This window comes from Pinus tabuliformis, chromosome 4_1, assembly GCF_031772625.1.
Source record: "Pinus tabuliformis cultivar Carrire ecotype Pingquan chromosome 4_1, CPIR1, whole genome shotgun sequence".
Lineage (NCBI taxonomy): Eukaryota > Viridiplantae > Streptophyta > Pinopsida > Pinales > Pinaceae > Pinus > Pinus tabuliformis.
In genome coordinates, this window is record NC_142303.1 from 741,034,103 (window position 1) to 741,106,191 (window position 72,089).

Here is a 72,089-nt window from a genome sequence, read left to right on the forward strand (position 1 = left end):
GATAAATTACACTTCGATGATCGAAACATAGTAGATCAAGGCCTAAGAGAGCTAATAGAGTGGTCAACTAACCCAACAGACTGATCTCGACAAAAACTAGAAAAATATCAGGAAAAATCCTAGAAACACTAAAATCACAGGTATTGACCTATTTAGGGGGATATCACACTTTTTGGGCTAGAAAGTGAGGTCTAGACCTCCATATCATAGGTTTGGGGTAAAAAGTTATGATTTTTCTCCTTAGTTCTCAGGCGTGAATTCTCGGAAAGATTTGTCATCTCTGTCGCGGTTGCTTACTGTGACCTGCAGAAATAACCAGAAAACTTGTGGATATTAGAAATTTGATTGATCTAGGGTTAGAATGCTAGTAATCAACATTAAGAGACTGAAAAATAAAAACCATAAGCTAAAAATAGAAGGTCGCCTAGGTTTTTGGATCAGAATTAAAAATGCAATGGAGTCGCGAATTTGCAAATAAGTATTCTTCTCAAAGGTGTACGAAAAGAAATCACTTTAGGTTGTGGATGAAAAACAACCCAAACAATAAAAATGATTATTAAACAATGTGGATTTGTAGCAAATGGCAGGAACAAAACCCTGATCTATGCTATAGAACTAGTTAAACAACACAATGGAAGAAGCGCAAGTAACTCCAATAATCCAATGGAAACCAGATATATAAAGAATTTATTTTATTAAATAAAAACTATGAAGGGAACAAATAATGCTACCAGTCGCCCTCTATTGGATGGGCTCTTGGGTATCCTCAATGTCTTCAACTTTTCTAGAGTCTCTCTCCTCTATAATGTGTAAAACCTAGCAAACAAAAAATGTTTGAGCTCAGTGAGAACTCAAATTAAAAAGAAAATTGTGTGCGACAATGATAATAATCAGATCTACAACAATGAGTGCAACAATGAAAATAATGAAAAGTGAAGAATGAATGTAAAACCCTTCTATCTATAACAAAACATTAGGTTATTCTTTAATAATGGGAAATAATAAAATATTATTAACCGAATTCTAGAATTAGCCATTTGGAATATTTTATTATATTTTGTTACAGGGAAAATGTATTTAAACTTTTATTTAGAAATAATAAATAAATAAATCTCAAGAAATATGGTTAAAAAATAATAAACACATAATGATTTATTTAAGTATTCTTAAGGATTTAGTCATACTTGAGAAGCAATAATAACTAATTAGTGATTAATTAATTATTCCTAGAGAAAAATAATATAATTAATGATTAATCCATTTATTTCTCATAAATGGGTCAAATATGCAAGTAATATTAGTTAAACAATAGTTTAATTAATTATTCCTAGAAGATAATTAAATAAATAGTGATTTATTTAATTATTCTTAATGGATTTAATTATAATTGACTAAAAAATATGTTCTTTATTACGTCATTTCTCATAGTGAAAGAAGTTTTACTATGGTAAAATTTGCCCTACATGGTGTACTTTGATCCATCTAATAAATTATGGCTAGATGATCAATTTTTGGTGATAACAGTTTTCACTAGTTCTTTCACTTGTTTATTACAATGGATGGGATGTGCATAAAATATATGGCGAAAGTGATTTATTACATGTTGATATCACTAAAGAGATATATATCAAGAAATACCTCAACTTTGGAAGGGATAATATTCTTGTATGCCAAATTAATAATTACATGTATGGGTTGAAATACCCTTAGTTTCGTAAGATAGACTTTTATTTTATTAATATTAGTTTCAAATCCTCTACATCCACTTTAGAGTATGTATGTATTGCTTGTAAATGGAGAACAATTAATTGTTTTGTTTTGGGTGGATGACCTAGACATTTTTAAAAGTAATATTAATTAAATTTTTTGTTTGAACAAATAATTTGTAGATACACTTTAGGTGATTGACCTTCATATATTGAAATGTTTTGGTATCAAGTTCTACAATTGGTTAATTATATATTTATTTACAAACCAAAATATGTGTTGAATATTTTATAGAAGTTAAGAATGTTATATTAGAAACCATGTGCTATAAAATAATAATAATAATGATGATGATGATGATAATAATAAATAATAATAATAATAATTATAATAATAATATATTTTTAAGGGAAAGATCAATCTATCCAAATTGGTGTTTGAGAATCCCTTGTTTGTGGGACAAGGGAACAACCTCTACATAATTATTTGACTGCTAAATTCTATGGAGGTGTACATACTTCACTCCCTTATAAATTTGAACATGTTATCTCTTAGAAGGAAACACATTCTCCTAACAATTGCGACCAACTATATGGTAGAGAGAATATCTTTGAAATTCGATGCTACACCCTTGATGACCTTTTCGAAGCCATCCAGATCTAACTGACAATTGATTAATCATACATTCCTTTATTATTAGTGTGGTTTCTTGTTTTCTATATAATTTAGAATAAATTCATATTAATTCCATTAAGATAATTTATTGTCATATTAAATGCATTTATCAACATGGTGTAAATGATTAGATGGATAAAGTGAACTAGTGAGCTAATTATAGTAACTTTTAATTGGTTAGATAAGGGAATGATAAGAATTCTACAGTTTCCTGTGTTTAATTTTGTTTCTAGACCCATAGTATAATCTTGTGAAGAAAAGGAAGTTGTCTCTAATTCAACCAGAAACGAAAACTATTATGGTGCAATTCATGTTGGAAACTAGTGCTTACTGATCGTAAATATGATGGGAGGACATATCATTATATTTGAGACATAAAATATGGTATATTTTGGCAATCAAAGTGCAACACAAGTCTTCAAGAATCTTCTTTCACGTAACAATATGTATCATTTTCACTAACTGAGACAATTAATATAGGACAAGGTTATGAATCTTGTTTACTATATAATATATTATCAACTTGTTGATATATTTATGAAGCCTCTTTCTAAATTTAAAATTTTGAAACTTTGAGTTAAGCTTGCGCTTCAAGAAGCTATCATTATAGGAGATGGTTGTACAAACTTACTATGTCTTCTAACTATCTATGGCATTGTACTAATGGGATATTATTGGAATATCATGATATGCAAGATAGACATACATTTAGATATCCTAGAGGTAGAAAATTGTAATCTAAAATTGACTAGGATGGTTAATTGAGTGGTTGACTAAGCAATCGACCAGGTAGTTGACTAGGAATTCAACTACTTGTTTAGTTAGACTAAATAAATTTCCTGGAGAATATAACCAGGTATCAATTAAATATTTCATCATGCATCCTTTGCAATATTTGTGAACCTTATCCTTGTCACACCAAAAGATTCTATTACATATTGGTTATTTAAGGTTTTATGGTTATTTATGCTTTAGTAATGACTTCAGGAAGAACCAAAAATAATTTTTTTATTATGAAATATTCAAACCTTCATTCAAGTTCATTTTTAGGACAAAAAATAGTAAAAAAAAGAATAGCTTGATCAAACATTATATACGATTGTATAGGTGTAATTAGTTAGACCTATATGACAATACCTTACAAATCGATAGGTAAAATAGAGAAAAAAACAAAGAGAAAGGAAAACATGCAATAAAGGAACCATGTATATAGGAGAAATTTAAAAGGAATGCAATAACATAAAAAAGAAGAAATAATAGCAAAATGCCTCAGAGAATCAAAATACCAAAGAGAGATGAAATGAAGCCAACTAAATGTTCATCACATTCAAATTTTGAAAATGTGTTGTGGATACATCTTGGTTTTATAAATATATGGACTTTTGGACCAATTTGAAGTATGTTGTGATCCAAGGAAAGGAGTTTATGCATGTTTCTTATAGAATCCTTTTTCTTTCATAAATTTATAAGTATGTTGCTTATGCTAATTACACTTAATTGTTGTAATACCAGCGTCTCAATCTAGTCAATTTCCTAGTTCTTTAGTAATTTGCAACTAATTAGTAAAGTTTGGTTAATTTTAAAGACTCCAAATGCAAGATTCCCATTAGCATAATTATCATAGACACACAGGTAAAGGTATTTGATATACATCACTCATTTCCATTCTCCATGTTTTAAAACTAATTACACCAATTATCATATATCAACCATATTTAATTACATAATTCTACAAATCGATTAACGACATTTAAGGAAGGTAACACAACCAAAGATAATAATAGTAATAATAATATTGTTGATAAAAGAGCGATAAAATTTATCATATATATATTAACTCATATCTATAAAACCAATAAAAATAAATTTAAGGATGATATGACCGCTTTTTAATGGTTATCAAATTATGGGAATAATAAAATGAAAATTTATGCCAAATATAAAATGAAATTATGATGATGTTACTACTATAATAGTAGCAATAGTAAAAAGGTAATATTATTATTAAAATACACATTAATATAAAAGATTTATGTGATACAATTCCTAAATTTATTTTTATGGTTTTAATATTGAATATGTGGGACAAGTGATATGATGTGACAATGTAAATATTTATTTTTATTAATAAAAAAAATGTTGTTATTTTATTATTATTATTCTTGAAATATATTAAAGGCTATCATGCATATTAGATTCATAACTACCAGAAAAACAATTGTAATCATTTATGCACAAGAAGGGTGAGGAAGAAAAGAAGAAAAATCATCATTTTTTCCATATAGTGGAACAATTTATTGAAGAAGGACACCAAGATTTCATGAATGGAGCTAAATTTCATGGGTGTATATCTATGAAAACAAGACTAAGGGAAATAAGGGAATTCATTTTTAGGAAAATATTAGTGGGAGAGAAAGACAATACTTGAACCCAAAAATCAGTGGGATATTGCTAAGGGGTTAAGGAGGTGGAGCTGAAGTTGAGTTCCAATGTTGTTTTCCTAGCGAAGAGGAGTGGAGATTGGGGGGAGGGGGGACTATTGAGAAGCATAATTCGTGGTTCAAAGGAACATTGAATTGCTTAATATATTTTCAAGGATTCTCTTGGTAAGGATATATCACTACCTTGAAATCAATGTGAGATAAATAAATTCTCTCTACACCTTAGAGTTATGAGTGGATTTAAGTGGGAAATATTATTGCAACTCCTGATGTTTTTCTAGATGTATTTGAGTAAGTTAATGTAAGAATTTTTCTAATAATTTCCTGAATGAAAGTATTTATGTATGCATGTTTGTGTATTGGACTAATATGTTACAAGAAGATGATTGTCCATGGATGGAGGATATTATGAAAGAGTTGAATAGGTAATATTAAGTTTGTTTTACTATGAAGGATTGGGAAAGAAAAATTGTCCAAATCCCAACATCAACATCCACTCTATTAGTGAACATTAAAAAAAAATCTAAGTGATGTGACAAAGGTAGAAGAAATACTAAGGTTGTAGGGGAAGAAACAATATGCATACAAATTGCATTAAATAATGACATATTCTATTGTGGTAAAATTGTGGCTTGGTAACTATAGAAAGGATATAACTGTTTAGGTATATATTTTTGGCATGTATTTGTGTGTGTGTGTTTGTGTGTGTGTGGGAGAAAAATAGAATTATTATAATAATAAGTAATGCAACTAAATTATAAGTAGGAAGTTTATGCCAATGCTAGTTGTTTCAGGGCATGAAAAGGAAAGGAATTTCGTTGATTGGATGAGGGACACGAATTTGTTTGTAAAATGAGTAATAGAGCCTAAAGGGAAACCATGCTGGGTGCCTAATGACAAGAGTCCACTAGCCAACCTCTGACCTAGTATCGGACTTGCTACATTAAAATAGTAGTTAAATAGTTAATATAGGGTTACTATCAATAAAATACATATATTGTAGTGAAAGATATCTATTGCAGATGCATGATAAATAAAGAGAATAAAAAATCTATAAATATCACAATTTGCATGATAATTGTATGGAAGAACATAAGAAATTGTGTTACATGCACGCGGTAAATACAAAATAATGAGATGTCGAGGGTGTAAAATACATGGCTATAAATACATTAGCAAGAAATATTGTAAAATGAAAGGAATTATACAATTATGCTTTTCCCAAATGAAAGAATAAATATTAATTTCTAGCCTTTCAAGCTTCGATCGCATCTTTATAACAATAGACAGATGTTAAAATAATAAAAGGGGTTAAGCCCTTTAAGAAATATGTATATATATACCAAAAAACATATGATGATTGGTATTTTAATTGAAATAGTACAAGTAAACCCTAAGAACTATCATACAATGAAACCTTGACCATCTACAGGCCTTCCTTGAAAGAACCCTAATAATAACAAAGACATAGGTATCAACAAACAAAATTAAAGTGCTAACAACATCAAGAAACTGTGATGGAGTGTATTATTTGAGTTTCTATAGTGGTCATGGCAGAAAGAACAAGATTGCAATCTTTTAACTCTAGAAATTTCTCAAAAACTAAAACACAAGTGAGGACATGAACTAACCTCGAGTACAATGGGAAGAACATTCCTTTTCTACCATCTATATGTGTGTGTGTTTGTGCCATAAATATTTATAACCTTCGTACAGTTACCAAGTGTTAGGCCCGGGAATTGTCATGTTTAATTCACATTCTATCCCTATTATTACTCATGGCTTTCATTTTTATTACTATCATTTTGCACAATTGTTGGGCTAGTAGCTTAAATTTGGAGCATGATCACGTAAGTGTTCATTATTTAACTTATTTCCTTTATTTCAATAAGATTTGCATCAAAATCATTATTGATGATGGTTTTTGTGTTGTTTTAGGAAGACATATGAAATCAAGATCAAATATACACATGCATCAACAATTAATTGCACCTAGTTTTATTCATGTACTAGCAATCCTACATTAGCATTCCTACACCGATTTGGGGCATCGACATTTCGACATACTTTCGGGGAAAAATGAAGATGGTTAGTGTCCAAAATGATGTTCTAGCACCTTCCCATGAGTTGGATTACACCCATGTTAAACATGTGGGTCTCTAGAAGAAAATCAACAAATCTGCTCAGAATTCGCAGAGTTTTCAAACTACCAAATTTGACCTCGATTTGCATGTAGATGGAGGTGAATCTCGAAAATATGAGAAAATGGGTTTTTTACGAGTATAATCAATTATCTATAAACAAAATTGTTTATCAATATTAACAATGTTATAAAACCTACTTGAGGGTCTTTGAGGCAGTTACATAAAAAACACCACTTTTCCAAAATTTTAGGATGCAACTCAAATTTGCAAAAGTATCCAACTAGTCAAATTCATGCACAATTTCTGAGTAAATAGATTTGAATTAGAAAATTCCGAGGGAGCTCCTCAGAGTAACCATGAAAAATTAAGTTTCTTCCAAACATATTTCCCATATTTGTATTGGTCTAATAATTACACGAGGTTCTTTTAGGTCAGTTTATGTAAAATACTATTCTTTTCAAAATTCCGAAATATGCCCAGGTTTGCAAAATTTGTATCAGATTTTTGTTTCTTCAATTAGATCATGGCTGAAATGGATATGCCATCCATGGCATGTTGTTGGGATTTAATCTCCATATTGTTTGCAAAGGATTGGATTGTCCAAAGCCAAACATGTAATGTAAAATCATTATAAAAACAAATGTATGGCTCCAAGCCTACCTAGAAAACCATTATTTGTATTCTCATGCTACTGAACTCAGTTTTGGGGGTTCTTCCCCCTTCCTTGTGTCAACTAGAGCTAGATTATTGACCTCAAGATGTACTGAAGGATTGAACTTCATTAATATAAGCTAAACCCCAGGTTCATGCATTCGTTTTCTCTATTTTCTATAATGTTGATCTTACTCTCAATGTTAATCCTTTTCCTTAAAGGGAAACAAGTTGATTGGCAAGGGCCCAGCCAACCCATCTCGTTCTCCCAAAGTTTCAAACTATGTGCTAGATACAAGACTCAATGGTGTGAGGATTTCCTTTTAATGGTGATTGTGCATATTGTTAATGCTCTTGTGTGTTTATGTATTTTTTTCACCGAGTGATGTCAGATCTGAGAGTTTGGTGTGTTGTGTGTGTTATTTATTTATCAATCATTGTTGTTTACTTTCCTTATCAAAAAAACTTCTCTTTTTTATGAGAATCTCTTCTCAAAACCATTTTGGTTTATTAATTAAGGTCGCAAGGTTGGAACATTTAAAGTTTTTGCTTAACAAATTATTTCCAAAAAGTGTACTCTGATCTATATAAATTGCACTTATGTGGAGTCACTAGCCCACCTGTGTAAATCATTACATTCATACTATGTTTCTTACTATATTAATCATTTGATTTTTAAGGAGGAATAATCGACTGTTATTATTCGGATTCAGGACTAGAAGTTAACCTTTTTCATTCAATGTTGAATTCGTTTATGTACAAGGTGTACTTAGCATAATGATAGAAGTTCGGAAAATATATGAGTATGGAATATTCCTAAGAAAATTTTTTACATTTAAATACAACATTTCTAGTTTTCACTTAGATCAATGGTTTCCCATTTATTTTTGCAAGTTACAATTTCAAGTTGCATTGTAGTTAATTTAGGATTTATTTCATTATCGCCTGATTTGAGGTTTTCTTTTCTTCACTTTTTAAATTCTTGATGGAAAACACAATATTTCAATTTATAGATTAAAGAATGAAGGATTGTTGGTTGTAGAGTGTTCTGGTATAGGAATTGTTCTGGCTCTCCAGTATAGGAATTGTTTTGTCTTTCTAGTACAGGAACAAAGTACATGAATTGTTCTGTCTTTCCAATACAGGAACATAGTACAGTGATTGTTTTGTCTCTCTACTACAAGAACAAATTTATTCAAAGTGAGAGAATATAATTGTTCCAGTACAGGAACAAGGTCATTTTGCAGCACAAGAAGCAGAATTGATATAACATAGAAAAGAAGCTTATTTTGTCTTCCTAGTGCAAGAACTAAAATTATAGGAACAAATTTTCTTTCATCGAACATTTTGATTTTTACAATTGATTTGTTGAGTGACATGAATTTTGATTTTATTTATTTCATTTAAGAAGTATTTTTCTAGTAAAGTCATTGACTATTATTTCCTGAGCGAGAGTCAAGTTTCCAGAGGTTTTTTGTGTTATCATTATATTAACTAGTGGTGCGATTAGTATCGACACAATCTAGGATTTTCTTTTGCACTTCCCATGAAAACAATACCTTAATGCTAAGGAATTTTCCCAATTTCTGCTTATAAAATCTTCCTAATTTTTATTTCTAGCTAATATTTAATCCTATCCTATACACATTCCTGTATTATGTGATCATAGGTTACCATAATTCGTAGAACTCGAATGAACTTCATAATTACCATGATCATTAAACTTCATTAACTGTTATCATGAGGCACAATGCATCACTCTAAAAGATGTGCTTCTTAAGAAGTGAAAACATAAAGATCTTAGTGACGATGAAATTCCTACAATTATTTTTTTAATGCAAGCTATTTAAGATACCGTGACTTACATTAATTTCAAAAAAATCAATTTGTACATAATCCACCTTACTTCACTCAAATATGATTTTCCACACCTAGTTTCCACATCTAACTTGGAAAATTTAGCCTATTATTAGTCTTGAATGTTACTTCATATTGGATGACCTCTTCCTAATTTTCATAGTTAGGATCTAATTACCATCCTTGCCTTCTTAAAGAAGCTACATCCTTAGAGAAAAGTCAACCAACAAACTACCAATATTCACCATGAATCCAAATTTTCAATCACTCCATCTTACTTCACCAAATAATCCACATTATTATTATTAGTTTTTTTCTTATTCACTTCTCCTCCAAGGTAAGTAATCAAATATGATCTCAATCCTTGCATCTTTTTTTTTCATTTTTATTTTAATATTCAAATAATTATTTATGAATTATTTGTTTACACTCAATTTTCATATTAAATCAAATACCACACTCATAAATATTATAAATAATAATTTTATAAGCATTCATACAATGAAATATTACAACGTACTTCTAATAAATAATAAAATAGAATAATGGTTTATAATCCTAGGATAATATCTTAATATTAACTAAATAAATTCAACCTTAATTACTCATTTCAACATAGTACTTCAATAATAATTAAAAAATGTCAAGCTCGTTCATCAAGTTTATTTAATTCATGAAGCCACATCTTATAATTTTTTTCGCAATATTTAAAACTTATATATATATATATATATATATATATATATATATATATATATATTACATAACTATCATTATTAATGTTTAAACTAATTCTTTTATTTATTTGTTATACAACTAGAATTGTCTTTCCAAAAAACTAATTGTTTCAAAAATGAAATTTTTGACACAATCCATACTTTTACATGTGATGTTTTTATTCTCCACGATATTTTATATTCGATTTTTTTATTTTTATTTTTAACACTTTACATAATAGCCATGAATACACATTTAAGTCAACAAAGGGTCAAAGAGAAGTTCAAGCATGTGCATCATGACAATGTACACTCTTGGAGCTGGATGGTGCATTCAAAAACCCCATTGTTTAATCTAGATTCTGGAAAAGCCCTTAATAGATTCAGAGATGTGGGATTGAGGTTCGGTAGAGATCAACCTTCTTTTTAAATATTTAAATTATAAAATAGTAATATTAATGACTTCGTATAGGTTTTACATGGCAAGGTAAGTTGTATAGCAAGAAAATTTTGTTTCTCACATGATTTGGGTTTGTTTCAAAAGCTATCAAAAACCTGACTTTGTATTATTATGATTTATATTTATCCCATATTTACTATTGATTCAAATGGAGGGAAGGTGGAGAGAGCCTTGGAGGCATGCTAGCAATTTTCATAGATTTGTGATCTTGAATTTTTTATTTTTATTTTCTTTACTTATTTGAAATTTCAAGGACTCAAAATCTTGATTTCGTTCATTATAAGATAATTTAAATAATAAAATTAGATATAAATTAATATAACAATGTTTACATAACTAAAAATAAGGTATCATGTTTCTACATTAAATAAAATCTTGATTTCGTTCATTATAAGATAATTTAAATAATAAAACTAGATATAAATTAATATAAAAATATTTGCATAACTAAAAATAAGGTATCATGTTCTACATTAAATAATTGATCCAATTTTCATGAAAATTTATCCATAGAAAGAAAGAAAATCTCTACCCTTTTACGGTGTTCCATACAAATTGAATTTGACATGTGTGGCTCAAAAATAAGGTGTATATATATATATATATATATATATATATATATATATTCAAATGAAAAATAATTTTGTTTTTCAACCTTCTCCAAATTACTTTTAAAAAAACCATCTTGCCTTTTCTTCTTAATACAAATATTTATCTCATTATAAATATATATACCAAAATATAAACCTCTTAGAATGTTATTATATCATCATTGTTATATTTTCCCAAATACATATCTTTTATATTATTAATAATTATGTATGTCATAACAAATTAACTATAACTTTTGTGTAAGTTTTGGATTTTGGTTTCTAGTTTGAGATATAAATTTAGTTATCTATAATTAATTTACAATATAAATTTTAATTATTTATAATTAGCTTTTATTTCAGCTATTTCAAAATCATTTTTAATTTAAAAATAAATCATAAATTTTAAGATAACAATTAAATAACCTTAAATTATTTATGAGGAGTTATATATACCTAACTTAAGACAATTTTTAATTTAAATAAATAATAATAATAATATTTAAAATACTTTTTACTTCAGGGTAAACAACTAATTTAATTATGTATATATTATTATTGTTTTTAACTCATACAAGAGTCAGTTGCTCGCGTGTCAATATATTTATTATATTTAGTTTTATAATTTGCACCAAAAGCAACAAACAATATATTTAAGCATAAACATCAATACTGATTTATTAAAAAAAAAACTATTATTAAAGTTAGTGAGGTCTATTATCATTATCATTGTCAAAATGAAACTTCTCAGTAAGTTTATTTTGACATTATATCATCAACGTTATTATTAACAGGCATGATATTCCATATATAAGAATTAATGAAAAATAATTTAATTTTCACGTATCTCGATGTACTTATTATTCATATATTGATATGAGGTTATATTGTAAGCTCACAAAATTTAGTTCTCTAGCCATTTGTTGGCTCTAAAATCATCCCTAGGAATTCGTAACAACTTGGAACACTTTTATTGATAAATAACGAAATCCGATTGATATATATATATATATATATATATATATATATATATATATATATATATATATATATATATTTATATAAAAATGAGAATTTTTTATAAAATTAATTTTAATAGTAGTTGTATATATTTATCTTCAAATCTTAGGTCAATAGTGTTCAAATCCACTCTGATACCATATGTAACAACCCTGATTTAAAATATAAAAATTAATCCATCAAGTTATATGATAAATAACCAACACCCAACTATTCAACCATTTAGCAATGAATTTTTGAAGAATATGAGTAGAAACAACTTGCTTTTTGCGATGATATTTCTTACTTATGTTTTGGGAGTTGAATGCTCTTTGAACTCTGCTAACCGCAACAAATATTTTGGGGATGACTCTCCACCCAGCGGTAGGCTCAGTTGCACATAATATTTCTACAACTAGTCAACCCCGAGCCCTCAATCAACGTACTACTGCTAGGGAATCTGTTGTCTCACAACACTTTTCTCCCAAGAGAATGGATGAAGGAATGGATGAATCTCACGCTCCTCGTATTAGATTAAATAGACCAAAAAAGGAAAGGGGTCTGCATGTGCACATTCCATGTGTCAACATGCAACTTTTATTTCTTTATTTTAAGTTTTACTTAATTTAATATTTCTCTTAATTTATTTTTTTCTTATTTTATACTTTTTTACTTTTTGTTAACTTTTAATAATCTTACTATTTTTATAGTTTACTTTTATATATAGTTATTTAGAGCTCCAATTTGTTATTTACTATTTTATTTATTTATTATTTTTTCCTGTGGAAAAATAGTAATTTTATTCATAATGAGCAAAATTACATGTTGTAGATGTTCAAAATCATATACATATTATCTAATCTTGATTTCTAAGAATCAATTTAAAAAAACAAAAATTACAACTCATCTATTATTTTCTACCTTTCTTCATTTCCACCTTTTCTCAACCACCAGTGTTGGGAGTGGATGTTACAATGGACATTTGATTCTCTTTTGAATTTGTTGGATATTCTTTGTCAGAATTGGATCCCTCTGATCTGTGAATTCATTTGTTTCCACTTACTTCCATTTCTGATGTGTGTGGCTCATGTTATTGTGGAGAGTTGATGGGCCTCAGAATGCATGCAGAGATGTGTTCTATCTCGTCCTTTTGAGAGTTGTTCTGAAATTTTTAGACATCATTTTCTACATTATTCTCTGTTGTATCTTCTTCATCTGCTTCTTCTTCGATGGGCTTAGCGCATTTCCAACCTTTTGGATTTTTGAATTGTTTCTTATTTCTTTTGGGGTCCTTTTTAGCTTGTGGGCAGGCACTGTGAATGTGACTTGTTTGTAGACATCCTCAACATCGAAAAGTCATATTTTCATAATCTAATGGTTGAGTCCACTGTATATTATTGTGGATCGGTACAATACAATTCCGTAATCTTTGGTTAAGGTCTACTTCGATGCATATTATGGTGAAAGTAAATATGCCTCTTGAAATTCTATCTGCATCAATATTGAGAAATTTACCCAAGGAGTTCCCTATTCCTTCTAATACTTTATGATTCTAGAAGTGTAATGGAAGGTTGTGTAAACTAACCCATAGAGGTATTTTAGATACCACCATAGTAGTCGCATAAAATTCTGGGAAACAAGGGATCATGAAGAGTCTTGCAGTGCCCCATAACAATGTTCCCTATTTGAGGGAATATTCCCTATCTTTAATTGTGCTAAATCTGACAATAAAAAACCCCTTGGAGCATAAATGAATTTTAAAATTCGGTGTCCATGTAAAAAATGTCCATTGATGCAAAGCATTTGATTTAGGCCAAAATCCATTAATTCTACATATGACTTCTTTGGTATATAAATCTAAATATAGCTCATTTACCTTAGGCAGTGAGACTGTTAAGGCTAGAATATGGGATTTTTGTTCCGCGATATAGGGCCTAGGTAGTTATGGAAGTGCTGTCGGTTTGGTTTGGGCTTTATTCTTCCCTTTGACTAGGTCTTTAAAAGAGCTTGTTTCTTTTGAGCTGGTTCTAGAGAATCCACCTCACAATCCCAGATTAAGAATGATGGTCAAGTTTGAGACAATACCATAATCATGTAAACTTTGTTCCTAGTAAAGCAAGTTTTTCATGCATGTTGATATACCTCGGTGAGTCTGGATTTCACACTTTAATTCACGAATCAACCTCCCCTTCCAGATCAGCTTGCATATATTCCCTCCTTGTAGCATTTTGATAAATATTTGAATCAGATCTGGATCAGTAGTGAGTGGTTATATCTGAGAAAGGGTCGATCAGCTGCCAAAAGTTCTGGATCTGATAGATTTGGTCAAAGCGCTTCCCTATCTATTACTTGAATCGTCGAATCTGGGCCATGGAATATTTTCCATGGATAACACTCCAGTTCTATCCACTATATGTGCCAAAGCTCCATAGAGGAGCCAAGATGTTTGAAAATAAATGTTGGATCAAGCTTGATGTTCCTTAGAGGGTTAAGTATGAAATTTTCTAAAGGAATGGACTTATTTGAAAACCTTCGGTTTGATTGGAATATGGTTTTTTTCTATTTCATCTAAAGTGGATGGTGAAAGAATTTGGGTTTTCGAGGATCATGATAGTACTTCCCATACATACCGTTCACTTTGATTTGGGGCTATAATCCAGAGTAGAATAGAGCAAAGATGTGTACAAACCTCTAGATCTGGCCGGAGAGTTATACAATCGGTCTTTTGGATGACAGGATCTGTTGGATCTTTGACAGATGTGGAGATAATGTTGTGTTTCGTGGAGGGGGGGATCAACTTGGATCCAACCATAGACCATGCATATGCAAATATTTATTGCTTTGATTCATGATAAGGATGTGTAGAGGGATTTCTGACCAAGACCAAAATAGCGATTGTGGAAATGTTGTGAAGGCATGCAGATCTGGGGCTAAGTTTTCCGATGTTTCCCTCGATGTTGGACTGGAAAATTTGATGATAGACACCTACAAAAACCCTTTCCACTACCATCATATTTTCTCTCTGAATCTCTCTATTTTATTTATTATTATTATTATTATTATATTCTCTTCATTATGTATTGTTTATTTAATATTATTATATTTTCTTTATTACTTACCATTTATTTACTATTATTATCTTTTCTTTATTCTTTATTATCTATTTACTTATATTTTAAGTGACGATTGGCACTATGTAATTCATTTCACTAGTTTCAATCCCACTTCTTCAACTCTATGAGCATCACCCGATGCAATGAGTGCTAAGTGGACTATTCAGAAATCATGAGAAATTAGTCAGTTACAACTACCTCTCATGGACATGGCCATAGATGAATGACTTACTTAACACAGTTCAATCCCAAAAAATGATATCTAATATAATGCACTGCGAAAAACCCCTCAGTACTTAAATTCAAAAGAGTGAAGGGAACTCTACGTGAATGGTTCATGAGGCATAATACTTGCTAAGCTGTTACAAATGGGGTAGCAAGTTAAGTGGGCTTGATTGTGGGGAAAACTCCACAGTTAAGCACGATTGAGCCAGAGGGGATCTGGGATGGGTGACCTCTTGGGATGTCCTGGTTACCAGGTGCAAGCCCTGGAAGTGATGATTGACGCTATGTGATTCATTTCACTAGTTGTAATCCCACTTCTTCACCCTTGTGCGCATCACTTGATGTAATCATTGCTAAGTGGACTATTCAAAAATCATGAGAAATTAGTGAACGGTGACTACCTCTCGAGATGAATGATTTACTTAACGCAGTTGAATCCCAAAAAATGATATCTAATATGATGCACTACAAAAAACCCCTCAATACTTATATTGTAATATTATATTATTTCATTTATTTATTTATTTATTATTATTATTATTAGGGGAATTACAGATGATTTTACATCCATCTCCTATACTTTAACTTTTTTGTGTTAGGAAAAGTCTAAAAACAATATAGTGCTAAGTGGACTATTCAAATATCGTGAGAAATTAGTCAATTACGACTACCTCTCGAGGTCAATGACTTCCTTAATTCAGTTTAATACGAAAAAATGATACCTAATATAATGCACTACAAAAAACCACTCAACACTTATATTGTAATATTATATTATTTCATTTATTTATTTATTTATTATTATTATTATTATTATTATTATTATTATTATTATTATTATTATTATTAGGGGCATTACAGATGATTTTACATTCATCTGATATACTTTAACCTTTTTGTGATAGGAAAAGTCTAGAAATAATTGAATTTCCTATAATATTGCTCCAGGAGAAAAATTCTCATCGAAATCAATTCCTTCAATCTAAGCTGAGCCTTTGCATACGAATATGGCCTTATTTCTTACCACTTCTCCACTCTCATTTAAATTTTTCCTTAAATCCAATTTTGTGCCTCCAACATTTTTATTTAATTGCCTTGAAATAAATATTGAAGTCTGATTTTTATCAACTTGATCTAGATCCTCATTCATAGCCATTATCCATGCTCATGTTGACTTTCCTAAAGAAAATGTTTTTGTTCAATCATGGATAACATGGAAATGTGTTGTTGACTAGTTGTATTCATCAATGTTCTTTCAGTATGAGCCCCTGCTTCCTTATCATCAACAATCTAATATATTAGATGATTATTTTTTATGTATCTTGAGGGAATTTTTAGGTGAGACAATTTTTCCTATGCTTCTCACTCTTTTGTTGATTATTCAACCTATTTTGGTTCATCTTCATCATTGGTCTAATCAGGTGGACTAATAAATCTTAGTTTCTTTCTTTGAGAGGTAATTCCTTGTCTATGTTTGCATCAATACAATCAATTATTTTTCATAGTATTTTATTGTAGTGTATGTAACCATTTCTCTTATTATAATGCCCCAAAAGTTTTCCTCTACCAAACCTTGCATCAAACTTTCCAATATTACCACCATTTTTCTTTATGTAAAACTTGCTCCCAAATACTCTCAAACCATTTATAATTTTTTTTTCTAATAGTTGATATGGTTTCTTGTCATTATTTGGCTAAAATTAATATTTGTTTAAAATATGAAGTGTTGTATGAACTTCTTCCAATTTTTTTTTTAATATTTCATTCATCTTTCATTTCTCTTGCCAATTGCTTCACTGACCTATTTTATTTTGCAACTACGCTAGCTTTCCAAGGGGTGTTAGCAATAGTAAATTTCCTTGTTTTTCCATTTTCTTCGTGAAGTTTATTAAATTCATTTGAATAAAACTCCCCTCCAAAGATCCCAAAGGGACCATTACATCATAATGCAGCTTCTCACTGAGCTTACATTGCCTTTATTTGACCTTAAAAGCATTGATTTCCAATAATTTTAGTTCTCAGCCATAGCTTTAAATTTCTTACAATTTTCAAATGCATCATAATTCTCCTTCATAAATGAAATCCACATAAGTATGGAATAATCTAACATTGACCAACATCATGAATATAGATCATTGCTTAGATTTTTAGTACACTCTCATCCACACAAATCTAATGGAACTAGTTGAAGTGGGCTCACAGTGGGCTAGTGGATGGTTTTTATTTGGTTTTGAAAGGAACATATATTTTATTTCCAATTTGAGATGATTTAATAGTTGTATTGCTTGTCTTGGAAACTTTGGACAAGACTCATATAACTAGCTTTGTATTGAGCTTCAGAATATGATAAAAAACTTAGGTTTCCCTGTTTTTTGTGCCACAATCTACTCTTATAATGCTTTCCTAAATAAAAATTCTCATTTTATTCATTAAGTATGTCATACATTAGTCGAGGTTCCCACAACCATTGATATTATTTCTCCTTTGTTTTCTAACTTTATCACACATCCTCTGGCGCAAATGGTAACATCATACTTTTGGTCACAACTCACACTTAAAGATTAAGCTAGATCATATCTAAAGAAGTATTTTTCTAAGATTTAACTCCTTCATTGTCCAAACTCATTGTTACTTTTACTTTGATGTTTCATGAGGCAAAGTTTCCAAAACTGACACTCTCTGTCTTGTTTCCATTTAGCGACATGAATTTGATTTTATCATCATCTATATGTCGGGAATATCAGTTACCCGCATATCAAGGATTGCATAGGTTTTGAGTGTACAAGACAAAACCACGTTATTCTTTTATTTATTCCTTTTATTTCTCCAAGTCTTGAGTTCTTCCAATATTTGGTTAACCCAAGGGGCTAATCTGGGCTTTTTGGTTCTACACTCAATTGCTTTATGTCCATAATTGAGACAATGATAATATAATTATGGTCAATTAAATGAGAAAATAAATTTATGTCCATGATATTACTTCTATGTGAATTTAAAAACATGCTTCCTTTGTTTTAATAATAAGATTTATTTCTTCTATAACGTATGAGATATGCTCTACAATCTATAGCTTTATGCCAAAAATTTGTACATGAAAAACAATTTGTGAAAATATTTTGGTACCTAGGAGAAAATTTCTTTTGAGGATATGGTCTACACATTCTTTAATAACCATGTCCTTTTTTATTTTCCGATCATTCTATATTGTTATCTAATCTATTGTTATGAATTTTCCAATACTGTTATTGACTAGTATCATTGCCCTTTTCTTTTCTTTATTTTTTTTAATATCCACTTGATCAATGTGATCATTTGAATTGATTACATGAACTTTCTCTTGCTTCTACTAATTTATGTTGGTTGTATTGATGTTTGAAACTTTAACTAATTCAATATAGTTGATCGATTCCTTCTCTTCAACATTGTTTGTGCTTGACTCTTCCTAATAACCAAAACTAGTTTTGATGAGGGGGAATCTCTGAATACTAAAAACTAACCAAACTTGTTAGATCCTTTAATGAAAATCAGGTTATGGTTCAACACGTTCTTCTCCTTTTCTAATTCCTTTATAAGGATGACTATTTCTTCTTCTATCTTTTCATATCCCTTACCCTTCTTATTCAGTTGTCATAAAAAGGTGTCTTGAAGATTTTTTTATTCTTCTCGATTAACTTTCATAGGAACAAGTGAGGAATCTTCATATTTATACTTTTCAAACTTTTCGAGCATCACATTCAAATGTTTTTGTTTAGCCATTAAAAATCACCTAGTGTACTAATCAATTGTCCTTATAAGTCTATTTCATCGTCTTCTTCTTCACCATCCTCATTTTGACCTTTATCAAGAGCTTCTAGTGCCATGAGCATAAAGTACCCTATTTTTCAATTCATTATTTCTTCATTAGAGGAATGTTATTGTTCATATTCTATTCAACTATTATCTATTTTTGTATAGAATCTCATGTTCTTAAACTTCTTTTTCCTCTTTTATTTTCCATATTTATTCCTCTATTTGTGGTCATAGTATGTCATATATTTCTTATATTAAAATTTAGTTGCATGATGACCTACCTTTCAACATTTAAAACATTTCAAAGGTAACCTTTCTTCGTACCTCCTAGATCCTCTTGTTAATATTCTAATAAATCGTATGTTTTCTTGATCATATTCATAGCTACAGTATTCTAGATCTTATTTTCACTTTTTCTAAGCTCTCAAGGCAACCTCTAGAGATGTAGACTTTCCAATTGAATATCACATTTCATAAGATTGGAATCTTCCATGCAGTCAATCCAATGTCAATGTCTTGAGATCGTGCGACTCCTCAATAGATGAAACCTTATCATCAAATTTGGATGGAAGATATCATAGCACATTTTGAACTATAAACGAATGATTCATAGTTTCATCAAGTTGTCTCATGGTGTTTAGTATCTTATCCACCTAAATAAATACATTTCTATATCCTCACATCCTTAACACTTCAAACTAAATTATGAAGAATTGAATTTTGGCTTTCTTTAATTTGTTGTAACCTACATAAGACCTTGTTAGCTTATCCCATGTACCCTTTGCTTGTTGTACATTGCATCACTTTGACCAAATTAGAGTCAAATAAACAAATCAGTATTGGTTTCATTACTTTTAGCATTTCTAGTAAATTCAAGCTTCTCATCCTTACTAATCAATACATACATATTTTTATAACCATTTTGTACTATGTTCTAGACATTCGAGCCAAGATTCATTTTGTAAGTTCTCAATTTTCCCTTCCTAAATGCATAATTTGTTCCTGTGAAGATAGGGCTTTCCTAGGGGAATATCTATCTTGGTTAGACATTGTCTAAGATCTATATCCCAGTTTTTAGACTACTCCTAAAGGAAATTTCTCTCATTCCAATTGTCAGAAACAAATATGATACTAATAGGGGGTGTGAATTAATATTATGGCCAATTTTAGCAATTATTAACAATATCTAATCATTCAATAATTAGTAATGTATGGAATATATGAATCACACAACAACCCCATAAATTAAATAACATACATACATGAGACACAAGTATTTACATGGAAAATCATAAAGGAGAAAATCATAAAGCTTGTATTTTGAATATTGTTTTTACTTCAGTCTCATTAGCTTCAAATAGAAGGAGACGCCCCTCCACTGAATTTACAAGAATCTATCTGAAGAAAACACTAATTCCTTCATCTTTAGAAGCTCCAAACTGAGTGAAGAAACAACCCCTTGATGTTTCATTGGTGCAATCCTAAAGGAAGTAAAAACTCCCTTACATTTTATAAGTTCCAACCTAAAGGGGGCACCAACTCCCTGATATATAGTTACTAACCTGCCTTACCTAATAGGTCCCTCTTTCATAATATTTTTAAAATCGAATCTGCAGGTGTTCTCATTTTTACAAGTTTGTTTTCTACTACATTCTTGTTCTAAATTCTCAGTATGGCTTCATAGACACCCACTAACACTCTCTTTCAATTACAAATCTTCTACGAACTTCATTCCACTATTTATTTTTTTCATTCACACCCCAAAAACAACACAAACAACTCCTTTTATAGAATTCATAGATGGCCAAAGATATTTCTCACACTAATAATTTCCAATCCCCTTGGCCTCCTTATACTCTACCAAATTTATCGAACATGGTTGGGTAGACAGTAACCCTGTATTAATTTAAGTTTTCTTTATTGGAATTTGGCCCACATATTTGGGATAATACTTGGTTCCTTATCTCTTTGGGGCTTATATTCAATCATTTCATATGGCTGAGATCCATTTCTCCATCAATCCATTGCTTTGTAGTTTGTCAGCCTTATATTTACATTGTTTTTTCTTCAATTCCCTAATGGTTGATAAGCCAATAATCATTTAGGGAGATTTTCCTTCTAGTACTATAAAAGATGATTGTTTCCATTTCCCTTATGTGCGTCTCTTGTAGTCCCATGTCACCTAGGGCATAACTGTGAGCCTAATTCCGCTCACTGCTTTGTTGGCTAATTGACCTATTTGTTGATCCAACTACTAATAGGCCAATATGCAAAGGGACTAACATTTTGAGAGGCTTATAATCCCCTCATTGGTTGTGCTTATAACTATCACAACCAAGCGATATGACCTTTTCTTGTTGATCACTGCTCACTTCTCACTACTTGGCAATATCCATCGTGTTTTAATTCCTTCGTCGATGGGGTGGTGTGCTAATGACATGATTACCATGTGATGATGCCACTAAAATTTTCACTAAATTCTTTACAACACTCTTCTTTTCTACTCTCCTGTTGATTAACATTCTTAGACACTCATCCTTTCCGATTGGGTAGAACAAAATGACCGAAGGCCCTACCTTTGTAAATCTACGAAAACACCCAAAAAATATTAACACCAATTTTTTTTGCAAAACTATTCCTTGACACATATCTCAATATTCTACCACATCACCTACTATGTCATTGTCATCCATGTTTCAATCCATGTCAGATATTCATACCAAGTCACATGATTAGCATTGCCACCTTCCATGCCATGTCACTGCGACATATTACTTAGAGACGATCCACTTGGCTACCCAAAAAGGCCAAATATACTAGGCATGTTTCATGACCTTTGTGTGCCACGTCTCAACCAATACATGCCATTTCCACATGTCATATCTTTACTAAGCCATGTATTTCCCTTGCCACCTACCAACCACTACTTGGGACTTACCTGGAGACACCAATTTTCCTTCCACACTCGCCAACCACCACTTGACAAACATTGCTATGATGAGTGCAACCTAATTTTTTCTTACAAGTTGGATAAGCCCCTTGGTACTTAATTTTAGCACTCTATGTCTAGGGGCTATGTTTGGGGGCTTGTTGCCCTATCACCTATCACTCATCATCCTACAATCCATGGCACATCAACATGGCTACCATCCATCACAACATGTATTCATCCTACTAGACATGTTCACTGCCACATCATACCACATATCACACATCTTAAAATTCCCTTAACCATTGATTAACTTAACCCTTTCTTTATCAAAGTATAAGCATCATTTCAGGGCCCCTTTTCGAACATGATGTTTAACACAAGTACGGGGCGAGGGGAGTCTATGAGATATGCAACTAAAGGTTGTGCACACATCCCAAGTGTTCCACACCCTTCCTGTTAACATGTTAGATCGAACGACCATGACCATACTTCAGGGGCATGACATCTTTATATAATTTTAATGACGGGAAGGAGCTGGGAGGGAGGTTTGTGATTTTCTGTGAAATGGAACTTGGAGGAGTTTGAACCCTACTGAAAGTTTCAAATTTCAACCTTTCATTTCTCTTCACTCCTCTGGAGTTATATCAAGTTCCATATACCATTGGAAAGGTCTTGGAGAGATTTATTCAACCATTCATGTTTGAAGTGATTTTGAGAAAATCATATGGAGAGAAAATTGCTTCAAATCTAGGCTACATACCAATGTTGAAGGCATCACGAAATTAATACATTATTGTTGTATCATCAATCACAACAAACTCTTCGTTAAATGACATCAATGACTAGACTTAATATCAATGACAATTAGTTGCTAACCTGCTCAATCATTAACCATGATTAAACAAGATTTTTTTTTGCATGTGCTCAATATGAAGCTTCATAGTCAAGGGAGTTATAAATGAGTCCTTGAATTATTATATGTTACCTTAATATGGGTTCCTTCATCATTTGATTGGTTATATGGTTTATATTAGTAGCTCTCGTAAGTGAGAATTTATATTGGGGACTTCACCATAGTTGAACAAGGAAGCTAATGGAATTGCAACATAAATGAATCTTGTCCATATCAAGACAAGTATTCTTGAACAACCACATAAGTATTATTTAGGAAATATTTTCTATCCTTGTTGAATATGGATTCAACCATGATGTTTTAAACAACATACATAGTCATTGATCTAGAATAATTCACATAGGTCCTACATGAAGAATTCTCCAATTAAGCATTATGAACAAGACCTTAAACCTCTGTATCATACCACTCAATTAAATTGCTTTCTTCTAGTTCTTCCATTCTTAGAGTTTTCATGCTCTAGATACATCTTAAGATCTTTGTGGTCGCCAAGGGGTGAAAACAAGATTTTTACGACCAAATTACAATTCTTTAGGACCAACCTGAATCTCCATGAATGAAATAGGTGTCATCACCACCACATAGGTCATCCTTAGTAGATATTACTTCCACTTTGACATGTTTTCTACCTTGAATTGGTCTCAACGATTTGACTATGATTATATAATGAATGTAAATTAGTTATGCCCTATACAATGATTGTTCTTCTTGAGTATTATGAGTGCATTCTTGATATAGAAATCCAGGACATTATAGGGAATTTTTTCTTCTCACTTTGAGCATTGGTGCCACCAATTTTTTTTTTTGAGACCACAAAATGCTCTTATACAAATTACCATGGTTGATAGAATAAAATAAACATCCTAGGCCCTAACAAAAAAAAATCAACCTTAATCAGTGTAAATGAGCCCTTGAAGCACTGCAAAGGGAACCAATAAAGGGTCATAGATTATTTGGGTAGGATATGGATACCATTAGCATAGTTTTAACACTTGTGATTGGTCCAAGGGCTTTGGCCATGTCTTGGGGAGACGGGGACAAGTAATTTTTACATTCAATAAAGTCCATAAAGCTGAAGAGTCATGGACAAGGCCACAAATCATCACTAAAGAATGTATATGGGATGTGAGACCCCCCATCAATTGTGGGAAGCATTATCTAGTTTTTTGTGCTACAACGGCGGATTTGAGGGGTTCAACAATAGTCATTGGAGAAATTAGGTCCTTAGGATTTAAGGAAAAGTTTTAATGCTAAACATTTCTTTTGGAGACGGATGATGAACACTATATTATTTGTTTTTAAATGGTGTAAGGTATGTGTTGATTCTAAAAGAACATGCACATATCTTATAAGTTCAGGTTAAAAAATAATAATGGAATTTTTAGTTATATGTTTATTAACATGGTTACTTATATTTAGCTTGTGACATAACAACCATAATGGTTGAGGTTAGACTATATTTAGATAAAGACATATAATATTAAAATTTAAAAATAAAAATAGTGGCATACAAATACAATCTACTATCGCAATTGAGGTTATGTTGGGTGGTTGGGAAGAATGTCCATGATCATTCTTACCTAGGTTCAAATTCTCACTTGTTTCATGATGATCTATAATCCTTTTTATAAATATTGTTGTAATGGTTTTGTTCATATAAATATTGTTATCTTGATTTTGAACTTAACTATCTATCACTCTAGCCCACCACTAAAATATAGCTCTAATAACTCACTCACTCTAACCCTCCATTAACTAAAATGTAGCTCTAATAACTCATTCACTCTAACCCTCCACTAAAAAGGAGGCTAATTTGTTTCCTAAAAAAAATAACAAACTATTCTCCGTAATTATACAATAAATATAAATATATATATATATATATATGAAATAAAAAAGTGATATAAAAATTAATTTAAAAATTCTATCTTTAAATATGATTTTTGTCAACATTAAAACAACTCTATTACTGAATGATATCTGACTTAAATGATAACAAAGGACTCCATGTATACTTAACCCAAGATAGTGAGAGGGATTCGATTTCATCACCTGCAGATTTGATATTAGAATCAATTTATTGATAATTAACTTATACACTCTTTTAACAAATTAGCGAAAAACATTAAGATACGGAAATTTATAAAAAAATATTATTAATTAATAGACATTTCTGAATAGAGATAAACAATAACTTTTTATTAAAAAATAACAAAATTTGATTAATAATTTATATCAGTTTCACATTTTGTTTTTTGAGCAAACCTTTAGCCCCCAATAGCATTTTCTAGTCGTCCTTATTACAGAGAGAAGAAATGTCAACATTAGGAGCTAGAGAAAAATGTGGTTGATCAACTGGTCGATCGACCAGTAGACTACAAACAGAAAACCTCATTTCCGCTTTCATGTCTGTACTCGAATCGCCCACTTGAAAACTGCCGAGGACGTGATGATCGAATGCCTTTTCTGAGAGATCATCGCTAGCCCACTGAAGGCTGTTGTGAGAATTATTTACTTCCATACTATTGATATCGTTATTAGGTCCTGTAGACTGATTTGCAAAAGAGATTGAGGATGGCTCTGTTGCCCCTAATACAGATTGGCTGACGAGGGCCTTTGAAACTGCATATGAAGGATGCAAAGTAGAAAAATATGGATATGTTGCAAATTCCGGTTTTGAAGGATTAGATGGTAGTGGCATAGGTTGATTGCATGAAATAGGAGCTGGAAAACCTCGCTGCTGCTGAATCCCCGTCTGTTTGTTAGGTATTGCACTAATCTGATCGTGCCGCATATTGGATGTTGAGAAAGGTGCAGTGGTAGGCATTATATTCATATAAATGCTGAGATCATTCATATTATTGTTCATATTTGAAGAATGACTGATGAGTCTAGTCATTTCTGATAGATGATCAGAATTATCTGGATAGCAGGAGCTGCTGCCACATTGAAACTGGTGTAGACAGTTTCCTGTCAAATTGGCCATAGGTTCCATCGGTGTGGAGAAGCAGGACATATCCTGAACCGTTGCCGAAGTACCCGAGTCGCTTTCAGAGGATCTTGTTTCCCGATCATTCGCTCTAGTTTCGCTGCAAGGGGATTTCAAGAGTGAGGGCAACGATGGGGAACGAGGTAATTCAAAAGATTCGTTTCTACTTATCAGCCCTATGGAACTCTTCCTCCCTTGTGCACTCTTCTCAAAAATCCTGCACACCACCCAATCATCCTGCAACATATCCAACAACATACACCTCAGGTATGTTAGGGTTTGGGTTCCGTTATCTCCTTTATTGCACTCAGAGATGTTTTATAGCCCTGGTAGGACAGATCCGTAATTCATAAAATTACAAAAACTACTCAATAAAAAACTTAGAGGTAGATGAATTTATACGCTATTACTGAATGTATAGTATGAATTGTATTAACCGACCAGGTTGCAATGTTTTGGCAGGTTGTCATACGAGAATTTGCCCTCGAGACGATACTCGTGCATTACCCAGTTGGTTTTCTCTCCTTTGGGAGCTCTGCCTTTGTAAAATACCAGCGTTTTCTTCTTTCCAACCAGTGCAGATGATAGTGAATTGAAAACCCCTCTATCGTTTCCAGTGCTTTTCCAGTATCCAGCCTCTGTGGCTCTGTCGGTCCGGACTCCTCTCGGATATTTTCGGTCACGAAGGCAAAAGACGTACCATTCCTTTTCCCCCATTTTAGCTTTCGCTGCACACATGTCATCTCCAATTGTTATATCACAATACCTACAATATGGATACCAGATCCTATGATGCAATAATTAATAATGTAATATCCTGTAATAGCGATATATACCTGGGAGATCCCAAGGCTCACACTTGTTTAGGTCAGCCTCTCCAATTGCAAGGCCAGAGATGGTGCTGTCCATTATCTTTTTGGTGAGATAGTAAGAGACGAGTTCCTCATCCGTGGGATGAAATCTAAACCCCGGAGGCAGCTCTCTGTGCACCTCGGCCTCGTACGCGCTAATGATTGGATTTAATGTCGACTCCATTCCGAATCAAATATGCTCCCCTGAACCATCCACAACTGAAATAGTTTTTTTTCTTTTCCAAATCTCACCTGGAGCAGCTTTCAGGAATACATAGTCTTGCTCCGAATCTGATCACAAAACATATAAGACGAAACCTCCTTACCTCACCACAGAAACAGTTGTGTTATAGCTAATTTGATCCACTGAAAGCGAGTACCGAACTCTGTTAATGACGGCCTCTGCGATTCTGCCCTCCGAGAGCCTTGAGTGTAATAAACCTATGTAATGATAACAATCAGAATAAATCTCGAGGTGAGACATTTCTTCACAAATTGAACGCCAACCTGACGCTAAAAATATATCAAAGTCTGTCATATTCTGAAATATTTCTAGAATTTGTGGATCTGATATGAAAAACAGATTAATGTATATTATATTTCAAAAATATGCAATCCTAATCCGATATAAGAAAACACATTAGTATTTATTGGAAATATCTATTGTGAATATCTGCAATGTAAATAAACATGATTATATTATAGTCAGGTACCCCTATGTTTGTTATCGCTTCATCCATTGAATGCATGAATGAACAAAAGTGCGGCCATCAAAGCAAACATAAATGGGAATTACAGTTCCTGCTCGTTTTACTGCACTTGATATATAAGCCTGTATGCCTACATCACCAGGTGTTTGAGGTCATTTAGCCATCAGAAAATTAAAATTTTCACGGACTATAATCTGAAATCTCGACCCATCCAAACAATTGCCCTTCTACCTTTTATAATGGTTCGTGTTTTTTCCTCTCATCTCATTTACGAATCTATGTTTGTATTAGAGCTCTAGGTAATGAAACACCTATGCTTTTTTATGTATGAAAGCTCCACCATGGAATATGCAGCAATTAGCAAAACATTGGCCACCTTGTTCAGTGTCACCAAACAGATTGAATTTACCTCGTGCTCTAATATATTATTTAATTAACGTTCCATCCAAACACGTTGACTTTGTCCAAGCTTTTGGTAATTTTGTTTAACCACTCTTCCTCCTTGCATTGCATGAGAAAATCTCTTTCACCTTCCCAATGACCCTTTACTCGAGTAATTTGCACGAGATTAGACTTCCTTGGAACCTTCCGAGTGTTTTAGTGCGTTATAATTTACTTTGGGAATCAATAAATTAATATTAGTCAAGAGGAATCGGACACAAAATGACAAATAACACCGACAATCTCCGATATATTTGACAAAATCACGTGCGAAGGATGTTTACAGAGATTTTGATTCAGTACGTTACTTTTCTTCTCTACGTGTCAATATTTTTCTTTTCTACGTGTCATTGTAGCGTGTTGTGGTTTGAGATCTTTTAAATCACGAGACATATCATCGAATTGTTCACATCACAACTTTTTAATCAAGCCTACCCTGTACAAATCTTCTTTATTCAATCGGAATTTTTAAAGTTGTCCAATACGTTTATGCTTACCGGACACAATTAAAACTGTTTGAAGCGATTTTTGTTCTAATATTTCTGGTTATGTTTTCATTTTCCATTAGAAATCATTAATTAAAAAAAGGTTTTTTAGTGCTAATTTTTGGATAGGAAAAATCATAGGCTTTCAAAAAGGCTCACTAAAAATAATTAGATTTTATTATTATGAGAGATAAAATATATAAATTTTCAGAATTTTTTTTTTTCTTAAAAATTTTGAGTTTTTATTTATATTTGAAATGGCTTTAAATATCAAATGTTAATATAGTTATATAAGTTAAATGGTTAATTAATTTAGATAGACAATCTTATTAAAGTTAAATTATATCTTCTTACAATTAAGTGTGTGTGTATATATATATAATATGAATGGTTAATTCTCACTTTAATCTTATTTTCTCTAATTCTATTTATTTTATGAGAATGGATATTCCATTTTAGGCTTACTTGTTCTACATCCAGTGTGCTCCTATGTGTAAGTATGTGATGTCCTCAAAAAATAATAAAAATAATTTTTGTTAATGTCGGCCAAAACATTCACTTGAATCTTAATTAGCTAATGTGTTTAATAGCTCTTTTACCATATAAGTGAATTTGAATGGATCATAAATTTACTTTTAACAAATTTGTTTACCACATTAAAGTTCCAAATGACATAAAATTTTAAACATCTTTACTCTTTACTCAAGCCAAACCATTTCTTAAATCAAAAGAAAAAAAAACTTAATTCAAGCACAAAGAATCTCAAAATATTTTAATACTTCTTTTAATTAAATATTTGTAAAATGAATTTTAAAAAGAAAACCCATATATATTAATTTTATGTAGTTTTATTATAAATTTTTCTATCATGCTATGTAAAAAAGATTCATTTTGTTATATTACAGTATAAATTAATATATCATGGTATATAATTAACTGTATATATATATATGGAGGGAAGAACAAAGACATGGAGGGATACAGGTGGAGAGATACACAGAGTGACAAGGGAGAGATGGAGATAGAACAAAAGAGAGGGGAGAGGAGTAATGAAGAGAGACAGAAAGAGAAGAGTGAAACAGGGAGAGAAGGGTAAGAGACACACATGGATACACAAAGATGGAGGGGGGAGAGAGGAGAAGAGAAGAAGGCAGATAGTGGAAAGGTTGGAGGACAAAGAGACAGAGAGAGAGATATGGGGGGAGAGAGAAGGAGGTAGGAGAGAAATGAAGATAGGGGAAGAACCAAAGAGAGGACTTGAGACAGAGGGACAAAGAGTGGAGTTGGTGGGGGAGAGAGAGCGCGAAGAAGAAATACATAGAGAGAGAAAAGTGGAGAGAGAGAGAGATGGAGTGACAAGGGAGAGATGGAGAGAGAGTGGGTATGTCTTGGGACGAGTTAGAAATACAAAGAAGGAGAGATGGAAAGAAGGGGGGAGAACAGCAGAGAGGCAGGGAGATGGTGACTATGTTGGAGAGAGAGAGAGGGGGGGGGAGACATAGTGAGGTGGGAGAGAGAGGGAGAGAGAGGAAGGACAAGAGAGAGGACGTGAGAGAGAGAGAAGGAGAAAGGGAGGGAGGGCGAGAGGGGGGTAAGAAGAAAGACATAGAGAGAGACAGGTGGAGAGAGTGGGAGAGGTACTGATAAGGGAGGTGGAGAGAGGGAGAGATGAGAGCAAGAGGGAAGAGAGATAGAAGGGGGAGAGAGGGAGAGAAGGGGAAGAGAGAGGGAGAGGGAGGGACAGATTGATAGATATGGAGAAAGAGTGTGTATCTCTTGGGGGTGGTATAGAGAGACAAAGGAGAGGTAGAGGGAGATAGAGAGAGGGAGAGAGGGAGGGGAAGATAGATGTGTCTAAAGAGAGAGAGCGTGTGTGTTTGGGGCGGTGAGATAGAGAAAAAGAAGGAGATATGGGGGGAGATGTAGATATATATGGAGTGGGGAGAGAGGAAAGATATTTTTTTCGTGCTAGATGCATTAATTTTAGTATAGATGATGATTTCTAATCCTATTTGATTGCTTGAAATAGATGCATTGATTTCAGTGTAGATGATGATTTCTAATCATATTTGTTTTCTTGCACTAGATGCATTAATTTTCAGTGTAGATGTTGATTTCTAATACTATTTGATTGGTTGCTTTAGATGCATTGATTTTAGTATAGATCGTTTCCTCTAATCCTATTTGATTTCTTGCACTAAATGCATTGATTTGAACATAGATGTTGATTTGTAATTATATTTGATTGCTTGCATTAGATTTATGGTTTTTTGTGTAGATGCTGATTTCTAGGGTTATTTGATTGCTTGCATTAGATGGATTAGATGTTGTTAATCTTAAGGCTATAAATTATTAAAAATATTTTTCAAGATTAGATGGAGGGAGGAGAGAGGGAAGAGGATTTCTTGCACTAGATGCATTTATTTAAGTGTAGATGGTGATTTCTAATATTATTTGATTGTTTGCATTAGATGCATTAATTTCAGTGTAGATGTTGATTTCTAATTAAATTTGATTGATTGCCCTAGATGTATTGATTTCAATTTAGATTTTGATTTCTAATCCTATTTCATCACTTGCACTAGATGCATTGATTTCAGTGTAGATGGGTATTTCTAATCCTACTTGATTTCCTACACTAGATGCATTGATTTAAGTGTAGATGTTGATCTCTAATCTCATTTCTTTTCTTGAATTAGATGAATTGATTTCAGAGTACATGTTGTTTTGTAATCCTATTTTATTTCTTTCATTAGATGTTAATCTTGAGGCTATAGATTATTAGAAAAAATATTTTTCAAGATATATTTAGTAATACCTAGAGGGACACTATTAAGAATTAATTATTTATTAAAAGTTGTGATACCTAAAATTAAATGAAATATATTTGTATTTTAAATCCTCATTTGAAAAGATTCTCTCTCTTCTTCATCACCAACTAGTTATTAATAGAAAATTACATAAACATATAAAAATATAACACAACAATTGTAACATTCACAAACAATATCATCCAAATCCAAACATGTAATCCAAAAACAGATGTACAAACCATTCAAGTAAAGCAACATAAATTAAATTAAAGAAGAGAATGATATGGTCATGCCAAGCAAAGATAACATAATTTGAATTTTGAAGTTAATCTCAAACATATACATAATAATGATGATCTAAATATGTCACATTGTTTCCCTCAACGACAACCAGCTTAGACTCATTTAACACCGGATCTATCATACGCCTAGAGGGATCAAATCCCTCAAGGTGCAAACCTTTCCTCAAGTTCTACACTCCGAAAAGAAGGTTTTCACCTTGAGGAATTTGATCTCTCTCAGCACATGATAGGTCTAACGTTAGATAGATCTAAGCTGGTTTAACCTCATTTTCTTTAATCCTACTTCATTATTACAATTTCTGTGAAACTCATGTGTATTTTTATTGAAATAAATAATAACATAATAAATTATTAATTACCTAAATTAGGATTAAAGCTTAGCCTTATTTTATAGGTGTGAAGAATAGGAAGAATAGGAAGAATATTCTCTCTTTATTAAATCTAACTCATCCATGTAATTTTTAAATTCATAAAACAAGGAAGCCTTATTGTCAAATAGACAAGTCTATTTGGTAATTACAATTTCATAAACTAGGCCAATGAAATACGCTAAAGAGTTGATGAAGGTTGATACATTTAGACAATGATGCAAGAAAAAAGGAGAACTATGACAATATGATTGACAATAATTCCAATCTTAGGGTTGGAAGGCACTTATGTGGCTAGTAAATATTTTAGTAATGCAAACAATAACAATTTTTTCCTGAAGGGGAAAATTAGTGGTTATTACAATGTGATGTTATCCCCACCACTTTATTTCAAATCCAGCTCCAGGAGCTAGCTCCCAAACCCTCTTACAACCTTAGCTCTTGCTAAATCATAAACTTCTAGTATATCTAGCTTACTAGTTATTGGATAAACTATTGATGTTATAGTGGAAACTACTAGGGTTATTGGATATACTCTTGGTGTTATAGCGCAAACCACTAGGTTTGATCTTGGGTCTATCCTAGAATACTGGAAGGAGTTATCCATACACCATGGTAAAAAAAGGAAAAAAGTCATAAATCTTCATTTATAGAATGCAAATAGCCTAATAGATTTAGTGACAACTTCCAGCGAAACCATGGAGATTCACCCCGACTTTAGGGTAGAGATTGTTAATTTGCAAAAAGGCTTTGTTACAATACCATAGGCCAATATGATAGCTTGTCAATACTAGATGCAGAAAAACCATAACTCTTTTCATAAGGCACTTGTTTATATCACAAATTTTTTAATTAATTAATTAAATTAATAAGGGTAAAAAGACATAACTACTTTGAAAATAAATCTTAATGTTTGATTTGTGTATAGTACTAAGAATATTTTAGAATACTCTATAAAAATTAAATCCTTACTATCTACCTAATAATTATTGATAATTAAACTTAAATTCCAAAAACCTTATTTCAAAATAAATAAATCTCCTAACATAGAAATTTTTATATTAAATCTTAAATATACTTTAAAAATTTAATAATAATAAAATCACATTATCTTATTTATAAAATATAAATAATTAAATAAATATAACTTTTATAAAATAATAATCATTAAAAATATACCTAATATTTATAATAAAAAAGTTTGAAATGTAACAAGTAAACACATCTATAAATGTAAAAATAATATTCTCAAATAGTTAAAAATAAATAAATTAATTAAAAATATACCTAATATTTATAATAAAAAAGTTTGAAATGTAACAAGTAAACACATCTATAAATGTAAAAATAATATTCTCAAATAGTTTAAAATAAATAAATAAATATTATCACCTCAACCTACGCCCTCCATTTGTACTGTGGAGTATAAAATCATTCGAACGTGAAACATTTACACGTTCCCATCTAAATTTGCGTGATAGAATTGATGTCATGGTTAAGTAAGACTTTGCATCATTTTTCGACTGCTTTTGAATTTTCTTCTTTATTATAGAACGGAAACGATGATCATAGTTTAGTCGAACTTTATTTCTATATTTCACCGGTTATCTTCGATGGGAAGTTAGGAATTTATAGTTCCGTAGTATGGGATACTACAACTAAAACATAAATATTTTTATATCAAAAGTAGATATATGAAAGGGAACATGTTATTACGGGACGAAAGTAATTATATCTCAAGATTATTCATTGGAAAGTGAAACAATTTAAAAAAGTGAAATTAAAGCAAAAGGAATTTGGTATAATACAAGTTCATTAAGAATTTAGTAAGAAATTTGTGATAACATGATTCTATTATCAGTTAGATATCACCCAATAAATCAAATTGGGAGAGATAAGGAAATATATATAGAAAAGAATATATCTCCTCGTTTAGTTAACAAAAATGATTTTAGTCGTGTTTTAAAAATTCCTAAACATAAGAATATGTCAAAATAAAGTAGTAAATATTTAAAAATATATTCTAACCCTGTTTTAAAATATTCCTAATATAAGAATATGTTAAAATAAGGTTAATGAAATTTTAAGGATTTATAATTATATAATACGTTAATAAAGTTCGTTAAATTTTAATAATTTTCAACATATTAATATAAAATATTTAATAATATTCTTGTAAAAATAATTGCATTTCATAGGATTTTAGATTTTAAAAATATTTGGATGACATATAATATTACGCAATTTGATCCAATAAAATTTGCTTGAATTAATTTTTGAGAAATAAGGAAATTCTCCAAAACTTCATTTTTTGAGAAATAATGAAATTTTCTATATCATGTTTTGGAAAAAGGAAAATTAACTATTTAATGGAAAAATTGAACTATAAATTTTATTTACTTATTTATTTATTTTAAATTTGTATTTTTTTATAATGGATTATGACATTTTTAAGGTAAAGAAAATCAAAATTACAAATATATATTTTTTTGTAATTTTTGAGAAGGTAGATCATATTTTGGGTGTTATAGATAGAAAAAAATATTCTATTATCTCTTCTTATATTTTATTTCCCTATTTGTGATAGTACACACAAAAATCAATCCTATGGTTTTGTTCAATTGGTTGAACTACCAATTTATAATATGCTATAGTTCATATATTCAAATATAGATATGTCTCATAGGGTTACTTGTTACTTTTGTGGTTAGAGATGATCCATCATACATCCAACTATTTTGGGAAAAATGATGAGAAAGAAAGAAGACACTTACCTTGGCCATCTAGGCTGAAATTTCACCAAGGTTTGTTTCAACAAGAAATGAATCTAGTTAAGCCACTTTGGTAGCAAATGTGAGGTGCACATCAAATATATATACACTGCTTTCTATTGGGTTGCCAAGTTATTAAAGATATCGAACCCACTTAAGTAGTTTATGATGGGACCAAATCCTTCCAATTAATTAAATTAAATCGGGTCTGGATTTAGTGGGTAAGAGGAGAACTTGTTATCATTGTCACACTGTTTGAAATATTTCCTATGTCGTACTTTGACTTAATGGATTGATTGGAAATCTTAGAATACTAGTAATCTGACTCTCACTTAAGCACTTGAGGCAATGACAAGAAGTTTCCAAATATTTTTTACAAAAAGAAGAGCCCATTTGGTTGAACCAACCACTTAAGGTATGTTCTCAATAGGATGTTCGTAAGTCACAAGTTTAATCCTTCATGCCTCCATTGAATCATCCAATCTACCCAATGTTATTTATGGTTCAATGCCCCCTTCCTATGTAGAGAATTTATTAATCAAGTAACATCATGCATGTGGATATCATGTAGAGTCTTACGAAATTGTTTGAAGATTTACAATGTTACAACAATGCAGAATGACATGAATGCACTCAATTGAGATAAGGAAATCACTTAGTAATCCATATTTAATGTGAAAATACATCATGGACCATCTAGGGGTTTATCATAATCCATGTACAGCATATTGAATAAAGTATCCAAAAACATGGTGCAAATGTAAATGATTATATTCATAAATGTAAAGGATGACCAACATAAATTTATCATTGGTCAGAATAAGAATGAGTTTGTACAATTCATAATTACATGGATCTCTCGGAGGATTCAGTTTCAAAGAAGTAGGATCAAGTTCAAAAATTATTTATGGAAGAAGTTGAAAAATACATTTGATAAAAGCATTTAATATTAGGTTAAGAAAAATGACAAAGAGTTAATCTATCTTGATCCTCTTTGTTTCCAAAGAAATGAAAATTGTCTTAGCTATGTGAATGAACTTAACTGCAATTAGGTGAACGGATAAAATGTTTTCAAAACAAAAATAGGTAGTAGAGTTTAGGCTTCTGTGATCCATATCAAGTTGAGAAAGATTCTTCGATGAAAATCACATGGAATATCATTTGTCGACGCGTTTTGAACCAACCAGTGTGGTTCATCGTCCTGACGATGAACCACACTGGTTGGTTCGAAACGCGTCGACAAATGATATTCCATGTGATTTTCGCCGAAGAATCTTTCTTAACTTAAAAATAGGTAGCTTAAAGAACTAATCCTAATGTGCATGAGTATATTTTATGATATGTTCTATAGGAAATTTTACATCAATTAGACTGATATAAAAAAATGGTAAGTATTATTACTTCAATTATTTCATTTGTTTATTGATTAGATGATACAAAAAAATGTTTAATAAAGGACACTTGAATGCAAGTAACAAGACCATTTGCTAAAGGGAAAAATCAGCAAAATCATAAAGAATGAAATAGGCAATGAAATTAGGAGAAACAATATAATTGAATTAAACAAAATGTTAAGAGAAGAATATTTATTGTCATAGTATGAAATTAGGATTTAAAGAGAGGGATTACTTGCCAAAAACCAAGGGCATGGAGGAGAAAGTGAAGAAGCTATAAGGAAACATGTTTAAAAGATTAATTACCCTATAGGATTGAGCTTCAAAACATAAGGTTAATATTTATATTTTCTATTATCATTCCTAAAAATTTGATGCTCATATTTGTGACAGTAAAGTGATAATTAACTCTAGTTACACACATCATATCATTAAAGATGTTTCTTACTCTTCATCATTGAGTGAAGATACAAATAAAGAAATGTTTATAGCATATAATTTTTCACTTATTTTTTTGGTTGCAACTATATTGAATTTTATAATAATGTGACCATTCATGTGTACAATGTACTTATTTTATGTGCAAATTTGTTTTATATTCCCCAAATAAGAAACCTTGACATGAAGGTAGAATTTTGACTAGATCAATTTGTTCTAAAAGATACACCAAAACATTTTTTTGTTGTCATTGGGGCATTTCATAAGTATAGCTATATATTTTATAAATTTTGGATGAAATATAAAAGGAAAATCATACTCATAAGTCATACCGGAAGCTAGAGTAGAATTTATCATGAATGAAATAGACCTCTAATTTTTTGGAGATTAAGTTTGATGGTGAAATACAACATGGCTAGTGAAATATGTAAGGCAATTACCACTAATAGATTATGTGAAACATGCATCCATGGAAAGTATCATCAAGGTACCATTAAACAAAGGAAAAGATAGAGAAAAGATTAAGATGGATTTGCATATAACTATTTATGTTCCCAGCAAAAATAATTACTAGTTAGTGAAATACATGTATTGGCATTCATTTATCACTTTCATAACTACACATAGTATATTTTTTTGAAAAAAAAATAATACATTTAAGATTTAGGCCATTAGTGAAAAAGTAATGTTATAAACCTATGAAACATTTCATATAAAACAACTAGGATGGAATATCTATAAAAATACTTTAGCACTATTTATCACATCATTGTATACCTGGGAAAAGATATATATACATATATTACACATCATAAAAAGATATATATACATATATTACACATCATAAAAATATGGTGTTGCTAAAAGAAAATGTCAGACTTTTGTAGAAATAGCATGTTCTTCTCATTAAGCTATAAGTTTATCGATTATGCTTTTCATGGAAGTCGCGTATTCATTATTTGTTACGTTTATAACCATAAAAAGTTGTATATGATGTGATTATGATTGAAAAATCAACTAGAATAAATGCCTTCAATCAGACATAATTAAAACATTTGGATGCATAGCATCACTGCACATTTTTTATAATAGAATAAAGAAATTATATACAAAGATTCATGCTCATAAAAAGTTGTATATGATGATGTGATTCTAATTGAAAAATCAACTAGAATAAATGCCTTCAATCGGAAATAATTAAAACGTTTGGATGCATAGCATCACTGCACATTTTTTATAATAGAATAAAGAAATTATATACAAAGATTCATGCTTATGTCATGGTGCGCTAATTTAAAAACCATATTCGATAAGTTTTGATGATCTTCTTACACCAAATCCCCGATTGGAAACTAAGATAATCGAACAAGTTAAAATTGATGAAAAAGATATAAATGACTTAATCAAAATAGAAATTATAAAACAATTTCGTGGAGTTCATATGGTTGTTAAACTATTAGGGGTACTTGATATAGATATATTCATAGTTTCAGATCGTCAGCCTATTTGGGAGAATGGTATGCTTGATGAGTATCACGTTTTGATGAAAATTGAAATAATATATTTAGTTCCTCAATCAAAAGCAAGGAATTTGTTGAGTTATAAAGTAGAGGACTTAACATAAATATTATATTTAGTTCCTCAATCAAAAGCAAGGAATTTGGTGAGTCATAAAGTATAGGACTTAACATATATTTAAAGGTGTTGCTAAAGTACACAATCCTCTTTTGATAGCTAAGGGAGTTTCATACAAGAAATTCATGAAATACTCGTAACGATTCAGCATAGTTGTAAAGTTAGCAGCATTTTCTACTAGTTATTTTAGTTCACTTGTTTATTACAATGGATATGATGTGGATCAAATAGATGTGAAAATTGATTTATTATAGGTTGATATCACTAAAGAGATTTATATTGAGAAATACTTTATCTTTGGAAGGGATAATAGTCTTGTATGTCAATTTAATAATTAATTGTATGGGTTGAAATACACATAGTTTCAAAATATCGATTCTATTTTTAGTAATATATATTTTAAGTCAAGTATCTATGTTAGGTCCTTATAGTACTAGTGTAACCACATATTATTATTAGTACAAGTCCCTTATTATATTGTTCTGCCCATGTAGTCCCCATATTGTTATTATTGTGCCCCATAGAAGCCCACTATTTTTATTATTGTGCCCTTACATTATTATTGTTATGTCGGCTCTGATTATATTATGACCCCTTAGACTCCTATATATAGAAAAGAGGTCTTTTCATTTGTATCATCTAAGAATTGTTCATTTGTGTAATGTAAAGGAGGTTTCCCCCTCGAAAAGGCTTATTTCTAAGGCGTTGATCTATATTTTCTATCTTTTCATGAGATGGTTTCATAACATTTGGTATCAGAGCTTTTGATTCTAGGGTTTCACTGCTCCAAAAAGGTCATCGTGATAATTTTGCTATAATTTTTTTTCTTCGACGTTTCAGAAGAGTAAAAAAAAAAAACATTTGTGATGAAATCGCGCTCAACCTCAGGTCTGAATTTCAGATCTTGTCTCACTATATTTTCGGAAATATGATCTAAGGAAGTTAGTGTTTTGGCAAGCTCCTGAATTTCATCTAAAAAATGTCATCGTGGAATTTTCTCTATAACGTTTTCGCTACGAAGTTTCAGAAGCTAAACTAAAAACCCATTTGGGAAACAATCATTCTGAACCTCGGGTCCAAAATTTAGAGCTTGTCTCACTATATCTTCAGAGATATCATCTTAGGCAATTAGAGTTTTTGTAGACTCCTGAATTACATTCCAAAGAGGTGACCTAGGGAAAATCGTCATAACTTTTGCTGAGAGCATCAGATTGAAATTTCGTAAGAAGTTTCAGAAAGAGGTCTTCTTGTAGTTTTATGTATATCAGTTTCAGATACTAAGATGAAATAGTTACATAGGGAACTTCATACAAGTTCGCTCTACTGAACTAGTCTATAATTAGGTCATTGTGGGAGATTTGACATAAAACTTCCTTGCAGAATCCAATATTGATTAGAATTGTAGGGTTAGAAAGAGAATGCAGAGGGATATGACAAGAAGCAATTTTAGAACTAGGGGATCTGAAATTACAGAGTTACAGTCATTTCAAGATCAAGCTCCTGAAATCAACAAAAGGTGATATGAGGAACTTTTATGGCAAAGATCTAGTACATTGGATACTACAGATGGAGCAATATTTTGATCTACATGGTGTACCACTATTACTAAAGGTATGTATTGGATATTCATATTTAGAACTGGATCAATTTTTATGGTATAAAGGGCTTTGTTCTTGTAAACCACTTGTTACATGGTCAATTTTCATAGAGGAAATGATAGCACATTATGAGGATACAAAGAGAAACACCTTCTTTATCCAATTGATAAATCTCAAGCAAAAGTGGTCAATGGAAGAGCACATTGAGGACTTTCAAAAATTAAATATAAGGGAAAATGATATTCCAGAGAAGCAGAGGATTGATGTTTCCATAGGGACTTTAAAGGATAGCATTCAACATGAGGTTTTTCTTTGGGAACCTGATTAATTGGAGAAGGCATTCACGTTGGAAAGAAAAGTGGAAAGCGAAATTATGGAAACAAGTAATCCCACCACTCATGAATATAATTATGGGAGTGTTTTTTCTCCTAGCCTTCCACAACCTACAAGGCTTACACCACAATAGTTGGAAGAAAAAAGAGAAAAATGGCTTTGTTACAATTGTGATAGAAAATACACTAAAGGTCATAAGTGTGCTGAGAAGAAATTATTTTACATAGATAAGAGGAGGACGAAAAGGATCAAGAAACATCAAAAGAAGAGGATATACACTAGGAACCAACCCAAGGGAAGGAGGAAATGAATCTGACCATATCTTATAAACCATTGGTAAGAATTACCACTCCTCAAACTCTAAAGATAGAAGGACATATCTAGAATAAAAGGGTTCAAGAAGTGAAAGATCACATCGAGAAAGAAAAAATGAATCCAACCATAACTTGTAATGCATTGGCCAGAATTACCAGTCCTCAAACAATCAAGATACAAGGACATATCAAGAAGAAAAATGTTCAAGAAGTGAAAGATCACATCGAACATCAAGAAATGAATCCGACCATATCTTGTAATGCATTGGAAGAAATTACGACTCCTTAAACTCTCCAGATAGAATGACATAGCAAGAAGAAAAAGATTCAAGCAGTGAAAGATCACATTTAGCATCAAGAACAAGTTCTCCAACTTTTAAAGGATAACGCCACTTTGGTGTAGAATCGAATGAGACAATAGGCAGATCAAAATCGCAGTGAAAGAAGTTTTGGTATAGGCGATTGGGTATTTTTATAGCTACATCTCAAGCAAGATATTTATGAGAAGGAAATGTTGGCAACAGTACATGCACTTAAGAAATGATGACCCTACCTGATGGGAAGACACTTCAAGGTACAAACAGATCATGATTGTCTTAAATACCTTTTAGAACAAAGATTATCTTTAGATGAGCAGCAAAAATGGGTAACAAATATGTTGGGTTGTGACTTTGAAATCATCTACAAAAAAGGGAAGCAAAATGTTGTTGCAGATGCACTCTCAAGAAAGGATGGGGATGTGGAAGCATTGTTTTGTGCTATTTCTATTATCCACCAAGATTGGATAAACAAAGCAAGGGATGAATGGAAGAAAGATGAAGAAGTGTGGCCACTCATTCAGAAGTTACATAAGATCCCAGCCCAAACAATATTTTCATAACTTAATGAGGAAGGAAAAATCATTTTGGAACCTAGAGGAATCACAGAAACAAGAACTCGACAGCTACGAAATCGATCAATTTCAGAGTATCTCATTAAGTGGAAGAACTTACCTGCGGAAGATTCCACATGGGAGGACAATAATTTTATACATAAGCATCAACAACCACTTAAGCGTTGAGGACAACAATTTTCGAAGGAGAGGGCCATGTTAGGTCCCTATACTAGTAGTGTAACCCCTTATTGTTATTAGTACAACCCCCTTATTATATTGTTTTGCCCTTGTAGTCCCCATATTGTTATTATTGTGCCCCATAGAAGCCCACTATTGTTATTATTGTGCCCTTCATTGTTATTGTTATGTCGGCTCTGATTATATTATGACCCCTTAGACTCCTATATATAGAACGGAGGCCTTTTCATTTGTATCATCTAAGAATTGTTCATTTGTGTAATGTAAAGGAGGTTTCCCCCTCGAAGGGGCTTATTTCTAAGGCGTTGATCAATCTTTTCTATCTTTTTGTGAGCTGATTTCATAACAGTCTGTGTATGTATTGTTTTTAAATGGTGAATAATTAATTATTTTATTTTGTGTGGATGATCTAGTCAATTTTACATGTAATTTTAACAAAATTCTTTATTTGAATAAATAATCTGTAGATATACTTTAGGTGATTGAACTTGATATATTGAAATGTTCTGACATCAAGTGCTACAAATGGTTAATTATATATTTATTTACAAACCAAAATATGTCTTGAATATTTTATAGAAGTTAAGAAAGGTATACTAGAAATTATGTGCTACAAAATAATAATAATAATAATAATAATAATAATAATAATAATATATTTTGAAGGGCAAGAATAAGGTATCCAAATTGGTGTATGAGAACCTCTTGATTTTGGTAGAATGGAACAACCTCTACATAATTATTTGACTCCCAAATTTTAGGACGTGTACATACTTCACTCCATTATAAATTTGCACATATGATCTCTTAGGAGGAAACACATTCTCCTAAGAATTGGGAGTGACTATATGTTAGAGATCATATCTTTTAAATTCAAGCGTGTACCATACATATATAACTCACAATTCATTAATCATACATTACTTTATTATTAGAGTGGTTTCTTGGTTTCTATAGAATTTAGAAGATAATTTCTTGTCATATTAAATACATTTACCAACATGGTATAAATTATTAGATGGACAAAGGGAATTAGTGAGTTAATTATAGTAACATTATAGATGTTAGATAAGGGAATGATAGAAATTATACATTTTCATGTGTTTAATTTTGGTTCTAGACCCATAATATATTCTTATGAAAAAAAGGTAGTTGTCTCTAATTCAACTAGAAATGAAAACTATTGTGGTGCAATTCATGTTGGAAAATAGGGTTTATGGATCCAAAATAAGATGGGAAGACATAACAATCTATTTGATACATCAAATATGGTATATTTTGACAATCAAAGTGCAACAAAAGTTGTAAAGAATATTCTTTCACATAACAAGATGTAGCATGTGCATTAATTGAGACAATTAATATAGGATAAGGTTGTGAATCTTGTTTATTATATAATAGATTATCAACTTGTTAATATATTTATGAAGCTTCTTTCTAAATTTAAAATTTTGAAACTTTGACTTATACTTGGGCTTCAAGAAGCTATCCTTACAGGATGGTTGTACAAAGCTGTCTATACCTTCTATATATCCAAGGCATTGTACTAATGTGATATTATTGAAATACCATGATATGCAAGACATTCGTGCATTTGAATATCCTAGAGGTAGCAAAGTGTAATTTAAAATTGATTAAGATGGTTAATTCAGTGGTTGACTAAGCAATTGACCAGATAGTTGACTAAACATTCTACTACTTCTTTAGTTAGACTAAATAAATTTCTTGAAGCATATAATAAATTAAAAACAAATATTTCATTGTGCATTCTCAACAATATATGTGAACCTTATCTGTATCACATCAAAAGAGTCTATTACATATTGGTTATTTAAGCTTCTATAGTTGTACATAATTTATTAATGATTTTAGGAAGAACTAAAACTAATTTTTTTATTATGAAATATTAAAAGCTTCATTCATATTCATTTTTAGGACAAAAATTAGAAAAAAAGAAAATAAGTTAGATCAAAATTTATATACAATTATGTAGATGTAACTATTTATAAGTACATGAAAATACCTTACAAATGAAGAGGTGAAGAGGTCAAATAAAGGAAAAAAAACAAAGAGAACAGAAGACATAAAATAAATTAACCATGTAAAACACATAGAAACGAAAACATACAATAAAGGAAGCATGTATATAGGAGATATTTGAAAGGAATGCAGTAACATACCAAAAAAAAAAATCACTATAAAATACACCCAATAATCAAAATACAAAAGAGAGATAAAATGAACCTCACTGAAGGTTCAAAACATTGAAATTTTGAAAATGTGGCATGGATACGTTTTCGTTTTATAAGTATATGGCCTTATGGATCAATTTGAAGTATGTTGTGATGGAGGAAAAGCAATTTATGCATGTTCCTTATGAAACCTTTTTTCTTTTATAAATTTATAAGTAAAATTTGATTATGTTCAGAAACTCTAAATGTAAAATTATCACTAGCATAATGATCATATACATACAAATAAAAATACTTTTATAGATCAGTCATTGTCATTCTCCATGTTTTAAAACTAATGAAACAAATTACATATATCAACCATATTTAATTATATATTTTTACGAATTCATTAAGACATATAAAGAAAGTAACACTACCAAAATAATTAAGTTGATAATAATATTGTTTAAACTAATGACACAAATTATATATTTAATTATATAATTTTACGAATTCATTAAGACATAAGGAAGGTAACACTACCAAAATAATAAAGGTAATAATAATATGGTTCATAAGATAATGATTAAATTTATAACCTAATATAATATCAAAATATTGTTATTATTAATAATATAAATAGTAATATAAATATAGATAATATGGTAATTCATATCTATAAAACACTACAAATAAATTTAAGGATGACATGATTTCTTTTTAATAGTTACCGACATATGGTATTAATAAAAATGAAGATTGATACTAACTATAATAGACCATTACGATGTTACTATTATAGTAGCAATAGTAAAAAGGTAATATTATTATAAAAGAGAGATTAATATAAAAAAATTATGTGATATTCATTATAAAAATATTTTTAAGGCTTCAATATTAAATCTGTGGATAAGTGACATGATGTGATAATATAAATATTTATTTTGATTAATAAAAGGAAAAAAAATTGTTATTTTATTATTATTATTTTTGAAAATATACTAAATGTTATTATGGAGATTATATTTCTAATTCTCGCAAAAATCAGTGGAATCATTTGTGTTCAGGAAGGGACATGAATAAAAGAAGAAAATGATCCATTTTGCCATATAATGGAGCAATTTGCTGAAAAATGACACCAAGATTTCATAACTAGAGATAAATGTCATGGGTGTATATCTCTGAAAGGAGGACTAAGGGATATAAAGGTATTCAATTTTAAGAAAATGGTAGTGGGAGAGAAAGACTAGACATGTACCCAAAAATTAGTGGGACATTGCAAAGAGGTTAAGAAGGTAGCGTTGAAGTTGAATTCCAATGTTGTTTTCCTAGCAGGGAGGAGTAGAGATCGGGGAGGAACTACTGAGAAGCATAATTTATGCTTGGGAGGAAATTGAAATCCTTTAATATATTTTCAGGGATTCTCTTTAATACAGGGGCATCCAAACACCTTAGTGGAAAAAAATTAGAGAAAGAAGACAGGTGGACAACCAGGCCAACCATGAACCAAATTCAGTTAGTAAACTAATTTTAGCTAAAAATTCAGTTAAAACTGAATGCATGTGTAATAAGATATTAAGAACTCATTAGTGAATCAAGAAACAAGGAGAAAAAACCCTGTGCGTGTGAGAGACAGGAAGGAAGAGGATACAATGTAGCTGCTGAAGAATTCATGATGAAGGCTGAGATGCCTTAAATTGTAACCGAGTTTGTAAATAATGGAAATGTGTCTTTGAGAATTTATGTTTGTGTATTTTCTTTTTTTTTGTTGTTTGAATTGTTTGCCAACAATTTAGATTTTTTGAAGCCACGACATTTTTGTCAAGTCAGTCGATGATGTAGAGAAGAGATGTAGCTAGACTTGAAGCCCTAGCGGCCTTCGCGCTTAAACAACGTGAATCAGTTCTTCATAAATGTGGTGGCAACAGAGGAGGACCCATGCGCAAAGGAGGAGGGTTGTCAGTTAAATCTACGCCATATATAATTTCTAAGTCTTTCGGACGAGCCAAGGGTTATGTTTGACAGAATGATATGTTTAAGGATAGCATGGAAGCCTTTCGCATGCAGCTTGGATTTGAGACTAGTACAAAATTGTACGTCTCCAATTTGGATTATGGAGTCTCCAATGACGATATGAAGTAACTATTTTCAAAGGTTGGCGTGCTTAAACGGTGTTCACTCCATTATGATAGAAGTGGTTGTTCCAAGGGTACAACAGAAGTGGTTTTTTCAAGGATACGTTGGAGAATTCTCGAAGAAAAGACGATGGTGTGGAGAAGAAGTCAGATTATTCTTTAAACCAGAATCAGAGATTGTTAAACATAGGAACTTGCAAGAGTCTTCCGGTAATGTGCTTCAACAGAGTGGTGATTCAGAGTATCTGGAACGTCGAGTTCAAGCAGGCGGAAATGATGTTGATCAGGCCATGGATGGCAGCCTTTGTTTAGATGATCACAGGTGTGGTTGTTGAAATAGAGAGCAAGACTATTGAAGATGAAATTCTCGTAGTGAAGTTATTAAGGGAGGATGATACCTCTGATGCCATGGCCATAGATATTTGTAAGGTAGGACTAATATTGGAGGTGGTTCATGTTCTTCTCTGTATGAAAGTCAGAGATCAGGCAGCGGAGATTTGTTGGGCCTTTGGGATGTGTTTTCTACTGCAAGAGGAGGTGGTGCTTTTCCACGGTTCAAAAATAAATGCCTAAAGAAAAGGTGAGAAGTGTTTCTGTTAGGCTTCATGGGCCCATAACCCACAGACCTGAAGAACGATTTTATTGGGGAAATGGGATTTTGGTTCACCCCAAAATCTCGTCCCCATCACTATTGATAACTATAGATGAATACATTGAAATGAATGTGAGATAAATACATTATTTCTGTAGTTAAGAGCTGTGAGTGGATTTAAGTGGGAAATATATGTGTAACTCTTGGTGTTTTCTTAAATGAATTTGAGTAAGTGAAAGGATGATTTTTGCCAACAATTTTGTGAATGAAAGTATTTGTATATGTGTGTGTGTGTATTTGGACTAATATGTTGTAAGAAGATGAAAGCTCATGGATGGAAGGTATTATGAAAGAGTTGAATAGGTAATATTAAGTATGTTTTTCTATAAACTATTGGGAAAGAACCACTATCCAAGGACCAACATTTACATCCACTCTATAATTGGACATGAATAGAAAACCAAGATGATGTGATAAAGGTAGAAGAAATACCCAGGTTGTAGGGGAGGAAACAATATGCATACAATTTGAATTAAAGAATGGCATTTTCTATTGTGGTAAAATTGTTTCTTGGTAACTATATGATGGATATAAATAGTTATGGCATATATGTGTGTGTGTGTGCTTGTGTGTGGGGCATCAAAATAGAATTATTATAAACAATAAGTAATGCATCTAAATTGAGAGTAGGATGTTTCTTCCCATGTTAGTTGTTGCAGGTCGTGACAAGGAAAGGAACCTCATTTGTTGGTCGAGGGACAAGAATTATTGAGTAAAATGAGTAATAGAGCCTAAGGAGAAACCTTGTTTGTTCCCATTGAGAGGAGTCGACCAATCGACCTCTAGCCTAGTATCGAGTCTTCTAAATTAAAATAGTGATTACAAGGTTTATGTAGGGTTGATCTCAATACAATACATAAATTGTAGTGAAAGATATCTAGTACACATGCGTGATAAATAAAGAGAATAAAAAATCTATAAATATCTCGATTCCCATGAAAATTGTATCGAATAACATAAGAAATTGCATTACATGCACCCAAGGTAAATACAAAAGAACTAGATATCAAGGGTGTAAAAACCATGGCTATAAATATATTATCATGCAATAATGTAAAAGGAAATGAATTATACAGTTATGATTTTTCCCAAATGAAATAAATAAATATTAATTTCTATCCTTGCAGGGTTCGATCACATATTTGTAATAGTAGAAATATGTTGAAATAATAAAAGGGGTAAAACCCTTAAATAAATTTGTATATATATATATATATATATATATATATATATATATATATATATATATATATATATATATATATATACACCAAACATTTATGATGACTGAAATTTTCACTGAAAGAGTATTAGTAAACCTTAAGAACAATCATACAAGGAAAATTTGGTGATCTACATGCCTTCCTTTAAAATACCCTGATAATAACTAAGACATAAGTAGTCGATGGACAAAATTTAAGTTGTTGACAACATCAAGAATTTATAATGGTGTATAACATTTGAGTGCCTATAGTGATCATGGTAGAAAGAATAATATTGCAAACTTTTAACTCTACAAATTCCTCAGAAACTAAAACCCAAGTGTGGCCATGAACTAACCTCCAATAAGATGGGAATACCATTCCTTTTCTTCCATATATATGTGTGCCATAAATATATATACATAAATATTTATATCCTTTGTATAGTTACCAAGACAAAATTTTATCACAATATAATATGGAATTCTTCAATGCAATTTGTATGCATGTTTTTTCTTCCCCTACCACCTAGGTATTTATTATACATTTGTTACAACTTCCAGGTTTTTTTTCATGTCCACTTATATAGTGGATTCCAGGGTTGGTCTATGGACAAGGTTTCTTTTCCAAAATTTTACCATGTAACACACTTAATATTACTTTTTCAACGGTTACACAATATCCTATATCCATGAGGATTCAGCTTCCCACAACAGATTAGTCCAAATTCACATATATAAACATGGTTTGATTGACAAAAGGGTTAGAAAAAATTACCCATTCACTTAATCAATTACACCTATGAAAACTCCATGAGTTACACTGATATTTCCAATTTAAGTCCACTCATAGCTATAAGTTGAAAAAATAATGTGTTTATCGTAAATTCGTTTCCATGTAGTCATATATAATTACCTAGAGAATCAATGAAAATAGATTAAAGGATTCCATGTTCCTCCCAATCATGAACTACACTTCTGAGTAGTTCCCTCTGAGCTCTACTCCTTGCTACTAGGAAAAAAATACAAGGATTCTTCTTCAAATTCACCTCCTTAAGCTTTTCATAGCATCTCACTAATTTTGGGTTTAAGGTATAGTGATTCTCTCGCACTAACCTTTTCTTAAAACTGTTTGCCTTTATCTTCCTCTCTTTTTAAAGTTAACCATACATGACATTTATCTTGATTCGTGAAATCTTCGTGGTATACTTTGACCAAATGTTCTATTCTATAGAAAGAAGGAAGATGTCTTGCATGGAGATTTACTAACTATCTCTTCATATATCACACCATATTCAGTAATTCCACAGAGGGTACTTGCACTTGCTCATCCAAATGTACCCATATTTTATCTCCACCTATGTGGGTGTCCCCATGTGGTTTTTCCATCACTTCTCTCTTTTATCCGTGTTTTCCTCTTCTGTTATGCAAAAAAAAAAAATTAAAAAAAATAATGGTTAAGCCATATGCCTTAGTGTTGAAACTTGCTTTTCTCTAATATGATATGTAACATCCCTTTAAAAATACTCAAAAATTAACTATAAATTGTCAATGATTTTTCTTTATCAATATACCATATGCATAAATTGCTTGGTTTTCTAAACATTGTTATGGACTTTTATTTAGAAAGGTAACATCTTCTTGATTTCGAAGATTCTCTTTACCTCTTCAACATTTAAGAGTTATTATATAGTATTTTCATTAAATTTTGTTGGTCACCACTGTTTTGATTCATATGGCATGGAACTTTACTCATGTATCTATTTTATTGTGCAATATTTTCTCCTTGAATGTTAGGGCTATGAAAAATTGAGGCATTGGCATAGACAACCATTCCTCATAAAAATTATTTAATTAATGTGTTTATGAATAAAAACTCTATTACTATTGGTAGAATTTTCTAGCTCGTATATTCTTGATTAAGTTTTGATATGACCTTGCACAAAATGAGCCTTGTGAACACCACAAAATCTAAATCTAAAATTGACATTACAAAAATGAAACTTATGAGTGTAATTCATTCAATTTATATCATCATCATATCCTACCTACTTTATTATCCAAGATGGTTATTCTTGTTTTCTCAATTCATTGCATCTGTATTTATCAAACTCTTTCACTTTCTTCTTCATGTTTCAAAAACATTGACTTTAATATGATGTTACATTGCAAAAAGTTTGAGAATGCTCCATGACTCTTGTTCTCCTACTTCACCCAAGTCGAATAACAAAGGTATGTGTTCTTTGTAATATTAATGCTTTAACAACATTTTTGAAGTTTAGTTGCATTAAAGGAAAATGTAACATTATTTTTATTATTATCAAGCTTATGTATTGAATTATATGCTATAACATCACACTCCTTTATAAACTTTTCATGTTAAATGAACAACACATATTATCAATAGAGATAACAAACATAGGGATCTTTATGAGAAATTTACTTTTGTTTTATATGGGTCTTCAAAACCTCCAAATCATAAACATCTTCACCTAAATAATACCCCATATTTAAATCCATGTTAAATTGTAATGCTTATATCTAATGCATTCTTGCACTAGGATTTGTTTATTACTTTTGTAGTATTTAAATAAAATTATCACCCTCCTATAAAGAGTTTGAGATCAACTACAATTTATATTTCCTAAAGAGATTTAACATGAACATCACTCGTATAATGAAATATGAACCATGTTACATTGTCATGTTTATCTAGTAGATTATTGCACTAAATTTTTTTCATTACTTTATTAGGATTTAAAATAAAATTACACCCTCCTACCTTGAAATCAACTACCATTTATCTTTCCTAACAGATTTAGCATGAACATCACTCTTATAGTGAAGTATGAATGGGCTATAATCAAAATATAAATATAAATATAAAATGCAAGGCTCTTGCACCTTCTAGATAGATAAATTGCAATATGAATTATCTCATAAAAATTTGATTTTGTAATTGTATCTAAGATTTTAGAATAATATTTTTAAAACTTCCAAAAAAATAAAAATTACTTGTCTGAATTATAATTATAACATTAAAAATACCCTTTTCAGCATAAAAACGAGGATCAGCTGAAATTTAATCACAGCTCAGCTGTAGAAAGAGGGATTTTGGACTCTAATAATGCACATTACCAAATTTGTAAGGATAACTGCCATGTAAACCTCGATTTCAGAGAGCCATAACACATCAAATCATAGAGTCACATATATGTACATCTCTATCTTTACACATGTTCACAACAACTGCACCCATGAACATAAATCTGCATTTGAGCCCCCTAAATCACTTATGCGTAAGCGTCCGTCCATGTGTGACAGCATCTCTGAGTCATCCACACTCGGGAAACAAATTTACCAACTATAATTCGAAATCTCGACCCGGCTCCTCATTGAAATTTCAGCCAATGATCTTCCATAATTTGATTTACCTTTTCTTCTCTGCGGAATTTTCGGCGACGTTAGGTGATCAAACAACCTGAACTCTTGAAGTACGAAATCTACCCCAGGAAAGATGCTGCATTTGATCAATCACTGGTCACCGCCCAGATATGAAAGGCGCTGCAATTGACCAATCACTGTTCATTACGAAATACACGGAAAATGCAATAATTTATCACTCATTGGCAGCGCCCAGAAGGAAAAATATAAACCACTGCTCATTGGCTGTTGCGCAGTCAACGTCTACTATCCAAGTTAGTAATCCTCTTAGCCTCCTAGGTTCCATGTTATATCATTTATGATCTCTGCTGCCAACCTTGCGTAGACACCGTCACACTGGTCTGATGTTGTTATCAATCTTTGTGTAAGCTTTTGGTAATTCTGTTCGTCAGCCCTTCCCCTTACGTGGAACACAAAATTCCTTGGCTGTTCTAGAACTGTATTATTGCTGTGTGGTTTGCCAGGTAATTTTATTGACTTTCATTTGCAAAATTGCATCCCATTTACATCATGATATATAATATGTCCACAAAGTTGGGACTAAGCTTCAATTCATTACATATGAAAGGTAAGGTATCCTCATAACAGACAACATAACCACAACGAAGAAAGACTACAGCTGGGTCAAACATCATCCTATCAAAAACCATTAACCAGCCACTTGTTAATCCACCCATCAACGATCGAGCTACTACTATTTTCATGGGTTATTGTAAATTTAATTATGTCGGTGTTTATGTTAACATAAGTGTGTTTATTTTAATATAGAATTTCGAAAAGATTAATATAATTACAAAAAAATATTAGGTTGTTATTAGAAATTTAATTTTACTTCAAATTCTAAAATATTCTTATACCAATCAAATATTAAAAAATGTGATTATTCTGAAAAATAGTTATATATTTTTTTAATTTTTAATTAAATTGTTTAATTGGAAAAATATAATATTAACTAGGGTTATATTTATATATTACAGTAAAATGGAATGCTGCCATATTAAAATGTAATGAATATTATTTTATGATTTTATTTAGTAAATTGAAAAGATAACATTGTTTATGATTTTATTTAGTAAAATCAAAAGATAACATTGTTTATAATTAAGGAAAAAATTAAATTGTAACTTCAATATTAATGAATATCATTTTAATCATAATAAACATTAATTATCATTATCATTATAATTTTTTTAATATTAATAAATTAAAATTAAAGTTAACATTTGTTTTAAATTATAAAAGATAATAATATTTATTTGATTTTTTGTTATATATTTTAAATAGAATAATATTGTATTATTTTTAATTAGTTAAAAAATTCAAATAAAAAATATTTAAATTTATTTTATTTACCCATTATCCCTAAATTAAAATGAAAAATCTTTCTAATACATACATGTCACTGTAACGTGCTATGGTTTGGGATTTTTTAAATAATAACCCTGACAGGATCAAGTGTACCTTGAAATATTTAATGCTAGGCCATAGAAATTTCCGTATCAAATCTTCTAAAACTAAGTTAGCATCAAATCTTTTTAAACAAGGCTAGCCAAGATAAATGTCCACAACAATCTTCTGAATCTAAGCCAGCTCATCGAGTTATTCGCATCAAATTTTTTTTCAATTTAATCCAATGTCCACATCAAACATATCTCATATCTTTTATCCTCGTTTTATTGGATAAAGTAACATCAGGTTCTTTCTTTATCCTCCTTTAATCTCATAAAGTAACATCAGCTTCAAGAACCTGTCAATCGTGGGGAACACACACGGAATCTAATAAGATTTACGTTTAGGGTTTTGTTAAATGGGATATGTTTTTGATTTACTTTTAAATCTTCTTTGTAAATTTATTTGGCTAACTATCTTTTGAAATTATAATTTTATTTTAAATGTGATTGGTATAAGTTGTAAGCATATTCACTAATAAATATAAATTGAAAATAAAAAAATGTTATGCAATTAAAAAACTAATTTTAAGATGCAAAATAGTTTGAAGGTTACTGGAACACGCATAGACAACCACTGCTGAAAGTCGAATTTTGACAGCCATATAAGAATTCCTAAATGGTCACAACAAATACTAAAACTTAATTAAATGCACACACAGTTAAAACCAGAGGAGAGAAAACGAAGATTTATGAATAATAAACAGTTGCATAAACTTTCTTTCATTCACCTTAACATACAATCTAGAAGGCAAGAGAAGAGCTACCCTCCTATTCGATACAATCCTGAGGGCAAGAGAAGAGCTACCCCTCCTATTCGATGCCCCTTTCATTAACAAAGTCCGACAAATGGTCCGTTTCCTCTATTCTCTCGAAATGGGGAAGTTGAAAAGACACTTTGCGAGCTAATTATTATAAGAAAAAATAACTCCTAAATTTTTAGACTCTTCCTCTTATGCAAGAATAACTGTATCTTACACCTACATTAAATATTCAAAATTCTAATAAAAGCAAAATTATTTTCTAACCTTAACATGTGCCGAGTCCACCAAATTGTTAAGCTTTACTCCATTTCTCAATCTCGAGCTCGATCTAATGCTCGTACATCACAATGCTCCTACATCACTTTTCATTGGAAGTCCAGCATTCACCTAATAAACTGACCTAAATTTATGAGTCTGTGTACAATGAATGTTCTAACAATTAAATGTGTGATATTGAAAAATATTGAAACAAACGAATCTTAAAATACAAACTACATCAACTACCTGGATACAATTTTTTTCCGCAATGGATAGAGGAGCCTGAGAAGAATCATACACTAAAGAGGATGTGATCATAGACCCATGTAGCGAGTTATTAGACAAAGGAAAAGAGAGGATGTGATCATAGACCCATGTAGCGAGTTATTAGACAAAGGAAAAGAGATGATGGAAGACATGTAGAGGGTATCGATGTAGCGAAGGTAAATTGATTGAAGCGAAGGGACCGTTAAATGAATTGAAACTAATAATGAATGTCATGTGGATTTTAAATGACGTTGTAACCTTTCTTAATAAGTGGATATTTAAATTTAATAGGTTAGGGTTAGTTTTGAAAAAAAAAACATATTCAAATTATGATGTATTAGAAAAAGAATATCCTTTTGAAATCAAATTTTGTTCACTCATTTATTTAAAAAGAAAAATTCCTGGAGCCCAATTCCAATATACAGAACACCTATGGCATAACAAGTGGGATAGGAGCTAAATGAAGGGTTTAAAAGGAAATGTTATTAGTTGGTGAAGAACGAACTATAGCATTTGGCCTCGTGAAGGAGTTGAAATAAATGCATGGAGGATCCCTCTAGAATAAATATGCAATCATTTATTGTTCAAAAATATGCAAAGGTAAAGACAAAAGATGAAATACATGGATGGTCCCTCTAGAATTAACATGAGATCATTAGTTCTTAAAAAATATGCAAATGTAAAGACCAAAGCCAATGTATATTGAAACTAGATTAGGGGATAGGTTGCAATGAAACATCATGAGGAGGACACATGCTGTGAGTATTTATGTAGAAGTGAATGAAATGTAGCATAAGTGCTCTATAGAAATAAAAAAGAAAAATAAAAAAATTCTTTGGAGATGAAAAGTTGTAAACTACACATAACCAGGCATGTTAGCAAATACTTGACACAAAAGGTACAAGATAGAGGAGAGAAACATTTGGGTTTCTAAATTAGATTTCTAATATTTCTCTCGTCAAGTTTAAATGGGAGGATTGTTAGGTAAACTTTAGTAGGTGAAAGAGACGAGGTTGTTTAGTCAAGAGTGGTAGTTTTTGGCTTCTCATATTGGTGACCCATTGTATTAATGTCCTCAAATCCTATAACAGACTCGGTGATTATTCATTTTAATGTGTTAGAGTTGAGTAAAAGGCTCATTTGGATACACTCACAATGTTAGGAAAGCATGGTTGTGTTTAAATCAAGGATATTGATTACTTTTAAGCCATAAAATAACACATTTATTTCTCATCGATTAATTTTTTCAATTGAGTTTTTTAGGGTAAATCATATATGTTGTTTCTATTTGTCTCATTGTTTTTAATTATTTCATTCTCACATCAATTTAATTATTAAAATAGAGAAATAAATTACTGTAATTTAACATTAAACAATTAAATATAAAATAAAATATGACCTCCATATAAACAATATTAATTTAATATATGTTATTTTTCTTTGTAAAATAATTCATAATTATACACATTGAAGAGTATTAGTTGTATATATATATATATATATATATATATATATATATATATATATATATACACACACACTAGCACAACCACATTAGTGAGTGTGTTTGAAATATGTCGATAGGAATTAAGAGTATAGATTTAATATTTATAGTAATATCAATATCGATAAACATATAATAATAATAATAATAAACCTAAGGGATTAATAAAATGGAGAAATGTGTATTATAAACCTAAGACATTAATATTATTAATCATTAATAAAAATAATAATATTTATAAACCCATAGGATTTAAATAAACCAAACATTTTAACATTATAAATCCCAGGGATTAAAAACACAAGGAATTAATATGTTAAATCCAAAGAATTTATATTCTAAACCCTAGGGATTATCAACCCAAGGAATTAATAAACCCAAAAATCAAAATTTTAAACCCAAGGGATTAATAAACTCAAGGGACCAATATTATAAACCATAGGGTTTAAAAACCCAAGGGATTAACATTTTAAATACAAGAAATTAACAAAACCTAGAAATTAATATTATAAACCCAAGTGATTAATTAACATAATGAATTAATAATATTATCAACCCAAGGGATCAATAATAATAATCCAAGGCATAAATAGACCCAACCAATTAATATTATAAATATTATGGACTTTACGCCCAAGGGATTAATATTATAAACCCTAAGGATTATAAACCCCAGGGAATCATATTATAAACCCAAGGGATTCATATTAGAAATCCAAGTGATTTATAAAGCCTAATTTTGTATTGTTCATAGCTGACATTAAGGAAATTATGATGTAATGTAATATTGCAACAATGACTGTCAAATTAATTTTCATCTTGCGACAATGTTTGTCATAGACAACCGTTGGCTTAAGTTTTCTAGCATGCAAAAATCACAACACGAAGCCCTATTACAGTGTCATAATGTCAGGTTAAAAAAATTGCAATGTAATGTAAGGTTCCAACAATCATTATCATATTGGTTGTCACATTGTGACAATGTCTCTCACAATGCAGCATTGGATAGATTTCTGCACCATTCAAATGTCAGAACATTAAACCCTGAGATTATTATAAACATAACAGATCAATAAACCAAAGGGATTAATATTATAAACTGTGGTGATTAAAAATCCAAACGATTAATACTATAAACCATAGGCATTATAAATCCAAGGGATTAATATTATAAACTCAAGGAATTTACAAACCCGAGGGATTAACAACCCCTAATTTTGTAATGTTGAGAGGTGGTATTGAATAAATTGTAATGTAACGTGACATCATGACAATGAGTATCAAATTTATTGTCGTCTTGCAATAATGTTTGTCAAAATGCAACATTCCATTGATTATTGTACAATGTTCATCACAATGTTTATCAACCCAAACGATTAATAATATAAACCTAAGGGATCAATAAACCCAATATTAATATAATAAACCCAAGGTATTAATATTATAAAACCTATGGATTTAAAACCAAAGGGATTAATATTATAAGCCTTATGGATTGCAAACCCAAGAGGTGACATTTAATAAATTGTAATGTAATGTAACATTGCAACAATGAGTATCATATTAATTGTCACCCTGGAACAATGTTTGTCCCAATGCCATGTTGGATTTATTTTCATACCATGGAAACGCGACAATACGAAGCCCTATTATAGTCTCACAATGTGACATTGAAATATTTTTAATGTAATGTAAGGTTCCAACAATAATTGCCTTATTGCTTGTCACATTGCAACAATGTTTATCACAAAGTGTCATTGTAAACACTTTTTCACCATTAAAATATCACAAAATCAAACCATAATGTTATACGAGATATTATAAACCCTAAAATTATAAAACCAATATTATAAACCCTAACATTGAACCTAATATTAAAACCATAATATTAAAGCCAATATTACAAACCCTAATATTTAAATGAACATTATAAGCTCTATTATTCAACGTAATATTCCAATGTGACAACGCAACCACATGAATTTCATACTGGGTTTAATAAACCTAATATGAAACCTGATACAAGAAGTCATAATTTCAAACCCTAATTTTCCAACACTGAAAGGGGAAATTGAATAAATTGTAATGTAATATAACATTGTGACAATAAGTATCACATTGATTGTTATCTTTCAATAATGCTTGTCACAATGGTTCACCATGATATTCATGTTGACTATTGTTTACTATGATTCCCTTGTTGACTATAGTTGGCCATGTCAACAAAAGTCAACCATATTTAACATGTCTTAACGCAAAATTATTAAAAACCCTAAAATATTTTATTCTATTGCTTGTCACATTGTGACAATGTTTGACAATGTTTGTCATAATGCAACATTGGATAGATTTCTTCACGAGTCAAATGTCTCAACATTAAATCCTAATGTTATTATGAACCCAATATATTAGTAAAACCTATGGACTAATATTATAAACCCTAAGGATTAAAAAGCCAGGAAATTAATATTATAGACCTAGGTATTATAAATCCGTGAGATTAATATTAAAAAATCAAGAAATCAATAAACCCAAGGGATTAATATTAATATTAAATTAATACTAGTAATATTATTAATAATATTAATGTCATTTTAATATTAATATTAATATTTATTTCAATATTAAATTTCAAGATCAAACCTTAAGTATAAGATTCATATTAAACTCTAAAATTAATATTGAAGTTAATGTTATTTTACATTTTATAATGATTAAAATTTATGAAAATTTTAAAATTTATAATTAAATAATTTTTTTTAATAAAACAACAAATTCTCATAATAAATTTAACAAACATTTAAATTTATTTAAACCAAAAAATATTATTCATTTATTCATTTTAAAATATAACATACTATGATTAAAATATTAAAATTAAAAATATTGTTATTATTAAAATTAAAATATTAATATCAATATTGAGTGTTTGAAAATTTGTATGGTGGGAATCTTGAGTATCTTGAGTATTTATAATTAATTCTACATTAGTCATTTTTGAGTCGACATTTCAAGTCTATAACAGGACTCGTCGTTACGATAAATTTTATAGAGAAGAGCAAGAATGATGGATAATAGATATGGAATGGAAAGATATGAAATGTGAAAGAGGTGACCAACCAACCCTAAGAATTAATTACTAAATAGAATTAATAAATTATGCACAATTTGTTTTTAGCTAAGAGAATTTATCTAATGTATTATGTAAGTTCAAATTACTATTATTAATAATAAATTTATTTATTATTATTTTTAATTATTAGTATCAATTATTAATTAATACTAATAATAAATTTAATGAATAATAACAATATTAAAGATAATAATAATTATTATTAACATTATAAGTTAAGATGGTTAATGATAATTGTTAATTATTATGGTCGATTTGGGGCAAGAAAGAACGAGGGAGCTCTGCGACTTAAAATAGGTTTGAAGCTGGTGCCAAGTCTAGTTTTAGGGTTCTATGGCGTGTCGTGCGGGGGGGAGAACCGCTCCCTCCTATATTCAAGCCATCACGGAGGGAGGCAAGGAGGCAGAAGGGAAGCAGTTCAAAATACCAATGGAAAAGAGATCAGAGGCAAGAGGAAAGGAAACAATGGGAACTAATGAGATCCAAAATAAGGAAGCAAAACAAGAGATAGTGAGTCAAGAATAGGAGAAGGAAGGCAGCAGCAGGAAAATGCCTCACATGGAAAATACAGGAGTCTGCAAACCCAAATCAAGCATCATCCCCAGGGTCATATTAAGTGATCCAACAATTCAACTGTACACGGACCATATGAAAGAACATGCGATCATCTGCAAGTTTATGGGGTTATGGCCAACGGAGAAAGCCCTATACATCTGGATTAGGAGCCATTGGAAGCCCAAGGGAGAAATACATTTGCAGCTCGGTTCTAAGGGATTCTTCACAGTGGTGTTTGTGAGCCTAAAGGAAGAAGATAGAGTGTTTGAAGGAGGTCCCTACGTCTACACTGCGGCAGGACTCTACATGTGCCCATGGACGTTGAACTTCCTTCTGGAATGTGAAACATTCACATCTGTACTAGTTTGGATCAGATTGTACTCATTACCTTTGGACTACTAGCTACCAGAGTCCTTGAAAACTATCAGAAACAAGCTGGGGCATTTTCTAAAAATCTCAGAGGCAACTCTCAAAGGTAAATATACCTCCTTGACCTGAATATGTGTGGAAATGGATCTATCTGGAGCCCTCCCTGAAGCTATAATCTTAGAAGTTTATGATGTGGAATGGGTGAAAACAATAGACTATGAGCACATACCATTCAGATGCCACAAATGTCATGAACATGGACATATATTCAGAGACTATCCCACAAACAAGGTAGAAAGCAATGGGAAAACCTATGTGGACAAAGATCATGAGGGTTTCACCAAGGTCGGGAGTAAAGGAAAAGGCAGTAAAAGATCACATAAGAAAACGGGTGTAGACAGACAGACAAAACACAATAGTTTAAAAATCTTAGAGGATATGGAGGAGAGCATGGAGACAACCTAGGTTAAGGAGAACGTCCATAAGGATTAGGATATGGAAGATGAAATGGAGGACATCCCAGTAAACAACCAGCAGAAAGAGGAGATACAAAAGTGCATGGAGACCAACGAGGACTATGAGATGACCCCATGTGAGGAAAGTATGGAGGATCGTGAACTGCAGGAGATTCTCAATAGGAAAAATCTTGATCTAGAACAATTTCTAGAACAAGGAAAAAACAAAGGAGTAGACTCATTGCCAAAAGAGGAATATGATCGAGTCCAACATCTCTATCTATGGAGGGCACAAACGAAAGGAAATGGGATCAAAAGAAACCATGAAAGCCAAGAGCAAAGTGGGATCAAAATGATGGAGAACTAGTAGACACTATCTCCAAAAAACTCATGGAGCAAAAAAAGGAAGGAAAAGACAGAATGAACTACTAACCGAATGTGGGAAACTACTGATTAACTCGGGTAAGATGAAAGATCTTACCATCTATTCTTTTACCAACCTTTCTTAATGAAGCTTACAATCTGGAATATTAGAGGTTTAGGTAGTAAGAGGAAACAAAGAAATCTCAGTAATAGAATAAAAGAAGTTAAACCAGTCATGGTATTTATTTAGGAGACAAAATTTTCAATGGAGAAAATAAGAGATTCACAACAAATGGTTAATCAAGTATGAGTATTTAGAGGTTAAATCTGATAACTCTACAGGAGGAATTCTCACATTGTGGGATCCACAAAAATTGGGGATCCTGGATGCAGAAGTGTCCAGGAACTATCTTTCTTTGGTGTGTAGTCCTGTAGGTGACAAGGAGACTTACATGGTAACTAATGTATATGGTCCTCAACAACTAGTAGAAAAACTCAAGTTTCTCACCTCCTTGGAAGGGTTCAAAGCACATTACCCCAATATACCCTGGTTTATAATAGGGGATTTCAATATGATAAGATCTCTTTCAGAAAAAAAAAGGAGGCATAAGACAGCTTGGTAGGGACTCTAAAGCCTTCCAAGATTTCCTCATGAACATGGGATTGGTGGACATGGAGACTATAAATGGAACATTCACTTGGAACAACAAAAGAGGAGGGGCTTCCCAAGTGGCTTCAAAACTGGATAGGTTTATTGTTTCTGAGGATCTCATACTCATAGAATCAGCAACCACAGCATCCATTCTACCCTTTGGAGGCTCAAATCATTGGCCTATATAGCTAGAGGCATCCTTAATGGGCACTCCAAGAAATAGGTCGTTCATATTTGAAAATGCCTAGCTCTCTCACCCCACTTTCACCAGTAACATTGCCACTTGGTGGAAGGAGGATTTGAATATTCAGGGTACTAAGATGTACACGCTCCAGTAAAGACTAAAACATGTCAAATCCAGACTTAAGGACTGGAACCAAAAATAATTTGGGAATATCATCAAGGCTAGAAAGAGTGCAGAATAGAAACTCCAGGAAATCAATCACATTAACATCACAGAGGGGTTCAATGAGGAAAGACATAACCTAACTGATTCTCTGCAAAAAGAGTGGGAAGAGCATTGCCTACAAGAGGAAACATTTTGGAGACAAAAATCCATAATTCAATGGATCAAAGAGGGAGAAAGGAATACCAAGTTCTTCCATAAATCCACTATGGCCCACAGGGTAGACAACAGAGTCACAAAGCTAAAGGATTCTCAAGGAATTGAGGTTGTCGCTCACAAGGACATAGAATCAACCCTAGTATAAAATTTCTTTGACATTGCAAAGGAACCAATGGAAGAAAAAAATAGCTCCATCAATAAGATCACTCAACACATTCCCAAGGTGGTCACAAGGGAGGACAACCATAATCTCAACAGGCCAGTCTCAGAAGAGGAGGTCAGTGAGGTGATCAAGGATATCCAGAATGGAAAAGCACCAGGCCCAGATGGTTTGAATGTTGATTTCTTCAAAGCTTGCTAGGATGCGGTCAAACAAAACATCCTTGAGGGGGTTGAAGACTCAAGACAACACAAAAAAGTTCTGAAAGCTCTGAATGTGACCTTTATAGCTTTGATCCCCAAAAAGGAGAAGGTTATGACTCTAGAAGGATTTAGGCCCATCACCTTATGTGATGTGGTGTATAGAATCATCACAAAAGTGATAGACAATAGACTTGAGCCACTGTTACCTTCGCTCATCTTAGAAGAGCAAATAGGCTATGTGGAAGGAAGATAGATTCTTAACAACATCATCCAAGCACACGAGGTGGTTCATTCTCTCAAAAATAATAAGCAATCAGGTATGATCATTCAATTGGAGCTAGAAAAGGCCTATGACCAACTCAACTGGTCTTACATAAGGGCTATTCTAAAAGCCTTTGGCTTTAAGCAAAATTGGATAAGATGGGTCATGGCACTAGTCACCTAAACCAGTTCCTCCATTCTACTTAATGGAGCTCCCTCTACTACTTTTATACCTTCTAGAGGGCTTAGAAAAGGTGATCTACTTTCTCCCTTCCTCTTTGTCCTCATGATGGAAGGGCTGGGCAGGGCAATCAAAATGGAAAATGCTGAAGGTAGAATTCAGGGAACTAAGCTCACCCCGGATGGGGAGGCAAACACGCATCAATAATTTGTGGATGACACTATGCTGCAAGGTGTACCAATAGTTATGGAGGCAAGGGAAATAGAATAGATCTTAAACGACTTCAATATGGCGGCAGGCACTGAGGTAAGCCAAAACAAGTCCAAAGTTTTCTTCTTTAAAACTAATATTTCTATATAGAGAAACATCACTAGGATTCTTGGTTTTCAAAGGCATCATATGCCCTCCAAATATTTGGGCATACCTCTTACTGACAAACCTCTATGTAAGCAAATATGAGAACCGATTTTAAACAAACTTCAGGACAAGACCATCAATTGGACTTGCTGGCCTTTAAATTTCGCAGGAAGAATGGTGCTCACTTAGGCGGTTTTGCAGGCCATTCCCATCTTCATGTTTATAGTTATCCCTACTCCACAAGGCATAAAGCCACAAATTAGAAGCACTCAAAGAAACTTCTTGTGGGGTAGAGGGGAAAAGAAAAATAAGTGGGCTCTTGTTGCCTAGGACAAGATCTGCAAGCCCAAAAGCCATGGTAGTTTGGTGTTGGAGGATTCGGAGACTCTAAGCCAAGCTTCAGGAGCCAAAATCTAGTGGCATTGGATCAAGGAGCCAAGTGCACCCTAGGCCAAGCTTTGGACACAAAAGTATGCCAGGCACTGATAGGAACAAGATCATATGGGAATCATAGGAAAAATCAGAGGCTCACACATTTGGAACCTTGCGTGGGAGAACAAAAATATTGTTCAACAACATTATTTTTGAGAAATTAGAGCAGGGGACAGGGCTCAGTTATGGGAGGACAATTGGCAACAGGAACCCATCTTGATCAGGAATGAATTGGAAGCACTCAAGAGAGACATAGACAACAAAGGGCTTTCACTAGTAAAAGATTTTTGGGATCAAGGGAGGGACAAGGATAAATGGAGGAAATGGAAGAACCTAAGTTATACTGAGGAGAGCCCTTTGAAGGCCATGGAAGAGGTCCTAGCCAAAGATTTAGAGCAAAGAAAAATTCTAGTCTCCTCCTTACCTGACCAATTAAGATGGGGAAAAAATAATGAAGGAAACTATAATCTCAAAGAGGCCAAACAGATAATCACTAGATTGAGCTCTGTTAATGCTGAGAAAGCTTGGCAAGAATTGTGGCAAACTCCTCACTAGATGAAAGTCAAACTATTTATCTGGCTAGTTCATCAAAGGAAAATTCTCCCATGGGATAACCTTATCAAGAAAGGTTTCATTGGAACCAATAAATGTCACCTTTGTGGCTCACACGAGGAAATGATCAAACAACTTCTAAATCTTTGTTCTTTTTCTACTAAAATTTCAGATTGTGTAGCCTCTAGCTTTAGACAGATTGACAGGGATAGGCTCAGCATTTCCAAAACTTTAACGAATTGGAGAAAGAAATTTTTAGACAATGAAACCATCAGCAAGGCCTAGATGCTTACACCAGGCTTTGTCACTTGGAACGTTTGGAAAGAACGAAACATGCGAATCTTCAAAGGTAAAACCAAAGAACCCCTTCTTATTATCAATCAAATTTTGAAACAGCTCAAGGAAATAGTTAGAAGCACTCTGAGTTTAAACCCTTATAACCCTCCTCTACCTCATGAGGTACACATTCTTACCAATTCAAATCTTCAATCCCTCAATCCTCAAGAAAAAAAGAAGAATGTGAGAAATATTAACACCAGGGACCGGGGTTGGTAGCACCCCCCCATAGAGATTCTTCAAAGTCAATATTGGTGGAGCCTCCAAGGGAAATGCCGGGGAAGCTGGCTTCGAGGGTGCCATAAGGAATTTAGAGGGGCTGATAAAATACATCTTCCACGACCACTTGGAAGAGGGTACCAATAATATGGTTAAGCTTTTGGCACTAGAACAATGTATGGAGATCTTGGTGTAAATAGATTTATAGAATGTTATAATTGAAGAAAATTTGGAACTGGTCATCAAAGCAGCCAAGAAGATTCAAAATGGAGCCTTGCCAGACAAAGCGTCAAAGCACTGGAAGCTGCTGTAGGTGTTTCACCGCATCCAATCTCACCTTCGAATCCTTAAAACGATAAGATTTGTCCATGTTAGGAGGAATTCTAACATGCTCGCTGATAGGTTGGCCAATAAAGGTGTGGCCAATGGAGAAAATGATTTGCGGTATCCATGGGATTTACTTCTGGTAGGGAAGCTACGAGAGGAGTGTGTCACCATGGTGAATGCAGATTGGAGCTTGTTGACGGACAGGGCTAACACTGGGGATATGGGTGGTGAAGACATCGCCTAACTCAACTTTCGGTTTTGATCAGAGGGATGATGGATGCAAGTTTTGAGTTGATCAGTGACATATTTGGACTTCCAATGCTCTCTTGGCTCAGCAGGTCTTTGATGGAGACTCCTTTTAGTTAGCTCAATTTGGCCAGTTGCAAATTGGCTAGCGGGATTGTTCCAATGGTCCTCTTTTGGCTAGTGTGTGATCATGAAACCACAAATGGTTTTTCGCAAAGGCTTTGGACAATTTTTGGTTTAGAGGATGGGGTGTGCGATTCCACTCAGGTTATCACATGTGTCGTTGAGATGAGAGAGAAAACCACTCTCATCGCACGGTTAACCCCTGTGCAACTCGCCTATGTAATATCGTTGAGGAGTGTGGGATCAGGTCACCTCTCTCAATGGTTAGGATTTGTCGTGCAAGTTACACAAACGTTCCGTACCCATTCTGTGCTGATGGTCCCCATGTTGGTTGATTGGTCGGATTGTCGGCCTGGTGCCAAGTCACCCTGGGGGGTCCCTCTGTGGATCTAGTACTCCACCTCTCCTTGGGCATGGTTCCCTTACCTTTGTTTGGTCAATGCACGCAGGGTTTGCTTGTGCTTGTGGTTTGTTGCCCTATGGTTTATGGTTATTGTGCAAGTTTGAGAGGTCGGAGTTAGCGTTTCGGTGGCGTGGAGGCTTTTGTCCCTTTTTGGGATATTGGCCGCCCTGCCTTCTGAAGCTTTCTGTATATTATGTAACTTACTTTGATTAATAGAAGGTTCGTCTCTTACTTATAATAAAAAGACTTTATAAGTTAATAATAATTATTCATATTAGTATTAATTATCATTATTGTTATTAGAGTTAATAATTATTACAAGGATTAATAATTGTTATCATTAGGGTTAATAATAATTAGAATTTTCTTAGATGTTATAATTATTAATTCAATTTAGGAGTTAATAAGGATAATATGGAAGGAATAAGGAGCAGGGAGATGTAGTCAAAAGATTTAGAGGGTGGAATGAATATGAGGGAAAGGAAAGGAGGGAAGGTCAAATGGGGTTAAGGGAAGATGGGGACGAGGGTGATAGGTTTTAGTGTAAGACTTGGGTTTTTGAGTCAGTAAGGGGATCCAACTCTTACTTACTTCCATACCCCATCTATATTAAGGTTGTGAGGGTGGTTTATAATTTCTAGGGCTTCACAGACCTTTTGCTTATAGTGATGTTTTTCTTTAGCAATTATCTTCATGTCTTCAAGGTAAACATGCTGACATGTCTTTGATGAGTAGATGATGCAATGTCTTTCATTAGTACTCGGCAAGTCACAGATAAGCTAGCCAAATTAACCATGACTAACTTATCTATTAATAAATAAAAACAATTTCATTGCATAACATATAAGCAAATTCTCAATGAATGCAATGAAAATCTTTTTATTTTTTCATTTATATTAGGTTTGTCTTTTCTTTTTCTTTTTTTGATTGAGTTGTGTCTAAGTAATGCCAATTAGTTTATTGGATGGAATAGAGAAACAACCCATCTACAACAATTCTTATTACTAATTAATTATTATTACAATATAATATTAACTGTTTTATATAATATTACCATATAAATTGATATCAATAAATTATTATTTTATAATATCAAAATCAAATAATTAATTATCACATAACAACTAGTTTTAAACTAAAATTTGAATAATTAAACACATAATCCCTTACCTTTTTCCTAAATAATATTTTACCAACGATTATTTTTCAACGGATAACTCTGGGCAATGATGCATCCATGCTATTTATTCCTTTAGACCCATTGATTTCTCACCTTGTTCCGAAGACGAACCACATTAGTTGGTTCGAGACATCAACCAAATTCTAACAGCCCAAGATCAACAACACCAAATATTTCACGTTCAGAACTTAATATGTTGCTTAAGATGACATACCTTGACTAACAGCGGAAGACGTAATGGCTGCCATCTTCTGTCTTCTGTCTTCTTCTCAGAATTCGGTTTCTCTCCTCTTGCCCTCACTTCATTATGTGTTTCTTGATGGAGAAGAATACAACTCTTGTGGGGAGAGAGAGGACCCAATCCTTTATATATATCATTTAACTCTTAATCTGGTACGTCCATCATATACCAATTCAACGCTTTAATGCTTTAATGCATGCTTTAATGCTTTAATGCTTTTAACGCTTTAATGCTTCAATTATAGAATAATTTATTTATGACTTAATTAATCGGGTCACATTAAGATTTAGAAACTGCAGATTTCTAACATTCTCCCACTTGACCTGACTATTCATAATATTAAGCGTTGAACATCATACTATGATAAATTGCTGAGAGTTATGGCGGTTGTGCACTATTAATTCAATGCATTCCCTTCCATATACTACAATACCAGTAATCCATCAATTCATACTCATAATTTATATAAAACAGCATAATGGTCCACATAATGTCTTATATCATAATGAGTAAACATAATATCTTTATAAGACTCTTTCTTGTTTAAAATTACATAAAATACGTACTACTATATTAAAACAAGAGACACATAATTGTATATCAGAAACACATAAAAGAGCTCAGAATGTCATACATCAATTATTATTAATACAACCAAGACCCATTCTTTGAACATGTTCCTTAAATTGTCTTGGTTGTAACCCTTTCGTCAAAGGGTCTGCAATCATAAGTTCTGTCCTGATGTGCATGATTGACACTCTTTGTTTCTGAACCTCATCTTTCACAACAAGATACTTCAGATCTATGCGTTTGGCACCTTTAGTTTACTTGTCGTTCTTTGAGAAAAATACTGTTGCAGAGTTATCACAATAAATTTTCAGCGGCTTGCTAATGGTGTCGACAAACGCAAGTCCTGAAATAAAGTTCCGCAACCATAACGCATGAATTGTGGCTTCAAAACATGCCACAAATTCTGCCTCCGTAGTGGATGAAGCAACGATAGTCTGTTTCGCACTTTTCCATGATATGGCACCTTGAGCAAACATAAACAGGTAACCAAAAGTCGATTTTCTAGTATCGATGCATCCAGAAAAATCTGAATCGCTATATCCAATCACCCCCGCTTCATTGGATCTTCTATACATGAGCATGTAATCTTTTGTGCTTTGTAAGTACCTCAAAACTTTCTTTGCAGCTTGCCAATGTTCATCAACATAAAGGACCAGAAAAATAAACTTGCTCCCACTGATCTTTAGGTATATACAGTGATCAACCGTATTTTCCTTAAAACCAAAAGATGTAATAATGGTATTGAACTTAATATACCATTGCCGGGATGCTTGTTTAAGCCCATATATTGACTTCTTAAGTTTACACACCACACCAATTGTTCTTTACCTTCTACAGAAAAACCCTCAGGTTGATCCATATAAACATCCTCGTCAAGATCTCCATTCAGAAAGGCTGTTTTCACATCCATTTGATGCAACTCCAAATCATAATGAGCTACTAATGCCATTATTATTCTTAGTGAGTCCTTTTTCGAAACAGGAGAAAATGTCTCCTTGTAATCAACACCATCTTTCTAAGTGTAACCCTTAGCAACAAGTCTAGCTTTATACCGTTCGATATTACCACTAGAGTCGTGTTTGGTTTTAAAAACCCATTTGCATCCGACTCTTTTACAGCCATGTGGTAACTCAACGAGATCCCAAACTTCATTATGTTGCATGGATTTCATTTCTTCTTTCATGGCATTAATCCATTCCTTTGACTCTTTACTTTCTACAGCATGTGAAAACGAAACTGGATCCTTATTGATTCCAATATCATAATCTGATTCTTGCATATAAACCACATAATCATCAGAAATAGCTGACCTACGATTTCTTTGAGGTCTTCTTAATGCTACTTGTTGTGGTTCATACATATCAGCATCAGCATTATGTAAGTCATTTCCTTCAGGAAGTAAGTCATTTCCTTCAGGAAGTACTTCTTCATTTATATGTTGTTCATTATCATCATGCTGTTCTACAACAGCTGGAACAACATTTGGAGTAATAGTAGATGGAGGAACTATTCTAGGCAATGTAACATTTACCCTTGTTTCCTTTATTTATACTATTTCTCTTCTAGTACTCCCACTGACTTCACCATTCTCAATGAATCTTGCATTACCAGTTTCTACAATTCTTGGACTATGATTAGGACAGTAAAACACGTACCCTTTAGATTTCTCAGGGTAACCTAAAAAATACCCACTGTTCGTTCGAGAATCTAATTTCTTCTCATGTGGATTATAAATTCTCACTTCCGCTGGACAACCCCAAACATGCATGTGTCTTAAGGTAGGTTTCCTGTTAGTCCACAACTCAAAAGGAGTCTTTTGAACAGCTTTACTAGGAATCCTATTCAACAAATAATTAGCGGTTTTGAGAGCATACGACCACAAATTCTTAGGTAGTGTAGAATCTGACATCATACTCCTAATCATATCCATTAACGTCCTATTGCGCCTTTCTGCTACACCATTTTGCTGTGGTGTACCTGGCATTGTGTATTGCGCACATATGCCATGACTTTCGAGGAATTTTGCAAATGGACCTGGACACTGGCCTGACTCATTATATTTACCATAATATTCACCACCTCTATCAGACCTTATGATTTTCACCTTTTATCTAATTGCCTCTCAACTTCCTTTACAAACGTCTCAAGGACATTCACAGATTGAGATTTTTCATGAAGCAAATAGACATAACCATAACGAGAAAAATCGTCAATGAAAGTGATGAAATACTTTTCTCCATTAAAGGCTGGAGTGTCCATAGGTCCGCAAATATCAGTGTGTATTATTTCAAGAAGCTGGCTGCTTCTAGTGGCTCCTTTCTTATTATGTTTGGTTTGTTTACCTTTAATACAATCCACACATAATTCTAGATCACTAAAGTCCAAATTTGACAAAATTTCATTACCTACTAATCTCATTATTCTTTGTTTGGATATATGACCTAGTCGTTTATGCCACAAGAAAGCAGAATTTTCATTCAACCTGCTACGTTTACATCCAACATTATTTACTACATTCAACAAGGAATTCGCATAAGTGTCATTCAGTTTCAATTTATATAAACCATCAATTAGAATACCAGAACCAATATTATCAGTATTCTTATATAAATCAAAACAACCAGATCCAATCATACATCTAAAACCAGAAATATCCAATTTACTTGCGGAAATAAGGTTTCTAGATAATGAAGGTACATAAAGGGTACTGTATAAGTCTAATACATATCCACTTTCTAGAATTAGACGATAAGTCCCAATGCCTTCAATTGAAGATTTCATTCCGTTTCCCATAAAGAGAAAACGATCTTCATTTGGATTTATGGTTCAGATCGTAAGAAATCCCTGCATATTGTTGGAAACATGAGTTGTAGCACCAGTATCAAGCCACCATGTATTAATAGGAACTTCAACTAAATTTGATTCAAAACATACGAAAGATAGATATCCTGTAAATCAAAAAATGAAATAACTATAAGCTCATAACTAACGCGATTCAGATGTAGACATAATAGTATAATATAGCACTCCTTTGGGTAGATACTATCTTATACTTAATATAATTAAATACCAAACATAAGTAGGTAATAAATATATTCAATTAAATAAAACTGACATCTTTGGATGATCAATATTTATTTAATCAAAATATCTATCAAACCTCATCATGTCAACTAGTTATAGAACAAGACTTTCCTTTGGGTAAGTTCTCAGGTTCTATCATTAGTGACGCCAGTTTTTAATTGGTATTAATATAACTGGCAATTTCTATCAATAATCATTATATCACTTATGCACTAAATGATTATTCTGATTTTGACCACTTTGGTGATTAACAAAATCATAAATCTCATGTGCATAAATAATTTATAACACATACCTTATGCAAAACAACATTCTGATTTTGACCACTTTGGTGATTAACAAAATCATAAATCTCATGTGCATAAATAATTTATAACACATTTTACATTAAGTATAGTAATCTTATTCAAAACATTAGGGATGCTGATAAACATAATAAAAGCAGAAACTTACATATATGACTCAGGCAATATAAAGCCCTTTCAGCATTTCATCATTTGCGAAAAATTCTCATCGTGAAAACACAAAATAATTTTTCTGCATTGGTTCGAGAGAAAACAATATCGCAAAACCATAATTTCCACCCAAATCACAGTTGAACAGTACAATACCTTTTCCTTTTTATTAATCGTAAACCACGAATTAGAAATCGTAGACGTAAAGCCAACTTCTCCCCACCCAAATTGAATTTGAGGTCAAACATATATATCGAACCGAGTCAAAACTTTTTAGTGTGTGCAGCAACCAATTTGGGATCACTCTAATGGATCGAATGGAATTGTCGCTAAAGTTCGAAGGAGGAGAAGAAAAATCAGAGAGGGTGATCGTTCAGGGCGGAAGATTATAAGCCAATCAAACGCAGAGAGAACGAGCCGACAATTCCCTTCACTTGCTTTCACCTTTGGGAAGGTATACGTTCCAAATTTTTGTAAACCCTCCCACTCATCACACAGAATGGATATGGGTTTTTGACAACGGCACAACCCCACTGGAAAAGACATTAAATGATTCGAATCGAGTGAAGTACCATTATGAACATCTATCATACTTACTGGAGGCCATAAGGGACGGCGCTGATGTCCAAGGTTATTTTCTCTGGGCTCTTACGGACAATTTCGAATGGACCAGTGGATCTAGTGGCCGATTTGGTTTACATTATGTGGATTACAGGCACAATTTAAAGCGATATGCGAGGGCATCTTATTCCAAGACGGATAGTTTAAAGATATCTGGCTCATCAGTAAATCAAAATCCGCGATAGATGGACTGCACATACCGTCCTCTATATCTAACTTTAAACTTGAGGGCATGCAATACTTATTCAAAACAGCGGCGATATCTAACTTTAAACTTGAGGGCATGCAATTACATGGCTCGGATTTTGAAGGCAAGAATTGAGCTTGAAAAGCGAAACGATACTGAGCGAGTAAGGGTGCTTACGGATTTGATTAACATTCATAGGAAATATTCAGTTATTGACTGGCTCCGATACCAAATGTAAAACATAGCTACTAACAGCCCAAGATCAACAACACCAAATATTTCACAT

At 31.9% G+C, this 72,089-nt stretch overlaps 1 protein-coding gene across 1 annotated transcript; it reads right to left on the reverse strand.

Annotated features, from left to right (window-relative positions):
• Nucleotides 1-25,483: 25,483 nt before the first annotated feature.
• Nucleotides 25,484-28,072, reverse strand: LOC149178274 (uncharacterized). Its single transcript, XM_089423590.1, has 5 exons — nt 27,766-28,072; nt 27,379-27,493; nt 27,038-27,256; nt 26,643-26,929; nt 25,484-26,438 (listed from the first exon to the last, which is right to left on the reverse strand). Exons 3-5 carry the CDS (start codon nt 27,234-27,236, stop codon nt 25,500-25,502), a joined length of 1,425 nt encoding a protein of 474 aa, XP_089279716.1. The 5' UTR covers nt 27,237-27,256; nt 27,379-27,493; nt 27,766-28,072; the 3' UTR covers nt 25,484-25,499.
• Nucleotides 28,073-72,089: the final 44,017 nt, after the last annotated feature.

Bases quoted from the DNA above. Each gene is read 5' to 3' on its own strand.
- LOC149178274 (XM_089423590.1), bottom strand. From the start codon at position 27,236: ATGGAGTCGACATTAAATCCAATCATTAGCGCGTACGAGGCCGAGGTG. The intron at 26,930-27,037 runs GTATATATCGCT...ACATGTGTGCAG, and splicing joins TGAGCCTTGGGATCTCCCAG to CGAAAGCTAAAATGGGGGAA. The intron at 26,439-26,642 runs GTCGGTTAATAC...GATATGTTGCAG, and splicing joins TGCCAAAACATTGCAACCTG to GATGATTGGGTGGTGTGCAG.